Source organism: Marmota monax, unplaced genomic scaffold (genome assembly GCF_021218885.2).
Source record: "Marmota monax isolate L192 unplaced genomic scaffold, Marmota_monax_Labrador192_F-V1.1 WCK01_AAM20220418_F8-fsc00014, whole genome shotgun sequence".
Lineage (NCBI taxonomy): Eukaryota > Metazoa > Chordata > Mammalia > Rodentia > Sciuridae > Marmota > Marmota monax.
The window spans coordinates 90,696-162,784 of NW_026695222.1; the positions used below are offsets into that span (position 1 = coordinate 90,696).

Sequence of the window (72,089 nt, forward strand, 5' to 3'; positions counted from 1 at the left end):
CTTCCTTCCTTCCTTCCTTCCTTCCTTCCTTCCTTTCAAGTATTCACAGAAGACACTGTGAAGTGCTGTGCAGACCCTTCTTCAATGAGGGACTCTCTGCCCAGTTGCTGGGAGTGCAGTCTGCAGACAGCCTTCAGCCACTAGTTGGCAAAGGGACTGTATTCAGATGTAGAATACTGCACACCCAAGGTTACTTTTCCCTAAAGACAGTCCCTTTCCAAGGGCTGATCAATGCAGATTACAAAGGCCTGATCATCTCACCCTACCTGGGACAACTCTGCAAGTCCATTTTAGCTCCAGAACACTCTGGAGGGTCAACCAGTGTTTTGTTGAACTCTCATCAGTTTCTCCTTCTTCTTATCCAACTTCTTCCCAGATGTGGTTCCCTAAGGCACTTCAATAGAGAGTGGGGAGGGACAGGGAGGAAATTGAGAGTTAAGGATGAGCAGCATCCCCCTTGGAGTACCCTCTTGAAGTGGAGGGGTAAGCCCCAAAAGCATAAGCCAGGCTTAGGTTGGTACAGTGTGAACAGTAAGAGTGTTTTTGGTAGGTGTCAATCCTCGGTGTAAGCTTTGGGGAAGGAAAACAAAAAGGGACAACTATCAAGATTTTTTATGCTATAGGAGAACAGGGTGGGGGATGGGGTTTGGGGGCCATGCAGAGGCAGTAACAAAGACATAGCTGCCTGACACTGCCACAGGGTTTAGGGGGCTGGACCTCAGAGTTACAGATCAACTCTCCCGATAGTGTTAATTTCAAATTTCTCCTTGTCAGGGCTTCTCACCTGCCCTGCACCAAGGTGCAAGCTGTACCCAATTCTGAGAAGGAGTAACAAGACTCAAGCCTTCCAAGACACTTCTTAAACACCTGGACTCTCAAAAGTCTGCTCATCAGGGATCCAACTTACTCACCTTTATACCTTTCCTATTATTTAGTGAACATTTTTCTTCAAATCAACACACAGTTACATGTAAATGAATTGTTTTTAAAAGAAAATTAATAAACATCTTCCATTTCAGCAAAATAGTGGGCTTAATCCAATATGAAACTCCTCCTGTTATAAATAGCTAAAAATGAGGCCTAATGTCTACCAAAATTTTGTTTTGTTTTTCCAAAGTAGAAACAGTACATGCACAGGCTTGAGACAGACTGCCTAGACTTAAGTCACCATCTAATGTATACCAATTACATGACCTTGGGAATATTACTAAATCTCTGCCCACATATCACCTCATCTGTAAAATGAAATGATACCCCCTTTCTCTTATAGTCAGTGAGAAGTATAGACAGATAAGAAAACTGTCTGATAGGTGCTTTGCAATCATTAACTTCTATTATATTATATATATGATTATATCATATCATATTTGGTTCTTCATTTGTTATATAAAATATACTTTTGCTAAATTAGGAGTTTTAGAACAGTGAATTAAATACTTGCAAGTCCCAATCCTTGTTATTTCAAGTTTTTTCTTAATAGATATTTGAAAAGGAATATTTTTTTCTATTTATAATACAAGTAGTCTACCATTTCCCAGCAATATCACTAGAGGTCTTTACGTTTGACAACAATGGTCTGGAGACAGTGTGAATAAACTTTGTTATTGTAAATATTTGTGCTCTATTCAAGTGTATTTGAGTTGATTGCATCTGTATCTGACTAACCTTGCTGAGTCATTCTTTCTTGGATGGAATGTTATTTTTAGTAATGGATCGTTATTCTACCTCCTTATCTGGTATTTTATCTTCCGGGCACACAAGGGCAAATGTGAAGAGATCTTCTGATGCAGTATTCTGAAAATCAGGAACTAAAGTTTTGTTTTGTTTTTTAAATAAGATACAATTGGAATTAGGCGAGAAGGCTACAGTACACCTGTGTAGAAAAGATTTGCTGCAAGGGGGGAGAATTTCCTATTTTAATCTCTTTGTTTCATTTTGTTAATACTTTTGATTTTTAGTCAGACTCAGATATTCATCCTGTAGCTCATTTGGTAGTTCCTTTTGTTGCTAATGATCCTTTATATAGTTATGATGTAAATATAACTTGAAATTCAAAATAATAATTTTATTTTTCTGTCAGATTTAGAGGCTATTTATTTATTTTTTTTACTTTCTTTGAGTGTTAAGCTTTTAGGATTTTGTAGAGAAACATAAAAAGAGAGTGAGGAACACAGGACAGAGCAAAGAAAAGAGCAGACCAAAGCTAGGGTTTCAAGAGAAGTTAGATCTTTGAAGAGTGGATTATATTGGAGAAATGCTTTAATCCATAGCGAGGGAGTTGGGCTGTTATAACCCCTGCATCAGTTACTAAATGGCAACAGGTCACCACCAGCCACACTGGGGATTAAGCAGCCTGTTGAAGACCTTGCCTTATTTCCTAGACCTTCTCAATTCCAGTCTTCTTTGTCTGCATTTCTTCTTGGCCACATTCAGGGCTAACCAATGTGATTTCAAATTCTAAACTCTAAAATAACTGTCTCTGATCAGAGACAACTTCCTGCCACTCTGTTTTTTTCCCTTTCTCATATCAGACTGGCCTTCACCTTCATAATGACCACGAGTCCTCCCTCCTACTCTCTTTCCATGCCTCAGTCCATTCCTCTCACTATCACTTTTACATCCAGTCTGGACCACATAACCAACCAGGTCTTTCAATCTTCATTTAAGCCACATCAACCTATCCTTTTATACCTAAGGTTCTTTTGCAGACAGGTTTCTTCAAATGGAATACTTAATTTCACTTTCTTGGCTTGACAATTCCTACTTACCTTTGAACAGCTATTTAAAATGTCACTTTCTTTAGAGGTCTTGTTTCATGTAGCCAGGGGACAATGCATACAGTGGAATTTTGTTATTTGGGGCTTCTCGTCATCTTTTTTGCCTTTCTTACCACTCAAATGTCCTTTTGAGGAATTGGGTCTTCCCCCATTTACTCATTTTTTTAAATAGGAATGTATTGAAAAGCTCTGTCATCCTTAACCAGGTCTCTCAGACTCATTTTCCATGGAGTCTGTGGCAGAGAGGGGAACATCCTACAAGGACTGAGTCTAGTCCATCTAGCAGCATCTGCCTCTCTACCTCTAGAAATTCATTGATTCTATAAGCATTCAACAGTTTCCCAATAAGTTTCTTTTTCTTAAGATAATTGGATTAGATTTCTGTTCTTTACAGAGAATCCTCTTGTGCTCCCACAGTGCCTTATTATATATAGTGTCTACCACACAGCCCGGCAATGTTATGTAAACAAGTCTGTGTTTACTGACAGACTGAGACAGTGTTCCGATCATCTGATCATCTTGTTATTCACAATACCTAGCATTATGTCTAACACATTGTACATGTTCAATACTTAGCTGATCAAATTAATAAATGAATGCATGACATAAAGCAAGTTGTCTCTAGCTTTCTTTTCTCTCATTAATATCTGAAACAAGCAATTGGATCCTTTTTTTTTTTCAAAGATTTGTTTTTGGATTTTATTGAACATGAAGATCTTCCTGAATTCCACAGCGATAGTGGCATGATTAAGGAATACACTTGATTAGAAAAACTTAAAATTGAAATGCCAGCAAGAGAAACCATAGATTCCCAATGCTCCTATTATCCCATAGAGAGGTGATCTGGGCCCAGGGATCAGTGGATTTACCTAATTGGAACCTTTTCCTTACTTGCTGCTATCTTAAATAGAGATCTGGCACACCTTCTCCTCACTTTCTTTCCTGAATCTTATCACCAGCACTTTTCTTAAATAGGACTGGTTGTTGTTGTTCTCCTCCTCCTCCTCCTCCTCCTCCTCCTCCTCCTCCTCCTCCTCCTCCTCCTCCTCCTCTCCTTCTTCTTCTGGTACAGTAGATTGAACTCAAGGGCACTCAACCACTGAGCCACATCCCCAGGCCTATTTTGTATTTTATTTAGACAGGGTCTCACTGAGTTGCTTAGCACCTCACTTTTGCTGAGGCTGGCTTTGAACTTGGGATCCTTTTGCCTCAGCCTTCCAAGCTGCTGGGATTACAGGAGAGCACCACCCTGTGACTGATAAAATTAATAAATGAATGAATGACATAAAACAAGTTGTCCCTAGCTTTCTTTTCTCTCATTAATATCTGAAACAAGCAATTGGATCCTTTTTTTTCCAAAGATTTTTTTTTTTTTAGAGAGAGTGAGAGAAGAGAGAGGGAGAGAGAGAAAGAGAATTTTTAATGTTTATTTTTCAGTTTTTCGGCGGACACAACATCTTTGTTTGTATGTGGTGCTGAGGATCGAACCCGGGCCGCACGCATACCAGGCGAGCGTGCTACCACTTGAGCCATATCCCCAGCCCTTTTTTCCAAAGATTTGTTTTTGGATTTTATTGAACACGAAGATTCTTCCTGAATTCCACAGTGATAGTGGCATGATTAAGGAATACACTTGATTAGAAAAACTTAAAATTGAAATGCCAGCAAGAGAAATCATAGATTCCCAATGCTCCTATTATCCCATAGAGAGGTGATCTGGGTCCAGGGATCACTGGATTTACCTAGTTGGTGCCTGGCCAGAGCAGAATGGGCATCTACCAGTTGGCTATTCAAGCACTACAGACTCAGGGAGGCCCTTTACATCAAGTCCTCAAATCATTTTCTGATTGTGCTTTCCCCAAATCTGGAAATTGTAAAACCATAGAAGGAAATTAGCTGGGTATGGTGGTGCATGTCCTGTAATCCCAGTTACTTTAGAGTTCAAAGCAGGAAGATTGCAAGTTCAATATCAGCCTGGGCAACTTAGTAAGCCTCTACCCCAAAATAAAAAATTTAAAAAGGCTGAAATTGTAGCTTAGTGACAAAGCACCCCTGGATTCAATCCCCAGTACAAAACAAACAAAAAAGGGAGAAAATAAAGCAATATCAAAATAAATTTATCTGACAATTAAGTCCTCTTGTAATAAAGAAAAAATTTAGTTCAATACAGTTGGGATACCAAAAAAGAATTACAAATAAAAGTAAAAGTCATTGGTAGAAATTTGTGATGTAAATAACTTCTCAAATTCATATTCCAATTCAAATTTTTAAAATTTATTCACACTCTTTGAAAACATATTAGTAGTAGTAATTACTAGCTCACACACAGATTAGTAGGTTTCTCCATTGTTTTTCCCCTTTTAATCATGAATATAGATAACATATAACTCAAAGCAGAATTAGATGCTAAAATATCTTGGTGTTTCTAAATTGATAGAAAAACCTAGAATTAAAAAGAATTTTAAGTTAGCTTTTAAGTTAATTTATTTTTAATTTAAAAAAAGAAAAAGGACAACCCTGATGGCTTGTCAGGAAGATGAAAAATAAGAGCCACTTAAAGTTCTTTGAGGTTTCCTTAATGAAGCATGAATCCCGATTGCTTTCCTTTGAAATGGCTTTAGGCACTGTTCTCCTAATCAGAGAATCCTCTGAGTGCTGTAATGGACTTCAAGAAGCATTGTGATGTTCTGAAAGGATTTGTGTGCTCTCTGTGTGTGTGTGTGTGTGTGTATTTGTATGTCAGAGGGTGGGGAGGAACTGTAAATCTGACTCTTCCTCCAGCTTTCCTCATGGTGACAATGTTTTGAAAATTGTAAAGTGTTACATAAATGTTTGAGAAATACCATTATTATAGCAGGTAAAATTCCAATTTTGTTCCTGGGCATGTAGCTCATTGGTAGACTGCTTGCCTAGCATATATGAGGCCCAGGGTGTCATCCCCAGAGTGTGATCCCCAGTACCACTACCACCAAAAAAAAAAAAAAAAAAAATGAAAGAAAAGAAATCCACTTAATTTTTTTCCTTAAATCCCATAAAATTGATGCTGAATCCCCACTCTGCAAGGCAAGTTACTACCGGTAGCCTGTGTATCTTCCCTAAGTTCTTAGGAAGGTTCTAAGGAGGAAGAAAGCCCCGGACAGAGCAAAATTTTCAAGAAGAGTGTCCCCTCTACTTTTAGGTACATATTGGTCATCTTGGAGATGCGTATGCCGGTGTCCCCAGGTTCCTTTGGAATCTTATGGCTCTGAGACATATGGACCATAATCAAACAAAGGAAGCATTGATAGCTGGGGCTAAGAAGCTGGTGCCTAAGATCATGCTTCTAGATTATGTTAGGCAAATCCTGCCTTCTGCTTGCAGAACCGTGAACCCCTTTCCTAGGCTGGGAACAATTCTCTCCTTCCTGCCATCAAGTATTTTTCTGAATCTGCCCAACCTCCCAAACCCTTATACAAAACACAGTGAGAAGTTACCTTTTTTTAAAAAAAAATTGATTTTATTTTTTAAATACACGACAGCAGAATGCATTACAATATTTATTACACATATAGAGCACAATTTTTCATACCTCTGTTTGTATATAAAGTATGTTCACACCAATTCATGTCGTCATACATGTACTTTGGATAATGATGTCCATCACATTCCACCATCATTGTTAACCTCCTGCCTCCTCCCTTTCCCTCCCACCCCTCTGCCTTCTGCCCTACCAACATCCTTAGTTGGGGAATAGTACCAAATGATCTTTTAGAAATGCAGATGTTAAAAACAAACAACAAACAAACAAACAAGTAGAGCAAAGCTCAACTAACAGTGCCTTCACAATGTCAGCACATTATTTTAAAAATGTAAAACATAGAAATAATACTATTTTCATTTCCTTGTTTGTCCACATGCAGTAAAAGAGCAAGAAAAGAAAAATTTCACAGATGAAGGAGATGTTCTATTTAATATGGGCACCAAGATTCTCCAGGAGTCTAAAAGCCAAAAACAAAAAGCAGAGTAAGTCTTTATGTAGTTACCTTAGCCAAGTTCAATTTCTAGGTTAAGTGAGGAAAAGTCCAAAACCTAGTTTATCATTTAAAGCTTATTAGGATAATACATTTATTTGCTCATAAACTTTCGTTTCTAAAGGGATCTACACATTATCACCCTAAACAAATAGGAGAATTGTGTATGAGATTGGGGTGCCTTTACATTAAGTGCAACACAGAATTTAGGCACTGATCTGAATGTTCAAGCAAAACATTGTTTTGGCTTTAATTCATTGGATATTTCAAATGAAATAAAATGTGTTATTTGAATTAGAGCAGTTGCTGTTGTAGCATGTTTTATTCTGCCGAACTGAGCATTTGCACAGCACATTATGGTTTCAAAGAATTTCCATGTGTGTGATTCTATTTTATCCTCAGATCAGTCTTAGGATGCAAGAAGCACTTCATTTTTCCCCTTTAAAAAGTTGGGAACTGAGATTCAACGATTTTAAAGTGAGGTAACTACAGATACACAGCTGAGAGGTGACCAGGCTATGGCTACAATGGTCTTACTTCATATCCTTTCTTTTTCTTTTTACTTATCTAAAGGGAGACAGAAATATCTTCTCTCTCTTCTCTCCCAGGGGAAGGGCACAACTTGAGGTTACCCTTCAAGGCTCTAACTAAGACTTTGAGATAAAATCCCAGCTCTATCATTTTACTGGCTGTGTAGTCCTGAGCAAGTTACTAAACTTTTTGTGCCCTGGATAATATAATCAAGTTCTCTGAACAGTGCCTGACACATAGTCATCAGTAGACAAGTGCTATTTTTTTTTTCTGGCCCCCTAATTGGTAAATGAAAGGCATGAAGGCAAAGAAAGCAAGTGTTTTGAAACAACGATAGAAAGAATAGACCCTGAACCTCTAACAAGACTTCTAGTTTTCACACAGATTAGGCACATTAGTCCTGGAGAAGAATCCTAGAGCTGTGGTAGCCAGCCCTAGACACAGCAAGAGCACAATCCATGAATTCTCTCTTAAAACCCAGCCTCTGAGGAGAGTGTAAGAGTAAAGAGGATGAGGGGCAGTCAACTATGAACCTGGCTGTAACATCGTCAATGTCCATTTATCAAGCACCTACTTTGCGCTAGTTACTGTTGCATGTGTAATGTTTTCCATTGCTCACAATGATACTGTGAGGCATAGATTATTATTTCCATATTATAGTACAGGAAATGAAGAGTTCAAAAGCTTCTGTAATTCTTCACCAGTGACAAAAAGAAGGAAGTAAAGGAGTTTTCTTCTCTCTAGAGGAAATTGACTTAGAAGCCTATAAAAGAGCAAGGGAAATACCCTCCAACAATGGGCATCACGCTGAACATCCCTGGGGGCTATCATGATGAGGACAGGATAAAATCAGGTCCCCAAAGTACAATCTAGCCTAACAGGGAAGTCATTTCACTAAGGCATCCACTGAGTAAATGAGTGAAAATGGCAAATTTTCAACCCCAGGGAAACCTTAGATTCTGTCTGATGGGACAAAATCATTCTTAGAATGTCCCAAGTAACTATCCACTTAGCCTTGAAGGGAGTGTTCCTCTTTGATTTAAACAATAGGGAGAAAACACAGTTTTATTAGTAAACTATCCATCAATGTGGGACACTTTATGCCAGCTCTTCTTATCTAGACCGTCTTGATTCAGTCCTTTCCCCAAAATGACGGAAGAACAGCATATTTTCACAGTAGGATAGATGCATCTATGGGTACAGGGTATCTAAAGTTGACTCTCCTGACCCTTCTGAGTTGGAAGCAATGGAGAACTGAAATCAAATCTGTTCATAAAAAGAGATTCCAGGAGTTGGTGAGAAAGCCAGGCAAAGCCCCTGTGTTATCAGGATAGCCCATTCTGTCCTTACATCAATCATACCTGTATAATCATGTCTAAGATTCAGGAAGGGGGAAATAAAAATGAATGCATACCCTACTGACTTAAGAGGAATCATTTCTTCCCATATAGTATTCTACTTCTTCTTTGTTTTGTAAAGGTATCCTACTTCTTCCTTGTTTTGTAACTTCCCAAGATGGAAGTGGCACAGATAAAAATGATATTAGTATTTTTGGCTCATTCACATCCACATTCTGGACCAATGCATTTATTCATTCATTCAGCTTCATTTATAAAATACATATATTTTGTACCAGGGATTGGACTCAGGAGCACTCTGCCACTGAGCCACATCCCCAGGCCTATTTTGTATTTTATTTAGAGACAGGGTCTCACTGAGTTGTTTAGCACCTTGCTTTTGCTAAAGCTGGCTTTGAACTTGCGATCTCCTGCTTCAGTCTCCTGAGCAGCTGGGATAATAGGCATGTGCCACTGCACTTGACCAGCTTCTTATATATGAATGGGGAACATTGTCGAATAAGTCAGCACTGTTAAAAATATAGATATTAGCCAGGCATGGTGGTGCATGCCTATAATCACAGTGGCTCAGGAAGCTGAGGTAGGAAGATTGCAAGTTCATCACCAGCCTCAGCAACTTAGCAAGCCCCTAAAAAACGTAGCAAGACCCTGTCTCTAAATAAAACATTTAAAAAAAAAGGACTGGGGATGTGATTCAGTGATTAAGTGCCCCTGAGTTCAATTCCCAGTACCAAACAAACAAACAGATATTATGCAATATCAGAGAGACAAAAACTTGTCTGAGGGAATCAGGAAACCTTAGTGACTGCCAGAATTGGTCCTTCCTTAATAATCACTGTCCATCAGCAAAGAAGGTTCTGGGAAAAGATGCCACTCCATACCAACTTATTGGTGTGCATTGATGAAGCATTTGGCCTTACCCCCGCCCCAACCCACTCACATTAGTATCCAATGCCAGATTGTTTATAGATGATAAAGACAGCTAACTGAATTTTATTGTTGAAATATTTTCAGGCTGCCCACTTTTTCCTTCTCGGGGATTTCAGCGCAGATTTTAATGTTATCTAACCAGAAGCATCTTTCCCTGGCCTTGTCTTCTGTTTCTGGTATTTTTCTGACAGGGAGGCCAGTGCCCCCTCTGACCACTGAATCAAAGGCATCTAACAAGGACTTGTTTTATAGCCTGTTGTTGCCTCCTGGTACTACATTGGATACACTATGGGATCCACCCACAGCCCATCTCCAGTTTCTGTGCCCTGGTGTCTGTTGGTACTCTTTTTGTTCCAGTAAGTTATGTAGTTGCATCAGCAAGCCATGTGACAGAAGGGCACAAGGGGGTCTGTATCCTTATATCAGGCTCTTTTCCTGATACAGAAGCAGGGTGTCAGACATTTACCTTCTTCCTTGTTTGTCTTTCAGCCTCCGGAATCTCAGCTTGTTTTAACCATGGTTAATTTCTTTCTTGATCTCCTAGATTCTGGTTTTCTACCTATTTTCATTCCACTAGAGTATTAACTATTTTAACATCTAGGACTCTGATGTCTAACTGAATGTCTCTCTGTCTGAGGGGCTTCTTGCCTGGCCTATTATACTCCAGCCTTTGCCCAGGGGCAGCCCATTTTTAGCATCAGTGTGGAGAGGCTGTACACAAAATTGAGTCTCCTGATCATTCTGAAGTGGAAGGAATGGTAGGGAGTGTGTGTGTATGTGTGTTTGTGTGTGTATTTTCCTATATTTGAGTCAAGGTCATGGATAGAGGTTAATGCTTTCTGGTTTTGCAACTACCAAAAAATAGAAGTTAGAAAAGTAAAAATAAATTCCCAAAGTACTCTTTGTCTCTGACACGTTTTGACCTTGTGATATTCTCCATCACTACTTGTTATACACATCAAGTCCAGGTGACTTTTGATTAGGACTAAGAATGCTGTGTAAGGTAATGCTATGACATCTATATTTTTAATCACTAATTTTTCATACCATTTACCACCTAATTACAGAACAATTATTGTGCCATAAAATGTTAGGATCAGTGCAATTGTCCTAATGGTAATAGCTAAATGTATTGAGTGATAACTCTGAACCAGGCACTATGCATGGATTATCTCATTTAATCTTCACAGTAACCCTATGAAGTAAGGAGAAGCTGAAGGAGATTAAATAACTTGACTCAAGTCCAGCTAATAAGTGGTAGAGCCAGGTTTCAAACCCAGGAAATCAGATTCTATAGAGCCCTGGCCATTACAGTTTTGTTTGGCTGTTGTTTTTCCAAACAGCCTGGCTTTGTTATATTGAAAATTAGTTTTGTTTCAGAAAATTATTTTTAAACATAAATAAATCACCATTTTCATAAGTTTCTTAGATGTGACATGGCAATTTTGTAATATTATTCTTATATTTCATTTTTTCAAAAAACAAATATTTATAAATAGTGGGGGTGGCTATGGGGAAGTTCACATTCTTAGAAAAATAACTAAATTTTTCACTTTATTTGGTATATAAGCTTGAGCATGAAATGGTCTATATATTTTTCTTTTTAGTGGCTTTATTATTTGTAAGATATATTTGAAATTATAATCCTATATTTATCTAGAGACAAAAGAAACCTACTGGTCTAACTAGAGATGTAATGGACTTCAGCTAAACTGCATTATTAGTATCACGACAACTGGGTCTTACTTGTTAGGGAGAAATCATATAATGGAAGGACAGAAAATTTCATTTTTGTAAATCAACCTTCTGACTTTATATTCTTGAACCAGAGCCTACATGCTTTTTGCCAAAGCAGCTGACATGGGAAATTTGAAAGCTATGGAGAAAATGGCCGATGCTTTGCTATTTGGAAATTTTGGCATGCAAAACATAACAGCAGCGATCCAATTATATGAGTCCTTGGCTAAAGAAGGATCATACAAAGCCCAAAACGTGAGTTTTGAAAGAAAATAAAACCTTAAATAGCCATATCCTGAAATAACTACAGACAAGCCACATATAAAAGGAGCTGAGCAACATATTCCCACTCAAATGCATAAACCCAGACCTACAAAGGTTACCACCAGAATGCACTGAAAAACTCCTATCTAGGCAGGAAGACTGCAGGAACCCAGGGTAAATTTTTCTAGCTCCATGGGTGACTTTCAGCAACCAAACAGAACTGCTCTTTAATCCACCTTCCTATCTTTCACATCCATGTGTGTGTTTTGACATCACTTAAGACCTCCAAACCCCTAACATAGTTAACATTTTATATAAAATGTGTTCATTTACATGAAGAAATATGAAACTGAATTTATTATCTTAGGGTGATATGTTTGCCTGATTTTTACTTTTCAAATATTTTACAAGCTAAATATGTTTCTTCTTCTATTTTAATAAATGTATTTTGTTTTATTCCAAGAATAACGTAGCCATTTGATAGAAGATCCAGAAAACAAATTAAAAAAAAAAATGAGTAAGCCCTTCACAAATCAACCATCCTGAATCAACTACTGTTAGAACTGCTTTATACTTTCACTTGGCTTCTTTCTCTGTGCATCTCTCTTTTTACATCATCCTAATTACAATGCAAGTGCATATATCATTTTATTTCTGGCTACTTTCACTTAATGTTGTAGCAAAAGCACATTTTCATATTGCTATAGTCTTTTTTCTTTTTTTCTGAACCAGACTTCAGAAAGAAGAAAGTAATCTAAAAGCCCCCACCCAGAGCTTTTTTATTTTGTTTTATTATGATTATTTTTAATCATCCAGGAAGATCCAGAATTGAGCTTTGGAGTCAAACTGACCTAAATTTGAATCCACTGTGACACTTGCTTATTGGATAATGTACTTAACAAAACCCTTTCCCCTTTCCTGCATGAGAATTTGACCTTTGGTTCACTCTCTCATTCTGTTTCCCAGGTAATCTGATAGAAATAAAATGCTATTTTTAGCTAGCATTTCTTATGATGGAAATGGTTTCTGATTGGCAAACTGCCTTGGGCGTAGGAGAAACTGTAATGAATCATTAAACCTGATAGTTGTAGTAATTCCTGTGGGGACCTTGTGTACTATGCCTTGTGGAGAAGGAGGCTTTTACATCAGGGTGGCTTTCATAGTCACCCAGTGTGGGTTTCACCTCCTTGCATGGGAGTCATCTTCTGAGGGATCAAAGATGATGGCTTCCGGAAGGGTTGTGTGAATTGCACCTGGACTTCCACAGAAAACAAGGCATGACTGCCCTGCTGGCACACTGTGGTGCCTGTACCTTATCCACCTGAATAAGTGGCAGCAAAGGTAGCCTATGGGATTCCTGTGAGTCCGTGTTTAGTTGAACCAAAAAAAGTTGGACCAGAAGACTCCTGTGGGGTGGGGCAACCTCTCTAATCTTCATCTGTAAAGTTAAGCTAATGATAAAAATTTGGGTGCCATGTCTATTTCACTGGTATATCTCTAACATTTGGCACAGTGTCTGGGACAAGAAATATAAGTTAAGTGAGTTATTAATCAATGATGAATGACTTAATGAAGTTATTATGAGAATTAAAATAATGTGTGAAGGCATTCAGTTCTATACCAGGAACACTGTAATTATTCAGGATTTTAAAAGGAGATTAGACAGGTGAGGTGGTGCATGCCTGTAATCCCAGCAACTTCAGAGACTGATGCAGAAGGATCACAAGTTGGGAGGACAGCCTCAGCAACTTAGTAAGGCTCTGTCTTATAATCAAAGTTTTAAATGACTGAGGTGTAGCTCAGTAGTAGAGTGCTTGCTTGAGCATGAGCATGAAGTCTTGGTTTAATCCCCAGCATGGCCAAAAAAAAAAAAAAATGGGGATAATGTGAAGTCATACAAAATTTCAGTCAGAGAGGATGATATAAATATGATTGTTCCCACTATTATTATTCTAGAATTTTCCCTATGACTATACAGAATTACTATTTTACAGAAGTGAGATCATATTTATTCACTGCTCCCATAATATGCTTTTTGAAACTAAAAGTTATATTTTTTTCATAATCTGCTCTTTATTCACTTAATATATTATTGATGTCTTTACATATAATACAAATAGATCAGCATTATCATTTTAGAGATTCACACAATCTTAATTAATTTATGTTATTGAATACTGTTTTTAATGAGGGCATTTTTCTTGCACATAGATGTAAAATAATTCCATAAACAGACTTGTAATGGTCATAATAAAATGTGAAAAATTATTAAATCTTCATTTTCCATATTTGGTTAACCAAAACTATAAATTTCCAAGACAAAACAAATTATATTACCACCAATATTACCACCATTTTCACCACTAAAAATTATGTCACCTAATTCCTTTTCAAAGTAGAGAACATGTATTTTGTTTTTTAGAGGGTATATAAACACATTAATTAAGTCAACAATTACTTCTTGGATACCCACTATGTGCCTAACATAATCCAGTTGATGGAGAGAAAAAGGTAAATAGATTAAAGTTTTTCTGGGTCAATCTAAAATAAAAACAAATAATTTTAGCACAATTTAGGTGGACCACAGTTAATTCATATACATAAAGTGCTTTAGGGATAGAAGAGATTCAGACTAGTTCTGCCTGGAGCAGGTAAAGGAAGTAATATTTGCCTTGAGTTTAGAAAATGGGCTCAAAGCAATATCAAAGATATTACTTGTCTATATTTTTAAAAAGCTTTTGATACAAGGTCAAAATAGGACTACCCCCCATAAAATTCTACATTAATATAAATTATACATAAAAGATATGGATTTGGAGAAGAAAATTAAAGGAATACAAATAGAAGGGTTCAAATTATCTCTGCTGATGACACAATCTTTTATTTGGAAGTCCCAAAGAACTCCATCAGAAGACTTCTAGAGTTGATAAACAAATGTGGTAAAGTAGCAGGATACCAGACCAACATACACAAATCAATCCCTCTCCTATACTTCAATAATGAAACTGCTGAAAAATAAATCAGAACACTATCCCATTCACAATAACCTAATAAATAAAACTTGGGAATTAATCTAATTAATATGAAGGACCTCTACAAAGAAAACAGCAAAAAAAAAAAAAAAAAAAAAGCAAGAAGACACAAGATGGGAAGGAAGGCCTTCCATGTTCTTGCATAGGCAGATTTAATGTTGTTTAAATGTCCCTACTTCCAAAAGCACTATACAGATTCAATGCAGTCCCCATCAAAACCCAAGACATTCTTCACAGAACTAGAAAAAAGCAGTTATGAAATTCACTCGGAATAATAAAGAGATCCAGAATAGCCAAAGCAATCCTGAGCAACTACAGTTTCACTCTAGCTCATCTGGTTATTGCATCCAGTTAATTCCTTCAGTTAATGTGATTACCTTTAGTCAGTTATACCTCGTTATTGTTACCCTAGTTAGAGTGCTTATTGTACATTCACACACCACTCTCTAATCCAATTGCTTGCCATTGGCTTTAAGGAGAATCCAATGGGAGAATACTGGCTGAGTGCTAACTTAATGCCAGAGGGAACAGCTCTACATATAAGACAACTAGCCATGTATTATCACAGTCATTTTTTTTTTAAAGAGAGAAACAGGCATTATAGGGACAGTGTTCCAGGAAATGTACAGTTACAGGCTTCAGGGTGTCATGGTGTAGTAAGCAGAGCAGGTATTCCCAAGCCAGTAGGTTTGATTGTTGATGACACCAGATTCTAAAACCTAGCATTTCTAACATCTTTTGTTTATTCTTTTGGTATCCCTGAAGAATTACTTCCCCAAATCTCAAATTTCCCAAGCCTAAAAAAAGGGATTGATAATAATATCCATAATATTTCACAAGGTTGCTGTAAGAACTAAATATTAATGAATACTGTTATAAAACAATTTTAGTCTCAACAGTTTCATCTTTGGGGACTGACTATCAGTCCTTCTTTGCATCTCAGTTCCAACACTGGCTCCTCATGACTTGTCTTTTCTGAGTCTCAATTTCCTCATCTGTAAAATGGGGATATTTGTCTAATATATGTGTGTATGGTCTCAAGGAGGATAGGGTCAGAAGAAAAAGTTTATGATCCAAAAGATCCCATGTGCAAAATTCAGCCACACTGTTTGCTGAAATGCTGAAATACAATATTGTAAGAAGCCTCTACCAAGTCCCTCTTCTGCCCTCCCTGATGTGGACACCCTTTTATTCCTCACTCAGATACTCTTCATCCAAAACTCTCCATGAACAGGAAGATTCCAGGACCCTGCTTCAGCACAACAGTTGTATTCAATTCTAATTCTAATGTGGCTTTGAGTCCATATTTTGACTACCATTTCTTCATCACTATAGGAAAATCTGTTTCCAATAGCAAGTCCTCTTGCACTTCATTTATTTTTGTACAAAGAACAACTACTTAAAGAGATTTTGTGCCACAAACAATGCTTAATTTGATGACTGATGGCTCGATCAAGCTGGATACAGGCCATCCATATTGATTACAACTCTGAAATGGGACTTCTACTATTTATGCCAATCTGATATAGGAATCTTGCCTGCACTGCTGAAAGTATTTCTGGGAACTGTGAGAACCATGTTGCAACAAAAACATGGCTAAAGAAACTGGAATGTGACAGAATGATAATGAAAAAGAATGGAGGGGGGAGGGATAGAGAGGGAGGAAGGGAATGGCAGAGGTAGGGAGAGAGAAAAACTACCAACTCTCATGGGAAATAGAAAGAAGGTAAAGAGTAATCAGTAATAATGAAATATAATAACGAGAGGAGCCTGGAGTGTCAGAGATCTAGTACAGACACAAATTAATGAAGAAAAACAAAACCAAAAAAAGATAAGAATTCATATTGGAAAGTGGCATTGAGGGGATAGGGACAATGCAATTTCAGGCTATTGTACAAAGGGAAGCTAAATGAGGAAAAGAGGCATTCTTATTTCTTTTCATTCACCTAGTAAAAATCCAAATAAACTGAAGGAAATCCTGATAAGAGCAACAAAAGTAATTAAAGTTATAAAGATAGTCCTTATATTGGTTTTCAAAGGATCTATAACAATGAGAACTAGTAATTAATAATCTTCATGAAAATGATGGAAATTGAGGATTTTTCAGTCAGATCCTCGTGGATGTCCTAAGATATTGTGTCTTATAAGGCTAGAGGTAGATAAGTTATTTATTTTTTTACTCCAGAATAGAAACTCTCTTGTCCCTTCATATTGATGAACTGTGCTCAACAGAAAGTTCGTTAATTTTCCAAACAGAAAACTAAAATTAAACCTCTTTTGCTTTAGGAATCAAGAAATGGATAATTCACATTTTATTACTCTTAACATTTAAGTTCATGATGATGATCTCTAAGTGGTAGTATTATGCATGACTATTATTTTCTTATTTAAAAAAATACTTTTCTGAGCCTGGCACTTCTTGAAGTGTTTCGTGGAAGGACTACAGTTAGTAGCACTATGCTACTAATGAAAAAGAGTCACTTTAGTATCAATCTAGTGATCAGTTTGATAATTCTAGGATTACCTGTATAGGACATTCCTCCTGGATGTTTATGTTCCTTTTCTATTAAGAGTACAGACAGTATCTGAGTTTCTCATTAGGGTTTATTCATGCTTTTCTTTGGTATGCAATTTGAGCAAAAACTAATGATCACAGGTGCTTTCAAGCCTCATACAGTAATTAAAGGAACATTGTCTAAGTTTTTTTCTCCTTTAGTAATTTCTTCTATAAAAAGGTAAAAGAAGGAATATTTAATTTTTAAATTATTATTATGGAACCTGAGTAATTTGTTTTGAAGTACAATAAAATATCCTTTACACGCAACTCTACATTTAAATCCCAACTACTGAAACAGTTCCTTAGAAACCATGCCACAATGGTCAAGTTCAGAGTCAAGTCTTATGAACAATCCAATTTGCAGAGCTTGACCTTTTAAAACCACTGCAAGTGTCCTTGCTGTCATCACTATTTTGTAACTTCCCTTTCGACTCAGACCTTTCTCTCTACTGGATTAAGATTTAATCATTCAACAATCCATCTTATTTCATCTCACCCTTATCTCTGAATTACTGAATACTAAAAACTGGTGATTGTGAAGTTGTGAGGTAACAATCCCCAAGTGTAGAGAACTAGGATAATGCTGACAATGAGCAGTATATTTTACTACTTTACAGTTCACATCTTTTGATTTCCTCTAGTTCTCTGGCATGCTTTAAGCAACATAAAAAAATAAAATGAAATGAAAGTTGAGTCCTTCATAGAATTAGTTCAAAATCATTCAGTGTTATTTTTCTATTGAAGAGTAAGTATAACCAAGGTTTGGTTATTATGGTTTTAAACCCTATTTTTTAGAGTGAGCTTTATACAGAGGAACACTCCCCTCCCCAGTCACAGTGGAATTGTAACTCCACACAATCCCTCTTTACAACTTCATGAGGTCACATATTTTCCCAGGGGGATCAGACCAAATTGTGTGATAGGCTATGCACAAAAAGATACACTATTGGTAAAAGTATCTTAAAATACAAGCTTACTGAATAGAACTGTACCTTCATTTTCTTATATAAAGGTCAGAATATTTGTTTACTGTCAAAGTTTCTGAATAACTGAATGAGATTCTAAATTGAACAAAAGAAAAAAGAGTTGCAAGAAAAATTTAAAAATCTAATATTGGCTAGAGATGTCCTTAAAAAGAACCAATTTAGCCATTTTAAAACATATATTGCAAGGGTTAAAGGAGTAAAAGGATTGCAGATGCTTGCCATTTGTAATAGCCTTTATGATTAACTTTCCTAAAAAGAGAATTTTTAAGACTAAAGAGGAATTTGCAAAATCATAGAAGATATTTTTAATTTTCAGCATATTTATATAAATGATTCATACATATTAGAGCTATTATCCTTTTGGAAAGTGAACTCTCAGTCAATTTCCTAATTTAAAAAGTAACAAATTTCTTTATCCTAGAAATTGCAGTAAAAAGTTTAAGAAATTGCTCATTTTTTTACTTGATTGATTTATTAGACCTTGATGCATCTTGACTTTAGACATTTGACAAAGTCTTACATGACATTCTCAAGAACTTGGATGAAAAAATATAAATGTGGGCTTGATAATGGTAGATGGAAAGTGGTTATAGTAAGTGATAGTTGAAGAATGGATAGGAGAACAAGCCTGGAGATTTGTACTAGTCCAGGTAGCTCACAGCAGAAAGGTACTGGAAGAAATGAATTTGAGAGATAGTACATCCCAATAAATCCACCGTAAGTTGAAAACGCATTTAATACACATCACCTGCCAACATCATAGGTCAGAAACACAGTATTCATAGAAGATTGGTTGTTTACCTCCATGATCACATGACCGACTGGGAGGTGTAGCTCACTGCTACTGTTCAGTCCAGCATACCAAGAGAAGTATTATGTCCTATATTACTAGCCAAGGAAAGGGCCAAAATTCAAAATTTGAAGTATAGCTTTTACTGAATGTATATTGCTTTATACCAGTGTAAAGCTGAAAAATCATACATAGGCTAGATCATCATAAGTTGGAAACCATCTATCCTAGACTTACAGATCCCTGCTCAGTTTAGTGCTCCATCCTGATGACTTCTTAACTGGGTTCTGAAGTTCTCAGAAAGGCTTTTGAATCATATATTATGTGTCTCTTGTGGGACGCAATCTGGGGCTTCCTATTCTTCCATTTTGCTCTGTGATTGGACTTTCACTTTTTAATCAATATGCTTCTTACTGTTTTAATATTTTATATCAATCACATTTTATTTTAAAAATATGAATTATAAATATCCAAATTCAATTTTTAAAATACTGAAAGAAAAAAAAACCTTATTTCCAGGAAAGAAAAACACATAAAGACCACTGCTGTGGTTTTATTTTCCCACAGTACCAGGGATTGAACCCAGGGGCACTTAACCACTGAGCCACATCCCAGCCCCTTTTTTTTAAATATTTTTTTTAGGGGCTGAGGCTGTGGCTCAGTGTAGAGCACTTGTAGCATGTGTGAGGCACTGGGTTCAATTCTTAGCACCACATATAAATAGATGAGTAAAATAAGGTCCATATATCTATAAAAAATATGTATTTTTTTAGTTGCTGATAGACTTTTATTTTATTTATTTACAAGTAGTGCTGGGAATCAAAGCCAGTGCCTCACTCACACCAGGCAAGTGCGCTACTGCTGAGCCCCAGCTCCAGCCCCTCCCCAGCCCTTTTTTATATTTTATTTTATTTTTTGGTACTGGAGATTGAACTCAGGGGCACTTGACCACTGACCCACATCCCCAACTCTATTTTGTCTTTATTTAATAGAGACAGGGTCTCACTGAGTTACTTAGTTCCTCACCTTTGCAGAGGCTGGCTTTGAACTCATGATTCTCCTGTCTCAGCCTCCTGAACTAAACTGCTGGAATTACAAGCGTGTGCCACTGTGCCAGCTTTTATATTTTATTTTGAGGCAGGGTCTTGCTAAGTTGCTCAGAGTCTTGCCAAGTTGCTGAGGTTGGCTCTGAACCTGTGATCCTCCTGCTTCAGCTGCCCAAGCTGCTGGATTATAGGTATGTGCTACTGCACAGGGCAAGACCACTGGTTTGATTATTATGATCTTTTCTAAAGTACAGTAAGAATTAACTTATATTCACATATATTTTACAATCCTCTCACTACTGTGACCTTTTCCAAAATCTTACAGTCTTACACTTTGTTATGGCATAAGAAAAAAATATTACAACTTATGCTCTTATGGAGCAGGTGTTTTAAGTGTGCCTTATCAATATAGATGGAATTGTGAAATAAATTGATTCGTTGAATTTCATTTTTTTCCTTTTTCACTTTAGGCATTAGGATTTTTGTCTTCTTATGGAATAGGAATGGAATATGATCAAGCCAAGGTAAAGTTATTTTTTTTCTAAAGCAAAACTGATTTCTTTAAAAGAGGCATTGAATAGAATCTATTCTTTAAATAAAGGGGCTCACTCTACTGTGATGGTTGGAAGCACCACTCAACAGAAATTAAGCATTCTTCTACCATAAATTTCTTAAAGTCTTATATTTTTGGTTCTTCCATGTAGGTAGGTAATATCTACTTTATAGGGATTTTGGGGTGATGAAATATCATATGTACTGCCCTTTTCACAGGCTCCTCAGCCTGATAACTCCCCAAAGATGGTAACCATCTCAATAAAACAGAGTGAAAAATTGGAATTTATTTTGAAATGGCTCAAGGTTCATTATGGGTAGAAGTAAAAAAGCAATGGTTTGTTTGAATTACAAATTTAGAAAACTAATATATTTTTATTTTATTTATTTATTTTTTACTTTATTTAATTTATTTATTTTTAGGCTCTCATATATTATACTTTTGGAAGTGCTGGAGGAAGCATGATGTCCCAGATGATTTTGGTTTGTAAATGAAATATTCTCGGGCCAAAGTAGGTATATTATAAAAATAGCATTAATTAAGAATATACATGCTTGTGTTTTAGGGGTACAGATATTTGTCAGGAATCAATGTTCTACAGAATTGTGAAGTTGCCCTAAATCATTACAAGAAAGTGGCAGATTATAGTGAGTAATTTTAATAATTTATTTTAAGATAAACAGACTTGGGACTGGGGGGTGTAGCTCAGTGGTTCATAGAGTGTTTGCCTAGCTTGTGCAAAAGCCTGTGTTCAGTATCCAACACTACAAAAAAACGAACGACAAACCAAATCATACTTGCCAAGGAATTAAAATTAAATTAATAAATAAATACCAGTTGACATAAACATATGAAAATATTAAAGACCTATGCTTTTAACATCTGCTATAATGCAATTCATGTAATACAGTATGGAGTTTCTGTTCCCTTAATATTTTTCAAAAAGTTTAAATGATTGTGCTTCTCTTTTATTTTTGTTAGTACATAAATCCCCAAATATTTTTGTCTTGTTCTTGTGATATTCATTTCTTAAACCAAGAATTTGAGTGTAGCACTAATAAATATTAAGCAGTTCCCCTAAATCTAACATGTAAAATATGAAATGGCTTGTTAAAAGTTCTTAATGAAATGAATGTAAGATGCATACATTAGAGATATCTATCACTGCACTTGAGAACAATTCAGGTACTCATTATTCTATTGCCCTTTTGTCTACAAAAAGAAAAAAATATAGAGCATGAGGCTGTGTTTCTAGAATCACTTTGAAAGTTGTTTGGGACATTTCATCTTGCAACATCACTGAAGTTGCTTACATAATAGAGTTTTTTAAATATAAGTCTTCCAAGAAGTGAATAATGTGAAGTCCATTTGGTTGATTTCTGTAATCAGAATGACATCTAAATATATACCTTTGGAAATATTGGGATCTGAGAAAAGAAAGAGAAAAAAACTCTTTTTAAATTCAAGATGCTGTGTATAACAAGATCATTTCATATGCTTAATAAAATGGGAATCTCTGTGTATATATTTTGAACTGCACAATTTGTTAGGTGTATTCAAACACATTTATATTATTTTCAGACTATCTGTAAGAAATAATTAAGGAGAAGTTATTATTTCTATACTTCAGTCCTAGAAATATCAGAGTTATAGATGGGGTCAGTTGTTTGCTTCTAAAATCTCTTGCTTGATCACCCTTGGCCAACATGTTCAGGAGCATCTGATATATGTTAACAATATTTACAGGGTTGCAAAGAAAAACTAGGTTTCTTTCACATTTCTCTGAACCAAATAAAATTCAGCAAATTTTTGTTTCCCATGAATCTTTCCTTTCTGTCAAAAGATCAGATTTCTGTACAATTTAAGCAGTATAAACCTAACACTGTTTCTTCTAAGTTGACTGTTATCTCTTGCAGCCTGAGTTTTCTAGCTGTTCTCTGGCTTGTTTCTATTCACAGTTGCTGACAATTTGGAAAAAAGTGAAGGTATTCCAGTGGAAAAAGTGAGACTAACTGAGAGACCTGAAAATCTGAGTTCTAACAGTGAGATATTGGATTGGGACATATACCAATACTATAAATTTTTGGCAGAAAGAGGAGATGTTCAGATACAAGTAATGTATACAGATGAGACTGAATTCTTAGAACATGCAAATGAGAGGGACTTGGTTTCCTCTGAGTGCTAGGGGGGTTAACAGTGCCCTATCCTGAATGGGAATGGAAAGAGACACCCTCCCCTCTTTGCCCTACTCCTATTTTGTCTCCTGTCATTTGAAGTTCTTTTGGTCTATTGAAGAGCTAGTTGCCATAGTAATAGCAAAAATTTTTTTTCATTTCTTTCTGAAAAAATTCTTTTTAAAAAAACCCTAGATTTTAATTATAGAAGAAAAAAAAAAAAGCACCATCCAATGTTGGTTTTAATACAAATGAATTCCTACAAGGATCCAGGAGCATTCTGTCTCTGGGAATGGAACAGCATTTGTGTGACCTTTGCGAGCCAAGAATAAAGGAACCTAGGTTCATGTGTCTGGGCATTGCTGTACACCAGCTACCAGGCTTCCTGCCACTTGAGGAAGCCATATGCCCAAGAGCAACCAATTACCCAGTATAAGATAGAGTCTGGAATGTTTCCCTGCTTCTTTCAAAACATGTCTACTGCATCAAACTGAATCAACATGCTGTAGTAAAATCACCAATGTTTTCTTTTATCTAAATTAATATTACTGCTTAATCATTTTTAAAATTCATTATTCCTAGGTATCTCTTGGACAATTACATCTAATTGGGAGGAAAGGTCTAGATCAGGATTACTATGTAAGTCAATCTCAAAATTCAGTCATATGGGGTGGGGAGGATAGTGATGAAGGAGGCTGGTGCAACAGTTAAAGGGGAAGAAAGAAAGGTGGAAGAATTGCTAAGGAAAGCACCCCTGCTGTTTCCTTAGTCAGATCTGCTTGCTAGCTTCTGTGGAAGAACAAAGTTCACCACAGGGAGTGTTTTCCTAGCTGCTTTGAAGTACAAAGGGGTAGGAACTTCTGAGGAGCATTTGGGGAGGTATCCATGCTACAACAGAACTGTTGGACTATGGTTAGCAATTCTGCAGAAAGTCCACCAGGGAAGTTCCTGCTGAAAAGCCTGAGGACCACACTCATCCCTCTTTGGTTTAATCCGAGGACTCACTGCTTTTAATATAATTAAAAATATGTTAAACATCTGTAAATTTGCAAAACTCCTTTAAATCATTTTGCATAAACTTACCTTATCCTAATGAGGTTAGAGGATTAATTAACCACTCAAATTTAGAGTAGAGGAAGAAAAAGAAAAGCAAATAAACTTGACCTGCACAGGATCATCCTCAGTAAGATGCCAGAGTACAGGAGAAGTTTTTGTCTGTATTATGATTGCGGTTTCAAAGCCCTAATCATATCAAAGACCTAGGAAAATAATTGGAATTCTTTTGAAAAGATGATTTTATAGCCCTTGTCATTTTTATGGGAGCTATGCACTCATTGTCTCAAAGGAACACAAACTATTCAACATAATCTCAATGGCTAAGTGATGAAAATTACTCCTTTATAAGGCTGTTACATAAAAAAGGATCTGTTATTATTTTCCATTTCACTTTATATTGGTATTTTATGAATGTCTTTGATACTATATTTTGTATTTTATATAAGGTACAATAAGCATCAGGTAAATATCAAATTTAATTTCATAAAATGTGATACAATACATAGCAATTTAAATTAGCATTTAAATTCCAAGATAGTTCAATTGAAGGTTTTCAGATTTCTAAAATTCTAATCATAAATAAGCTTTTAGCTTCTTAGATGGAAAGTTCTGAATTCATAATATTACTCCAATATCAGATTCCAACCTGCAATGAGTTTCTCATGTTAATCACAGGATGCATAACTGGGAAGAGTTTCTCATTTTCCAAAAACATGAACTGTGGGTGTCAAGTCACCCATACCTCAACCATAAGGATGCCACACCAATTTTGTACAGCACAATAAACCCTATAAAGTTATGTACTTCCAGTCAACCCTAACAAGCCATGAACATCCAGATGTGAGCTGAAGCCACCTCAGGTGAGAGTGAAGTATAAGCCCAGGGCCAGCACTGAAGGATTCCAGGGCTGTAGTGGCAACAGCCCAGCAGCTGGTCATCACCAGGCACTTAGTAAGGCTTTTTCACAGAGGATGTCTTATATGTTTTACAAATGAGGACCTGAAGCTGTAGAGACAATTGCTTCAAGGCTCACAGCTGGAATGTAAGGTTGTTTATGCAGAATTTGAACTCAGACCTTAAGCATTCCAAACCTATGCTCTTCCTGTTAAACTTTATATCCTTATGACCTAAGCCCCCCAAAAGGAATCCTCTATCATCTGTTTCTCTGTTTACAAAGCAAGAAGGAATAACATGATCTCAAAGATTCCTTTATCTTGGGTTGGGCTTCTTGCTTCCAATTCAGACATCCCAAGAAGGCAAATTATATTCAAGAACTATTCTAGTGGCTCAGGCTGTCACTCTCTGGGTCAACTCAGGCTGGTCTTTTCTTCTTTCCTCAACCTAATAAATCTGAACTTGATAGGAGGCTCCAGTTAAAATCTCAAACCTTAAGACTGAGAGGTTTATGTATCAGTTATCTTAATCTGCATGAAAAAAAAAACACTCCAAAATTAGGTGGCTTAAAACAACAGTCATTTACTTAATTCATGATCTGGAGAGGCCAGTGATTTTGGCTATGCTTGGTTTAACAATACTGGTCTGGGCCAGGCTTGGCTAATCTTAGCTGAACTTGCTCATGTATCTGTAGTTAGCTAGAGTATTAGCTGGAGGTACCTGGTTTATATTGGTTTTATCTGTTATACCTAGATTGGCTAGAGCCTCTCTTCAAGTGGTTTCTTTCTCCAGCCCTCTGATCCTAGCTTTTTACATGGCAGTCAAAATTTCTAAAAAACCAAGAGCAAAAGTCTCCTGACACCTCAGATGAGAACTCATCTGAGCAAGATTGAAGGGACAGGGAAGTGGACTTCTCTTAGAGGGCAGAGTAGCAAAGTATTGTTGTCAGTTTTCAAAGTTCCCATAATTTAGTGGCACCAGAATCAACTTGGAGGGACAGGGGAGAATCATAAGGGAGAGGGAAGATAAAAGTATAAACCTCATTTCTGAAAGGCAGCTTTAAACTATGCCAGGATTCTCATCCTCAAGTTTTATCTCCTCAGAGAAAATTTTGATTGACCTATTTTTCTATCACTTATCTTACCACAGTTGTTAATTTTCCTCATAACACAAATAACTCCTTGAGTTGTACTGATTTTTTATTATTATCTATGTCCCCACAATGCAATAAACGTTCTTGTCTTTTTTACTATGTCCTTAGAATAGTGCCTGCTGCACTTAAGATGCTTAAATGCTAAACATTATATGTTCCTTTTCACCTGCAAACCACCATTTGAGTCAGTATGCTGTTTTAGTACACCAAAGAAATTATTAGTTAAAGGCTCTTTGTAAGTGCAAAGCCCAAGTTTACTGCTTAGTCAATATGAAAATACCTGGAAATAATTACCTTGCCTTTCCCCGACTTTTCTCACTTTGGTTAAATAAACCTCTCTTATGAGTGGTCAACATAGGCAACATTTTTACCCTTCTCCTGACCAAATTCTTAGTTATTGGAAAGTATTGTATATGAAATTCTTGATTACATTATCTTTAATTTTTCTACACATAAATTTTAATGTCATTTGCATTCCTAAATGCAAATGGATCCACAAGTTCAGATGAATTGGATTAGAAAATCAGGGTTTTTGATTGCATATTATTAAAGAAGATAAAGCATAATTAAATTAAACCTGGCAAAGGAATAACATCAAATATTTAAGGAAAAATGTTTTATTTACCCTGCCATTCACTTAAAAAAAAAAAAAAAAAGCTAATATCATCCCATTTCAGGATGATTTACAGAGGTTGGGATAAAAGAAGTGTTCAAAATGTTTTTAGAAAAATACATTTTCTTGTCACTTCTTTCTAGGGGAAATGTTATAAACTGATTAAACTATGGATTTTCTTAGAGCAAATGAAAAATCATACTCATTTTTTTTAAAGACATGAGTCTTAAAGGGAAGTACTGGGATATGAAAAGTACCAAATTATACAATGTCTCTATATGAATATACTACAATGAATCATAGACAGATAGATAGATAGACTGACTTAATTATAACACATTAATTAAAATAACAATAAAAAGCCAGGTGCAATGGCACATGCCTGTAATCCCAACAGCTCAGGAGGTGGAAGGATCAAGAATTCAAAGCCAGCTTTAGCGAAAGCGAGGTGCTAAGCAACTCAGTGAGACCTTGTCTCTAAATAAAATATAAAATAGGGCTGGGGATGTGGCTTAGTGGTTGAGTGCCCTGATTTCAATCCCCACTACAAAAAAAAAAAAACCCAAAAAAACAAAACAAAACCGTAAAAATAATAGATGGGAGATCAGTGGAATAGAGCAAGTGAATCAGGGGAGGAAGGAGGAAAGGGAAAAGGAAGATGCTGAAGAATGAGATTAATCTAATTATATTATGTGCATGTACAACTATGATATAATAAATCTTATGTATAATTATAATGCACCAATAAAATAAATACATCAAGACATGAGTTCAAATACTAAAACATCACTTAACATAATTATCTTTCAACCAAATTATTTATTTATTTATTTATTTTAAAGAGAGAAGAGAGAGAATTTTTAATATTTATTTTTTAGTTTTCGGTGGACACAACATCTTTATTTTATTTGTATGTGGTGCTGAGGATCGAACCCAGCGTCCCGTGCATGCCAGGCGAGCGCACTACCGCTTGAGCCACATCCCCAGCCCACCTAAGAATTTATTATCTTTCAATCTAAGATACCATCAATTGTAAGACACACCATTATTTTATGTTCTACTGAGAAAGAAAAAACTGCCAAAATAAATTATAATATGCTATTGGTAGAAGTGTCCTGATTAAAATGAGATAGGGGGAGAGGTATAACTTAGAATTACTAAAACATGATGATAGGTGTTCAGTAAATATGTGAAGGATGGATGGGTGGATGGATGGATGGATGGATACAAAATACCTGATCTAAACTCTTTAAGATCAAGAACTCATATTGGCACATATATACCCATCAAAATTGCTTGCATGGAACTTTGACATGGTATCTAGTACATTTTTACATAATGGAAGTAACACCTTTAAGGGCAAGTAAATTTTAAAAGAACAGATAATTGAAATTCCAAGAAAGCCATGACAGTGAGCAGTATATGAGAAAAATTCAACTTTTGATCTTTCTGGGAACACAATATTGAAGGGTGGAGGAAATCCCAGTTTTATTTGCTTCTGGGGACTATAGTATTTTCTTTTAGAAGTTCAAATCTGTTTTCCCAGAATGAAACTTTTTTTAGAACTCTCTATTGAGAGTTCAATTGAGACAATTGAGAGCCAAATTACTAAACTGGACTTTGAAAATAATTTCACTGCCTCATAATACTTGAGCTGGAAGGACCCATCAAGATTAAAGTCCAGCTCCTTCGTTTTAGAGATTCATAAACATTTATTCATTCACTCACTCTTAAAATATTTTCTGAGTGCTTAACATATTGCAGACACTATGCTAAGTATGGAGGATCCAACATTCAGTGAGACAAAGACATTAAATCAGTAGATGAATGTCATGGTAGAGACAGGGCAGGGTGCCCTGAGAGTACAGAGGAGCAGAATCTAAATGAGGAAACCAAAACATGGAGATAATGGGACTTGAATAAATTATGCACTTATCTGGGGACATATTCAGGTCTGGCCCATAGAGATAGTCATAAGAAGTATCTTTTTTATATTAATATTCTCTAATTTGGCAAATCATACATTACTATAACTTTCTCCCATCCAATTGACACTTGGATTATAACAAATGTTTTAGCTTTACAATTCCCTAATGCTCACAAATTTCCAATAACTTCTGCATTTTGCCAAATAAAATAAAAGCCTGGTATTCAAGGCTAAATAAGGCCCCTTCTAACTTTTACAACTTTTAGATTTGGATGTTCTATTTCAGCTATGCTATTTTTATTTCCTACTTTTAAAAATTTCCCTACTCTTTCCATTTTCCTACTATTCTATTTTACGGACACAGCTTGGTTCCTATCACCATTCCCTGGCCCCTGACATTTCCCTAGCCTGTAATGACCTCTGTATTGGTGACTCATCTCCAACTTAATCATTTTTGCTTTATTGCTTTATACCATAGAGGCAGGGTGCCAAATAATGGGAATTTTATTCAGGCAGGTTATGGGACTCCAGTACTAGCCACATGATTCTAGGTGCCATAAAATAGTATCAGATATTAATAACCTGCTTCATGGTGATATTGTAAAGATCAGGAAAGAAATGGTTTGTAAACCCGTATTAGAAAATTAGGTATAATTTCTATTATCTGTTACTCTACACCTTTCTAATTCTTTATGGCATTCCTTTGATCTCATCTATCACCTACACCTGTATTGCTATTAACATATATTTTTTTCTTCTCAGCATCATTGTCAGGGAGAAAACATGGTCCTTACATTGATATATGAATCACCTATAATCCATAACATACCACCATGCATATATCAGATTTCAATCAAGTTTTTGAAAAAGTATAAATGAAGATGTATAAATGGAGATGGATGGATGAATGGATCCATGATACAATGAGATTCAGCAAAAGTGGCGTGTGTATGTATGTCCACAAAGCAGACTGATTTTAGTAACAAGGGTGTGGCTCTCAAATAAGTTGGCAACGTGTCTAGAGCAAGTTTTTGTATAAAGTTCTGCCTGGCTAGGCGCACTGGCACACGACTGTAATCCCAGCGGCTTGGGAGGCTCAGCCTCAGCAACTTGGAGGCACTAAGCAACTCACTGAGACCCTGTCTCTAAATAAAATACAAAATAGGGCTGGGGATGTGGTTCAGTGGTTGAGTACCCTTGAGTTCAATCCCCAGTACCAAAAAAAAAAAAAAAATTGCCTGCATTTCTTCCTCAAACATTCTCTTCTTTTTGGGAAGGAACATTCTTACACATCAACCCAGTCAAGACCTGTCAAAGAACAGAAGAATTGTGTCCTAATAAGTCACTTTGGAAAGTGTTTTTATGTCTCGTTCCTGGGGCTGATCTCTTTTATTACTTCATGTGGTTTCTTCTGAAAGGATTTTCTAGGAGGTCAGGACGAGGCCTAGAGAATGTGGTAGCAAGGGACAAGTGCAGCCCTATGTGTTCTAGACTGAGTGTTTCATTGAATGTCATGACCTAGACAAAAATCAGAGGCTTTGCTCGCCCCCTTTAATTTGATTTAGAAGAGATTGCCTTGAAGCTTACCTCTGCAGAAAGACCTAGTCTCAGCAGGCAGCCAGGTATGTCTGGTTTTATTTTATCTTAAAAACATTAGGATTCTGCTAACTGTAGTACAAACTGTCTTATAAAATAAGTACACAGTGTTAACATAAACGCCTATATTTTTAAAAATAATGAACTATTTAGCTCTATAACTGGGATTTATCTCTTCCTTACAAGCCACATGCCTATCATGCCTTCCCAAATGTGAGAAATGAATCTTCAGCTTCTAAAATTATATATGTGAGATAAATATATATAATCATACATATATATGTGATATATCTCCCACTCTTCAGAATATATATATGTATGTATATAAATATTCTCATATATATATATTCTGAGATATATATTCTCCCTCTCCTCTTTATGCCTGAAATAGCACTTGGAATCGTGCCCTGAAAAAAAGTGGCCATTTTAGATATTTTTGAATGCATATTGAATAAATAAAGCATGGTTCAAAAGGACACTGCGTAAGATTTATTTGTGACTGGAAATAATACTGTTCCTTTTCTCTCCAGAAAGCATTATACTACTTCTTAAAGGCAGCAAAGGCCGGGAGTGCAAATGCCATGGCATTTATAGGAAAGGTACATGCTTCAAGTTGGTCGATATTTTTCATTTCTTAAAAATCTAAGAAATGGCCAGGTCTGGTGGCACCCACCAGTGATTCCAGCTACTTGGGAAACTGAGGCAGGAGAATCACAAGTTCGAGACCAGACTGAGCAACTTGGGAGAACTTGTCTCAAGAAAAAATTTAAAAGAGACTTCAAGGTGTAGCTCAGTGATAGAGAGCTTACCCAGCATTCATAAGCCCTGGATTTGATCCGGAGCACTGAAAAAACAAACAAGCAAGCAGCCTAAGAAATGAATGGTACCAGTTAAATGAACTTAGTGTAGGGTGACAGAACTGCCACCTCTTTCATGGAAGCAGCTGAGGGCTATTCAGATGCAACTTGAAGGTGGTTTTCTTGAGTTGACAGGTTGGGAGGAAGCTCCATCCACCTTTATCTGAGGCAGCAGGAATAGCCTGAAAATGAAGCTGGCTTGGGGTTCCTCTGAGACTAGGAACATTCCCAGCCTCAGCCCTATCAGGTTTCTCCCACCCTTGAAATGAGACCCAGTTCTGCACTAACCAAAGTCTATCCTTATGCCACCTCTGCTGGGAGTCCCCTATGACTGCTAAGCAGGCTTTGTAGAGGATTTTTCTAGAGAGAAGTGTTCTCCCTCTTCAAAGACCACTCCCTCCCACCTCCCCAGTGATGCCCTTGGCTCCCTGCAGCCAATTTGCATTAGTAACCAAGAGGATAAGTGCCCTGTTTCCAGAAAGGCTACTTACAGTAATTAAGATGCAAGAAACATGAGAAAACACAAATAAGGTCCATTTTTTTTGCCCTTGGGCAAGGTCACTTTGGAATATATGTAGTAGATGGTATCTTTAGTCTTTTTTGTTTTATGTTTTAAATTAAGGCAAAATTCAATTAGCTTAAAATTAACTTTCAAAGTGTACAATTCAGTAGTATTTACTATATTCACAATGTTGTGCAATCATTAACTTTATTTAGTTCAAAAATATTTATATCACCCTGAAATTCTTTTGTTTTTTACACCCTCTTCTACTTTTTTCCTAGATGTACTTAGAGGGGAATGCTGCTGCACCTCAAAATAATGCTACTGCCTTTAAATACTTTTCCATGGCAGCCAGTAAGGTAGGTCCTCAAATTACTGCTATAAACACATAAAATTTAATTGGCTTTTGTTAGTATATAGACTGATGCCCAAGAGGTGACTTTGAAGTCCCAAGCCCAGATAATGGGTCTGGAAGCTTTGTGTCTTAGAGAAATGAGTGGGTTTGATAATAAAAGATGGGTTGTGTGGAGAAGACACCATTTGTCTTATTGGTAAACAAAAAGGAGAGTGACTTGTGCTGCCCTCCTTGGGGCTAGCAAAAACCCAAACAAAAGTTCTGCTTTCTTTTCCTCTCTGTAGTAGGTGATGCTTTCTAGCTCAAGAACAGGAAATGAAAAAGATGGAGAGAGAGGAAGGGGTAGCTCAGTCAATAACTGCAGTAAGTTCAGGATGAAGAAAACCAGGGAATATCCAGTTTTCTCCTGTCATATCTCACCCAATAGCCAGAGCTCTTCCTGGCCCAGGAAGAAGGTTGTCAGGAAGGTGGTCAGGGCAAGGAGATCAAGAACATGGTAATGGAGACAGAATTCCTGACTTGAATGTCAGCCCTGCAACCTACTTTGTGACTGTGACTAACCTATTTAAACTTTTTGTGCCTCACTATCCCAAAAATAGCAAATAAAAAAATTTTCTGGATAACATTGTCATCAGAATTTAAGACTTGCGTGCGCGTACACGTGAGTGCATGTGCACACACACACACCTCGTATCAAAATACTTAAAGCAGTGCTCTTGGCACATAGTAAGTGCTGTGAATCAGTTATTATCTTTTGAGGTTTGAGACCAGTTAGGTAGACTGAACTTAGAAATATAACCAAGGTAGAATGGATTGGAACTATGAGGGAATACAGAAATGGTGTAACAGTTGGCCCTGTGTATACCAGGTTGTATACCCATGGATTCCAACAACCATGTATCAAAACAAAACAAAACTGTGTTTTAGTTAGCTTTTACATCCCTATGACCAAAATATCTAACAAGAACAACTTAGAAGTGGAAAATTTGGGGCTCACAGATCAGAGGTCTCAGCTCATAGATGGCTGACTGCATTGCTCTGGGCCCAAGGTGAGGCAGCCCAACATGGGGGAAGGGCCCAGTGGAGGCAGCACATCATGGGGGAAGGGCCCAGTGGAGGAAAACTGCTCAGCTCATGATGGGGGGTCAGAAAGCAGAAAGAGGGGAAGAGGCCATAAGGGAAATGAACCCTTCCAGGGCACTCCCCCAGTAACCCACCTACTCCAGCCTAGCCCTACCTGCCTACAGTTACCACCCAGTCAGTCCATTCAAATTAGTATGGACTTATTGATTAGTTTACAGCTCGCATAATCTAATCACTTCACTTCTGAATATTCCTGCATTAACAGGAGTTTTTGGGGGACACCTTATGCCCGAACCATAACAAATTGCATTTATAGTGAATGAACTTGTACAGACTTATTTTTTCTTGTCATTCCTTAAATAATACAGTGCAGCACCTATTTACATAGCATGATATTAAAAATAATTTAAAGGGCTGGAGTTGTAGCTCAGTGGAAGAGCGCTTGCCTGGCGTGTGTGAGGCACTGGGTTCGATTATCAGCACCACATATACATAAATAAAAGTAAAGTTCCATCAACAACTAAAAGAAATATATTAAAAATAATTTAGAGGTGATTTAAAGTATAGAGGAGAAGGTACATAGGTTATACACAATTACTATGTCATTTTACATAATGGACTTGAGCACCTGTGGATCTTGGTATTTCTGGGGGTCCTGGAACCAAACTGCTTCATACTGAGTGATGACTGTGATATACATCACTTGCTATCAAAACCTTTGTCCTGGTACTTAGCACCAGGAAGCTGTTATCGGTCAAGTAAAAAATTAGTTAATGATTCTGACCCTTTAATACCTAAAGAATGTCCTCATCCCAACAACCATCAACCTAATTTTGGCAAATGGCCTTTATAAACTTTCTATCCACCACACAGTAGGAATCATTTATTTGTCTTAGAATTTTGTAGTGCAACACTGGCAATAAAGATGTCTTCAAATTGAGGAGTATTTTCAACCGTTCTCAGTTTTTAAAAGCCTACACGCTGCTTAGGAGCCTATTTATATATGACTAGCACCTCTAGCTGCTGCTCTTGTGGTGTAAATTACTGGGAAAGCTAGTACTCTGCTCCTCTCCCTTGTAATTTATATGAAATTGTTGCTCAGCAAGACAGTCATCTGGAGTACCATTACATTAGAAGGACAAGGGACAGCAGACAGAAAAAAAAGGTAACTGAGGAAGATCTCCTATAAACTGGCAAATAATGCTGATTTGTCAGTCCAAAGGAATAATGCTGGGAAGCTGGGTATGTAGATTAAGTCAGTTCCCTAATTATTCAGGGCTTTGTAACTAGCAGTGATATGTGCCACCCCATTCAAAACCTGAGCTTCCTTTTTTATGAAAGAAATATAAAATTGTACTTAAGGTAATTATTCTTAATGACACTGGGTGGATACAGACACATACTCCTTGGTCACTGTGTGAACAATCTGTTAGATTTCTCATGCATATTTTCCTTTTACTACTTTAAAAAAACATACTACTACTTAATTTTGTTTTGAAAGTAATATCAGTATCAGGACATAAAGTTACAGACTTTATACCCACTTTGGTCTAATTTACTTTAAACACTAATGTTAAAAAACAAAAACAATGTATGTAGAAAACAATTTAAAATCTAAAAATTATAGGACATTAAGCCTGTATGGGATCATATGCCTTAGACTCTTCTTACACTTCTGAACATATCCAGCCCAACCCCATATCCATACTTTTGTCATACCTACTCCCTTGCCAGATTCCCCCATTCCAGATCCTATAGAGCTCAATCCTCTTTCTCTTTAGAAAGCCTCCTCACCCCTGCTGACTCACATCATCTTTCCCTTCTTAATTCACCCCACAATCATTCTCTACTGCTGGGATTCTGCAGCTTTCTATCTTCTGGCTTCTGTCCTCCTGTCCGAAGGCCATATCTCCTCAACTCAACAAGGACATAGCCAGGGTTCATTAAATATCTGTCTAATAAAGAACTATCTTCTCCCTAGGTTCCTGTCAGTTAACCTAAGCGCTAATGTGGAAGTTGTATATTCTGGTGGCTTAGCTGCACATATGTTTTATTTGGCCCAGAAGGAGTTTGAAAAACAAATAAATTTCACATTGAAATTTGGACACTGAGATTCTTTTGTGATTCATAAGCATGATGATTGAGTGTTCACACTACTGTGTGAGATGGGCCTTCCTCAAAATTTGTTATGATGCCAGCATATTACTCATCAGATGTGAGAAAAGAATTGATTTGGACATTCAGATTTTCTTGGAAAATGGCAAGAGTGACTGTATAAGAGTGCTATTTTGTGTGACTGGCTGGATCAGAGTGGTCGAGTAGCTGCTGCTGTCTTTGGACAGGGGAGGCACACTCTGGTTTGCATTGGACTCCACCATTCTCTCCTGGCTTAATATACTTCTTACATTACCAGAATGGCTCCTGCAGATACCTAAATTGGCTACCCTTGACCTGAATGTTCTAAACAAGCACTCTGGGCATTAAACAGGTGATGAGTAGTCCAAAGAGCCTCAGTTTCCCAGGGACTCTCCTAAAGAAGAAAAATATTTGTTCCAGCTATTCTAACTTTCTTCTTCTTCTTTCCCTTTTTTTTTTAACCTTCTCTCATTTTCATCCCCTTCCCTTCCATTTTTCTCAACATCTAAATGAAGTTAATTAGAAGAAGATAGGCTCACTAGACTTTGCCAAACCCATCATATAAAGTCTTAATACTCCTTAAATAGCATAACCCATGATTCCTAGAGATAAGTCACAGGTAGACATGGTCAGGAGAGAAAAGGGAAGAAGAGAACGGAGATGCCATTTATTTTAAATACAGATGGATTATCCTTAAGAACTCTTATAATACTGGGTCCTTTGATTACATGCATAGGCCCAAAGTTTGGATTCTTGAAACAGTTTTGAAATGGAAAGAACACTCTGCTTGGATCCATAATAACCAAATTTAGATGGTAAGAAGAAATTCAGAAAGCTTTCTATTAGAACTTAAGTTCCTGAGGAAATATCATAAACCTGCCAAACAAACATATAGATATGCTGAAAGCAAGCCAGGGGGCAAAGCCATGGCTCCTTACACAGTTACCTGAGAGTGAAGCACATGAGGGGAGATAGAAAGAAAATGCGAGTTTTCTAGTTGAGGAAGTCACTTTCAAGGTTCACTCTTCCCCTGGGATTGATATGCTAAATACCAATATATTTGAACACTTGCTTGTGGAACACTGTCTTCTAGTACTAAATGTGCTAAATGTACTCAGAGACATTAATCAGAAAATAAATGGTAATTAATTTAGCATCAAGTGGAAAAGAAAACATTGTTTGACACTATGAGCTGTCAAATTTGAATGAAGGAACATATACCAACAATGCTTCACTATCTGTAGTGGCTGGATTTAAATCCACAGAGTCTCTAAAATGTTATTTGGCTATTTATGGCAACCTCCTTTGACCAAAGTAGGAAAGAACTGTCTGGATACACTTTCCCCTTTTGGAAAGCTCCTGTATGTCCTTCAAGATCCAACTCAAATGTCTTCACCCTGACAATTCAATCCTCTTCAATTCCTAGCCTCTCCAGGCATTTGAATGTCCTTCTTCTAGGTGAGCACAACTCTCTCAATTGATTTCACTTTAGAAGTTAGCACATTTGACATGACTTTTAGAAATCTGACCCGTCCCTCTGATATGGCTCAGAATCCACAAGTCTGTAAGTCCTCAAGGCAGGGATCACAGTTCATTCATTTTTAACCTCTTACTTCTTCTGCCCAATGCCTATTATGGAATCACACACATAACAAATACTAAATGAGCATTGGATGAAAGAATGGAGTGAGGATTTGACATTCTTTTCCCTCTTATTTTCTTGTCAGAGGGGGTTATGAAGGTATAAAAGATAAACTAGAGAGGGTCAGAATAAGTTGCCAGCTGCCTGATTAACCTGCCTTGATTAATCTCTTACTGGGTACATTTCAAACATTTTAAATGACTTTGCAGTAATTTTCCTTATCATGAATTCTTCTGGGATTTTACTTAGATTTTTGTAACTCTTCTAGGGCAATGCAATTGGTCTTCATGGACTTGGTCTCCTTTACTTTTATGGAAAAGGAGTTCCTGTGGTAAGTTAAATAATTTCATTATATTTTCAACATATTTCTAGCAATTTATAAGGTAAAATTCATGGTAATTCATGAATTTATGGGAATTAGTCTCTATTACCTGGTTCATCAAATTATTATATTTGATAATAGAGAAAAAAATAATTCAGTAGAATCTTTGCCAAAAAGACGTAGGAGAATAAGCTTGTGACAAAAATAGCAACTTTAATTATATCTTAGAATCATAGATTCTAAATAGCCTTAGAAATATCTGTCTCCTGAGGATTTTATTGATAGAGAAATTTGTCATCTTAGTTTAACATGTCTTTTGAGTGACCTTCTCCTGACATCTAAGGAAACCTACTGACAATGTAGAAAAATACGTAATTTACACGGAAAATGAGATAATTATTTCCTAATAGAATCTAATGTAATAATAAAATAAAATGTATTACATTTCTGATGCTATTTTAATTAGCCCATATGGCACTCTTTTAAAAAGTGGAAGGCAATTGTTACCATGGAGTTATACATATAGCTTTGAGTAATAGAGTGTAATTATCTTGCAGAATTATGCCGAAGCACTTAAATACTTTCAGAAAGCTGCAGAAAAAGGATGGCCCAATGCACAGTTCCAGTTAGGCTTCATGTACTACTGTAGGTACTACAAATACAGCTGCTTTATATAGAATGACATATGCATTAGCAAGTCTGCTTCTTTTACAACAAAAACCAAATAGTTGGTGTGAGTGGTTTAGAAGGAACAGTCAGGCAGCAATTTGAAGAGGGATTTGAGGAAGACTGAAGAAAAGGCATCAATTTGAGGTTCTTGTGTTAGCCAATGCACATATCCAAAAGTATGAAACTCACGAGAAAAGTTGAAATTGAAGAGAAAGATTTAGGAGGCATCAACAAAATAGGTGTGAGTTAAAAGTATCTGAGACCACAAAGGGAAAAGAGAGTATGGAGAAAAGCACAGTGAGGTCTGGTCAGAAATCCGGTGATCCTCCAAGTCATTTTTAAAGGCTAGGCAGAGGAAGAGAGATCATCAGGAAGAATAAAACAGCATGGTCAGAGGGACAGGGGGAAAAATGATCTAAAAAAAAGCCAAAGAGGCAGAGCTTTCCATAGAGAGTAAATGAATGAGCAGCAATATGGAGAATCTTGGTGAGAATATTAGACTGTTTGGGGTGGAAGCCAGATGACAATGGGTTAGAGTGTGAATGGAAGGTGAGGAAATACATGAATTAAAATGTTCTTATCAAAAATGCATCTTTAAAGTAAAAGAGAGATGGAATTACAGAACAAAGGGAACGAGAACCAAGAGCAAGTTGTTTTTGCATGAGAGACCTAAACATAATTATAATTGATGAAAAAAGTTTCTGGAAAAGTTAATGGTATTAGGATCTGATTGGGCCCATGTCAGTGGACACCTCATTAACCTTGATAGAGAAGTAGGATTTCTCATCCTTGAAGACTGGAAGGAGGGAGGAAAGGATGGTGCAATGTAAATATGGGGCAGGAGGATGGGGAGAGAGGCAAGTGAGGAAGGACAATATGAAGTTTTCCTCAATAATTTCCTAGGTAAAAAATTGTCTTCTGAAAGCAGAGGTAGAGAGGTTGGGGTAGAGTGTTTGTAATAATCTCTCTGGAGGCTGAAAGAGTGGTCAGGACAAATACTAAGAGAACTGAACATATCCCCACCAAGTCCTTCATATCAGAGGTGTACCAGAATGCAGCTGACCATATCATAAATGTCAAATATGGTCAAGAGGTCAGCTGACATTTTCCAAAGTAGCTCACAGAAAGGCTCTTTTTGTTTTACTATATTGGGGAGAGCATTGAGGACTTTTTCTTATAGGTCATTCGAAGTCCTCAGGTCAGGATCTGTCATTCCTAAAGCTCCCAGGGAAAGAGTAATAGTAATCCTAATGTATATTAAATCTTTTTATGCTTTCACTCATTTAATCCTCTCAACACACCAGGTAGTGGTGTGGGGGGCATAGCACATTGTTTATAGATGAACAAACTGAGTTGGACATGTTGTCCAGGACCACACAGTTAGTGGAGCTAGGATTCAAGCAATGTGCCTCCAAAGCTTTTACTTTTAATCACTACATGGCATTGCCTCTAAAGGCCAAGAAATGTTAGAGCTGGGAGGAAGTTTAAGGACCATTTAGGGAAAGCTTTTGCAAGTAAAATGCCAGGTGTGTCTAACTCAAAAAGAGGAGTAATAGGAGAGTCTGGACAAGATTTTCTAATGCTGGGAATCTTCTGATTCATTTGCTTCAGTACCAAATGCCTCTCCTTGCTCCAACCATGAGTTGGGTCAGAGATGGGTTTCCTGGAGCTGGGGATTTCCTTCTCTATGCTCCATGATTGTGGCTGGGTAAGCTACTATGGTATCCTGGCATGGAAAGATGACAGGGATGGTGAGTAGATCATGGTGAAACTCCTGTTCCTTAGAGACCACCACTTGGTCTCCTTCTCATTAATGAGTTATACCATATTGAGGAAATATTTTAATGAGATTAAACTTCTTTTTCTTAATTTTCTGATAAGTCAAGTTCACTCATTTCTAAATTCTTGCATCCTAAATCAGCTCCCCACGCCCCAAGAGTAGATTTGACTTTTGATTGGCTTTTTCCAGCCTATTTAAGCTAGCAGGTATCACTATGACTATTATAGTCATAGATTATAACGTAAAAAAAAATAGGGAATATCTCAAAACAGTTTTAATTTTCAGCTGGCTCTGGAGTATGGAAGGATTACAAACTTGCCTTCAAATATTTTTACTTGGCATCCCAGAGCGGGCAGCCCCTTGCCATTTATTATCTTGCTGAGATGTATGCAACAGGAACAGGAGTATTAAGATCCTGCAGAACTGCCGTGGAGGTAAATACTGGTCTGTTTTTCAAGTTCTTATCATTTCGCACACGGGGATACTGGAGAGGGGATACTGTCCTTAAATTGTGGGCGCTTTTTATTTTTATGGGAATTACCTCTTTTCTTCGCATTGACATTGTGAACACTGACATTTGCCAGAGAGAAAAAACAGTGATGTAACTTGGATTGGGAAAGGGAGAAAGAGAAATGATCTCTCCTCTTTTGCATATGGCTTTTCATCACGTTCAGAGCTCGCCTCAGAATTTAGTTAAGGAGTTCTGTTTCAGCCTTCAATCAAATCACCAGGGTAATTTGGCACTTCTAGTGGGATTGGGAATTGCTACTTGGGAAACGAAAGGCTTGATTTATCCTAGAAAATGTAGCCCATTTTTTCCCAGAAAGCCAGGTCCTTAGGTGTTTGATGATTTGGATGACAATTGAGAGAGTGGATTATTTAAGCCTGAGCCAGTAATGGACTTTTCAAAAGAATGCTTTTAGGACCTATTGCCCTTCATTGATTTATTAAATATGTCTGCTGCAACAGTATAAATACCTCCATGTTGCAATCTGGTCCCTCTGAAACTCATTTCAAAAGCTGCCAGCTAATAATCTATCTTTAGATTTGCTCCTTTGCCAACTTCCTAATGAATTATGTATGGCTAACCTCTTTTGGTTACATAAGGGCTATTCAGCTACGTTGACATTTGTCCCTGTAGAGCTTTGCACACCTCCCTCGCAGTTATGTCACCTATACCCTGAGGCACTGTATTCCCTTCATTCTCTCCTTTTCACTTCAGCTGTGGCCTTGTAACTTGCCCAAGCAGAGCAGCAGTACCCACAAAGGCCCTTTAAAGAACAAACAAACAAACAAACAAACAACCCTGAACTCAGTACATTCTTGTCCTGCCAAATAGCCTCCCGCCAGGAAAGCTTATTATGCAAATTTAAAGTAAGCTTGAGGAAGTTTCTCTCAAGACAAAAAAACAAAAACAAAAAACCAACACACACACACACACACACACACACACACTTGTAATTTTTTGTGCCTGTAAAAAGTATTAACTCTTCACTCTAAATAATTTGCAAAAACCATGCATCAGGCTTAAAATTCTTGCCTGATCAGCCAGTGGAAGCTGAACACAAATTTCATTATCATTTTCCTGGGATGAAATATACTGGCTAACTAGTCTGCTTGATTTCTTTTCCCACATACAGCTTTATAAAGGTGTCTGTGAACTAGGCCACTGGGCTGAGAAATTCCTGACAGCTTACTTTGCCTATAAGGATGGTGATATAGATTCTTCTCTTGTTCAGTATGCACTGCTTGCAGAAATGGGGTATGAAGTAGCTCAAAGCAATTCAGCATTCATTTTGGAATCTAGTAAGAAAGATAAGTTAAAATTCTCTAATCATACATATGCATGTATGACTTTACTACAGAGGCATTTTAAGCCTTCTTAATGGAATGTCTTTTTTTTTTTTTCTAGAAAAGGCTAAAATTCTTGAAAAAGAGAAGATGTATCCAATGGCACTTCTTCTATGGAATCGAGCTGCCATTCAAGGTATAAAACCTAGATAAAAATAAGAAAATACCTTCTCCCTGTCCACTATTATTCATCTGATTTGCTTCAGCAATGTTTTTGGGCATGCAGACTATCAAGTAGGTGACATTTGAACTATACTGATGTTAGAGGTCATTTTCAGGAATTTATTTTCTTCATTATTCTCAAAGTCCCTTGGTTTTGCAAACCCTAGGAATTATTTTTTTTTTATAGCTCTGTCTCCATGGCACCAGAGCAGTTGTTTGAAACATGATAATTTTACTCAAGAAAACATTTTTCTTAGTCTGGCTTCAGTCACTCATTTGCCGAGTTGTTTACTGGACTAATCAGGGATGTGACCTATGCCTTTGTGAGTTTGTAGGCAAAATTAGTCATGTATCTGAGACTCATTTGATTTCTCTTCTAAAATATCACATTGATGATTACTATAAAACTCAGATATTTACTATAACCATTAACACATTTGAACCAAAAACCAAACAAGCAAACAAAAAAAGCAGAAATGAGTGGGAAAATCCTTTTCCCTTATCTGGAATTCTCATGTCCCTCCCACTTATTGGTTTTCCATGTAGTAAAGAATATAAAATACCATTGGTGGGAAAAGCCTTGACAGGAGGCATTTGCATCACTGTGGCATTTTTTTCCTAAAATTATACTATTAAAACTAGAGCAATATTATAAAGCTGTCACAATTGGCATTAAATGTGGGGAGAACTCTTACAATAGAGAGCAATTTTGCTTCCAATTAAATTTCTTAAAATCCTATCATGCTAAGACCAAATCATCCCTTTTAACAGGAAATGAATAGGATAAAAAATGATTCTCAGCTGATGCTAATATGAGGCAGAGGAAAAAGTCACAGTTGTGCCTTTTCAGATCTAGTTGAGCCAGTAGCACAGCAGCAAGCCATCAGTGCAATTTTAGAGAGAAATTCCCTTTCTTAAAAAGCCTTTGCTTTCTAAAATGCAATAAAGACCTTATTTAGAGTGGGAAAACAACACTAGCAACCTCTCAGCCATGGCAAATCAGTTCAGTTGCAACAAATGCAGGTTTATTCCAAGATAGGAAATGGTGTGAATTGGACCAAGGAAGAGAGATACTGAAAATGAGGGGACATTAATATTAAACAAATTCCCCAGTATAAAAAAGTCAGGCCTCTAAAATGAATTATGTGTCACAGAGAGGTCAGGCATTAAATGTCCCTGAAGATGTGGCTGTGAGTGTCTCACTTGGGGGTTAGGAAATCTAATAATGAAATTTTCCAATTAGTCACTAGTGGTGCTTCTTTTAGCAGTTGTTTCATGTGAAGAGGGCACTGAGCCATCAGGACTCAGTCACCACCTTGTAACTGTGAAACCAAAATAGAAATCCCTCTACTGTCAACAGATCCCCCCAGGAGCCTGTCAGAATCACCACATGCCCCTGGTAGGTCCTGCTCATTAAGGTGGAGCTGAATCCTCTGAGAATCAGCTTGTTCACTGCCTTGCAATCTCAGACTTCTGGGATCCTGCTTGGAGCTTGTAAAGCTTGAAAATGCACAGGAGAGTCTGCACCCTTTGTGGTTATAACAAAGAAGGGCAGTTTGGGACAAAATTAGAGATGGAGTGCATTTCTCTTTAGGCTTCTATGGACCTCCTACCTCTCCAGGCCTTTCTAGGATTCTTTCCTGGTACCATTCCCAAAAGGACTTACTCCCAGTTGCCTATACATTTTGAAGCATATGGCGAGCAAACCCTGATAACTCATGTCTTTGTCACTTTTAAGAAATTTTATAACATTAGCTGGACTCTGAGAGAACTAAAGTTGGCTCTCTTAAAGATATTTACATTTTAATGGGATTATACAAGATTAAACGAAATTTATACCCCCAAAGGAAAATGGGGAGAAATTTTGAAAGGACTCCTGGATCACTTAATGAAACACCTCAGACTATACCATAAAGGCGACTTCCTCTTTTTTCTGAGTAAGCCTAGACTGACTATGCAAAGGATTGCTGCAGCTGAGATGAATGTCAAAGGTGCGTTTTCCCTCATCTTTTTAGTTAATGTTCTTCTGGAGAATAGAAATAAGGACCCCACCCCATTTAGGAGTCATTCCTACCGTGGTCTTCAAAAGACTGAGATAGCATTTCTGAAAATGTGGCTCTTTTCTCCTTGACATATTCGTGTTTGTTGGAGAGCAGTATCCTAAATTACTTAACCCCTGAGGAAGGCATTTTCTAAAACATTTTCTACCATTTCTACTCATTCATTCCATGAAAATTTATACCATTCCAGGTTCTGAGATAACTTTAGTTTTGCCTTCATAGAGTTACTGCCCTCATGAGGGAGAAAGAAAATAAACTAGGAAACAAATATGATAACAAAGATATGTATTGTGAAGGATATAAAAGCATGGAGATGGGATAGTTTACTATTGGGGTGGGGGCTGAGGGGTTGTATTAGGAAGGTAGTCAGAGAAAGCCACTAGGTAGGGAAGTGGCCTTGTGCTGAGAATCAAATGACAAAAACACAGCCATGTGAAGAATTGGAAGAATTTCAGACACACTAGGCAGAGGGACTTGAGGGACCCTGAGGCGGAGGAGTTTTGTTGTGTTTGAATGACTATTAAGGCCAGAAGTCTAGAACTTTCTAGACTCCTAGTGACATTGCAGTGAGGTGAGTCAGGGAGGTAAGAGACATGTTAGGTATGATTCATAGGTCAGGTAAAGAGCTGGATATTATTCCAAGAAGAAAATGAAGCCACTGGGGATTTTAAACAGAAAAATAATGTGACTTAATTTTGCATTTTAAAAAGATCACTCTGTATGGAGAATGGATTGAAATATGGAGACATAAAAATGTTTGAAGTCTATTCTAGTATTCCAGTCTTAAACTAGATGGTGAGGAGATGTCAAGAGATGTGTGTTGTAGAGGTAGAACCAACAGGACTTGCAAATTGGATGATGGAGTTGAGGTAAAAAGAGAAAGTATGAATGATTTCCCTAGATTTTATAGTGTGAACAATGATGATGCTAGTATTATGGGAAGAAAAATTTTAGGAAATCTCTGCAGACATCTTAAGTTTAAGATCCAAGCAATCAGAAGGAATTACATATAAGAGTCTGGGCCCCGGAAAGACATAGATAAAAATTCAGAAATAGCTAATATATAGATGACCAGGGGACTAGATAAGGTCTCTTAGAGAAAGAATTGAGATAAAGGAGAGCGGGTGGGGGAGAGAAAAGAAGAGAGAGAAATAGGAGCAAGTTCTTGACATGCTAATATCTAGAAACTGGGAAGAAGGAGTTGGGCAAGAGTTTGAAAAGGGAAGATCTATGAGGTGGAGAGAAATCAAATGAAGGCCATATCATTGATGCCAAGAAAGGAAAGCTCTTGGGCAGTTGTGTTCTGTGGCTCCAATGCTGCTTGGAGGTCCAGTAAGATGAAGTCAGAGATTTAGTTGCATGGAAGTCACCAACCATCTTGAAAATAGCCCTTTCATTGTGTAAGGGGCAAAGGTCAGATTGAAATGTGTTGAAGAGTACATGGGAGGTGAAGGTCTGGAGATAGTGGGTATAGAACACACTTTTGAAAATGTCGATCATAAAGAGGAGCAGAAGAGCATATTTATTTTTATTTCTAGAAGATACCAGAGCATGTTCAAATGGCCAATGCGGTTGATATGGTACAGAGGAAGAAACCAGTGATATAGAAAAGTAGGTCTTCAGGAATGGAGACTAGGAATGGAAGGGGTGGGGTTGAGAGTTGAGCTACCTACAAAAAAAATGAATTTAAAAGGTAAAATTTGTAATATATTTTTTTAAGAACACTTATACTATACCATGAATCTTTTCCTACAATGAAGACAACTAGCATCAAGTGATATATTTTTTATTTTATAAACTATATCTAACACTGATTCTGGGGTTCTGAATGTGTGTATGTGTGTGTGTGTGTGTGTGTGTGTGTTATTTTCAAGGATCATTAGGTTAACTTACTGGGAATTACACATGAACCATTTGAGTTATGATTGTTATCTTTCTTATGTTTCCACTAGGCAACGCATTCGCTAGAATAAAAATTGGAGATTACCATTACTATGGCTACGGGACGAAGAAAGATTATGAAACAGCAGCCACACATTACAGCATTGCAGCTGACAAATATCAGAGTGCACAAGCCATGTTCAATCTGGCCTATATGTATGAACATGGCTTAGGTATTGCAAAGGTAATTGCATTGATTTGAGCCTAGTAAAGACAGCTGTGTGGGAAGGAAACATTTAAAAATGTTTTGAATTTCATTCATGTCTTCAGTTTAGAGGAAGAAAGGCAAAGACTTAGCATTTGCTGAGTTTCTCCCATGTGCCAACACATATTACTTACTCTACTATGAACTCTATGAAAATTATATTATTTTCTCCATTTATGCTAAGGACATAATGAATGAATAGGAGAAGTATAGTCTAGGCCAATTTGATTCATAGGTTTCTACTTTTTCCAGCACATACTTTTTCTAGTGGGACCCCTGCCTCTATTTCTTTCCACTTTCAGGCCATTTTCCACTGAAATTTCCACCAACACTCAAACTTTCAGTAACAAAGACAAAGCAGAATGAGATAAGAGCTGAAGACTGAGGTGGCATTAATCCAGAAATGTCTTTTGAAGCACCCACAGTTCCATGATACAGCACTGGGCAGTATAAAAAGTCCCAAGAGAATGGCTTTCCATCTTCTTAGGAAAGACTACATTTGACTTGAAGTATATTCATAAGGAAAGGGAGCTAACATTACATGGTGTTATTGGACAAATCCTTTAGTCAGCAAGTATAATTACTCAGAAGATGGCACTGAGGTTGACAGGGTGAGAAAGGTGTGTTAAATGTCAATAATGATAGTAATAGTCAGGTACTGGGTTAGATGTGTTATGTACACTGCCTTTTAAATCACACAGCCACTTGATGAGGTAAGCCCTATAACTGTCCTCACTATATGAATCAGGAAACCACAGTACAGTGGTTAGATCATTTGGCCAACCTAGCAGAGTTCATCAGTGGTGGAGCCAGAATTTCAACCAAATAGGCCTGTATAATCCCAAGTTTTTTGGGCCCTATACTGAATCATTCTTAGCGTTCAAGTATACATTTCTCTTCAGGATTTATACTCCTGGATGCTTTTCTAGAATCATACAATGTGGAGATTATTGGCTTTTTAAATGCTCTTCTTTCTTCCAATAGTGCTAATAATTGAGTAGTAGGGAATTTCCTATCTGAGAACTACTAAGACAGTGCACACTGCAGCCAAAGCTTCTGATGCAGGTACTGATTATCCAGCAGAACAGATTCCTGCTGTCTGTTTTCCCCTGCAGCCTACCTTTTGCCTGATCATTTTTCATTGGTTTCAGGGTCCAAAGCAATAGAAAAATGTCAAATCCAAATCCAGCCTATTTCCCCTTTACCTAGCAGATTTGAGCTACCTGTGGAAATTTTTGGAGAGAATGGACTGGACCCAATACCCAAATTAGATGATTCTTTAGATGTTATTTAGCCACCCTCCACCCCCCACCTTCTGCCATCCACGTCTATAAAACAGAACTAATAATACCTGGCCTGCCCCTGGCTTTGAGAATAAAACAAATAAGCCTTTGTGAAAGGGCTTTGTAGTTAAACAGTGTGTGGAATGACTGTTATTTAGATCAGGAGGGAATTTAAGCAATTGCTAAGTAAGTCTTCAATAAGATTAAAGCTTTTATTCATCATTTCCCATTCAAAATATAATAACCTGAGAGAAGCATTGTTTATAGAAAGGATATGAATGACTCCACTCCATGTGTTAAGTTCAAGTTAGCTCTCCCACCCCTTATGCTTCAAAAAGGACTTTGTTTCCCTGAAAGCCACTACCCCACCACAGTGAAGCCATTTCTGCCCTGAGTTCCTGGAGCTGAGATGGGGCATCCTATCAGGACACAGGACCAATGGTACAGGACAGGACATGCCATTTGCTGGGGCCCAGCTGGCTGACCACAGTGGAGACTTTGGTTTTCCTCCTTGGAGTCACCAAGGACCTCTCTGCTAAGCACTTTCTTCCCAATGTCAAATAGCAGCTATTGAGACAGCCAGTTCATACATTCAGGAAAAAATCTTTGAAGTTTCCTTCTGGTCCCTTCTCTATTCTTTTCTGCCAGAGTTCCTGTTAAATTGGGGGTAGTTCATTTTGATCAGGATCACTGAGTTGAGATCTGTTTATTCCTATAGAAAGTGTCTACATTAAAGGGAAAAAAACTTAGCCTCATATTTGAATAAGGAACTTTAGAGTTAGCTAATGAGGAACCATTGCTCTTTATCTTCATTATTTTCTTTTGTTTAGCAATTAGAAAAATAATCACCGAGTACCCAGGGACAAAGTTTATTAATCTTGCCATCTCACAGTCAAATTAACAAGAAAATTATAATTCTTAAAATAAATATTGCGAAAATTAAAAGCCTCAAACTTTACCAATGAAAGCAAAGTGGTTAGGAGAATAGTCCTTATTATTTGTGATTGTGAAATTAAGCAAAATGCCTAAAAATCCTTATTAGTTAATCCTCTTGTAAATCAGTGAGAAAGATGAATATAATATTACCAGAGTTTCTCTGAGAATCAAAGAAGGTTGGTGGAATCATGTTCTTGTAAACTCTGTATTTAAGATCTCTGAGGAAGAAATGAGAAATAAATCAACACTCAGTAAATCAGTGTAAAAATATGGGTCACTGGGGGCTGGGGCTATAGCTTAGTGGTAGAGTGCTTGCCTAGCACATGTGAGGCACTAGGTTCAATCCTTAGCACCACATAAAAATAAACAAATAAAATAAAGGCATGCTGTCCATCTACAACTACAAAAAAATTTTTAAAAATATGGATCACTGTTGTTCTCATCATTCTTTAGGAAAAGAAGGTGGGACTAGGTAATGCAGGTGAGTTATCCTAATAGCTTCAGAGAGAACCATCAGCTCAGTGAGCTGCTTGACCTAAATGAGGACAAGGACTAATCAAATTATATTTGATTTGGAGTTACTTCAGAAATTGAATCATGAATGAAACCTGTTGTCTATCCCTCCTGACCATTCCTTCTATCTTTACTCTGGTTAGGGTCTGAATTCTGCTCAGGTGGGTTTGTTGCAAAGGTATTTGAGGTCTCCCATTCTAATGTTTTTCTTTTAAATAGAGATGGCTCTGCCCACCAAAGACTTGTTTAGAATCACCGATCCTTACTTAGCATAGTTGTTAGGGATTGACTGCCTAGTCAGAGGCTACCTCTCCCAGCACTCGTTGCATCCACATGACTAGTTCTTAGAAGTGGTATGGAAGTAAAAAAGAAGGATGCCATTAGCGGACTAAGGGAACTAAGAACAATGTGGAGCTTCTTCCTAGACTCTTTCCTCTTCCATTGACTGAATGAAGCAGAAGGTATAAAGGCTCCTGGGAGTTGCAGAACAACATGATGGACAGAGATTGAGTCCCCAGTTACCGTGTGATGAAAATTCAGCAGCACCTAGGAACATCCCATATTGGAATACTGAACGAAAGAAACAAATTTCTGTGGTATTAGGCCATTGAAATTCAGGGTCTGTTATAGATGTTAGCATCACCTTAATTAACACATAATTCATCTAACAGAGCACTACCATGATTTTCTTGATAAAATATAACTCTGGTATTGTAAAACAGCCCCCCCCCAAAAAAAAATGCAAACATACAAAAGAATCTTATTGGCTTTCTTTTGCCTAATGAAGTCTAGACTTCTTACCCTAAATTCATAACCTTCCTTGACCTAAACTACCTTGATAATAATGGGTTGATATGTCACCTTTCCCCCTAAATTGTAAGCTACTTATTCTTTTCCCCCAAAGACTTTAAACTGAACTCTTCTGACTCTTGATCATAGTACACTTTATGCGGGACTGGGGGACCATTAAAGATCAGCACACTTTTCAAAGAATAGTTCGATGTCATTATCTCTATGAAGCCTCCAGTGATCCCCCCAATTTAAAAGATACCTACTTCTAAACTGCAATGGAATTGTGCTCTGCTTTTCATTCATTCATTTATTCACTAGAATATTTATGAAGTGCTTGTTTTGTGTTAGGAAGCACTGTGCTTGGTTCTGGGGACAGGAGCAGAATAAGGATATGGCCATAGCTATAGGTAAAGACCAAAATGGTGTGTGTGTTTGTGTATATGAGTGTGGGTTCACCTGAAAAGAATTAGAAGTAAAGTATCATAAACATGTTAAGGAGAGGGCAATTCATTTCATGGGAGGAGGGAATTAGTACTCTCAAGTCCCGTTCTAAAATGTTTTGTAACATGGAGTATGTATGAGAAACACACGATGAACTTTTCTAAAGGGAGGAAAGCATATACGCTTAAAGACAATGACTAGGGCAGGCATGGTGACTGATGCCTGAAATCCCAGAAGCTGGGGAGACTGACACAGGAGGATCCTGAGTTCCAAGTCAGCTTCAGCAACATAGCGGGGCCCTGAGCAATTCAGCAAGACCCTGACTCTAAATAAAATATTAAAAGGGACTGGGGATGTGGCTCAGTGGTTAAGCGCCCCTGAGTTTAATCCCCAGTGCCAAAAAAAAAAAAAAAATGACTAGGAAAGCTATCTTAAAGTAAGACAAAAGTTGAAGGGAAATTTTCATTTGGAGATGAATTTCAAATATATATATATATATACACACACACACACACACACACATACATATACATATACACTGAGATTTACTAGATAACATATTTAAGGAGTCCTGCAGAGAAAACAAAACCACATCTACTGAATAAATTATAAATAGGTCTGTCAAAAATAAAAGTAATTATGGCATAAAACATTTTAATTTCTCATTTGTCTGCTCTGACCACCTATGGAGCATTACAGCTGAATTCTTAGATACCAAAATAAAATTATCACCTAGAAAGTTAGGTAGTTAAATGTTCCTTCCAGAAATATGGTAGGACAGCTGGGCACAGCGGTGCATGCCTGTAATTCTAGCAGTTCAGGAGGCTGAGGCAGGAGGATCTCAGTTCAAAGCTGGCCTCTGCAACTTGGTGAGACTCTAACAACTTAGTGAGACTCTGTCTCAAAACAAACAAAAATTTTAAAAAGGGCTGGCAATGTGACTCAGTGGTTGAGAACTCCTGGGTTCAATCCCTGGTTAAAAAAAAAAAAAGTGAAATGGTCACAACCTCTTGGCACAGTGGTGCATGACTGTAATCCCAGGGACTGGGGAGGCTGAAGCAGGGGGATCCCAAGTTTGAGACCAACTTTGGCAAGAAAGGTTAAGTCATTTAGCCAAATTCCTTTGACTTCTAAGTGGTGGATCTAGGATTCAAATCTTAATAGTCTGTTTCTCTCCTACTCATTTAAGCACTAGGTAGAGAATAGTAAGTAATTCTTCTCAGAATTAAAAAGGGCTGGAGACATAGCTCAGTGGTAGAGTACCCCTGGGTTTAATCCCCAGTACCATCAAAAAAAAAAAAAAAAAAGTCTTAACCATTCATGAAGTAAATGTCTATTAGCTAATAAAATAACCAGAAATATGCAAAAAGTTTGGTGTGTAGCTTTATTTATTATAGGAAAAAACTTACAAAAAACCCAAAATGCTCTGAAGTAGATGACATGTTACATAAATTATTGTACAGTGTTATGTCTTCTATACCTGGTGCTTAAGTGAGCAGGCAAGAAACTGACTATTGGTATTTCAATCCTAGACCCACTACTTAAAAGTCAGAGGAATTTGGGCAAATTCCTTAATCTCTTGACCTCTCTGTGCCTCAATATCTTCATCTTCAAAATGTTACCTGTTCAACTGGTTGTAGGTGTGCATACCTATAATCCCAGCTACTCATGAGGTTGAGGCAGGAGAATTGCAAGATCAAGATCAGCCTTAGCAATTTAGCAAGACCATGACTCAAAATAAGAGTTGGGGGGGGCGGCTGGGGTTGTGGTTCAGTAGTAGAGTGCTCGCCTAGCACACGTGAGGCACTGGATTCAAACCTTAGCACCACATAAAAATGAAATAAAGATATCTTGTCCACCTAAAACTAAAAAATAAATATCTAAAAAATAAATAAATAAGAGTTTGGATGTAGCTCAGTGTTAGAAGTGTCCCTAGCTCTATCATTGTACCCAGTTCAATCTCTAGTACCCAAAAGAATAAAGAAAGAAAAGAAAATTGCCACCTACCCTATAAAATCACCATGATGATTAAATGACAGTGAAGACCAGCACTCAGTATTAAATATTAATCATTATTATAGTATTGTATGCAATTACTGAAAATTATTTTATAAAAAATTTTAAAACATGGTATAGTGTTTACAATATTGTTGGGCTAAAAAAGCAGAAGACAAAATATTAGCAGGGCATGGTGGCATACCCTTGTAATCCCAGCAACTTGGGAAGCTGAGGCAGGAGGATCACAAGTTCAAAGCCAGTCTCAGCAAGAGCAAGGCACTAAGCAACTCAGTGAGACCCTGTCTCTAAATAAAAGACAAAATAGGGCTGGGGATGTGGCTCAGTGGTTGAGTGCCACTGAGTTCAATCTCTAGTACCCGCCCCCAAAATTTATGCAGAGTAAAAAAATAATCCTGAAATTAAAAGATGTATATATGAATATGTATGTATGTATATATATATATATATATATATATATATATATATATATATATATATATATACAGGAAACTGTTATGGTATATTCATAATCATCAATTTTTGATAACATACAAAAAGTTGGGCCTAGAGAACCCCTCCATAGTGAAAATGAACAATTTTCATAAACCAGCTTCTTTATTGCTGGAGAATTCTCTATCTTTGAATTTTAAGAAGTTATTTTGAACATTTGAACATTAAGCATACTGATGCACACTTGACATTTTAGTTAGAAACAGGTTATTTAAGAAGAGTCTGAAGATTGGTTTACATAACCTCTTAAATAGCTAAATGTAAAGCAAAATAGATTCAAATATATCACAGACAGGTTACATCTAAGTGGATCTGATATGCTGTGGACTTCCCATTTACTAGATGCTGGCCACCTTCAAAACACAAATTAAGAGAAGATTTTTTTTTTGTTTCAATAACTTGGATTTTTAGTAAACAGAGTGAAAGAATGAGAAGTCTTTCCTGCAGTTTAGCAATAAAAAATTATTTTGTCAAAGTTCTAGATTATCCTGAAACAAACAGGAATTTCTTTCTTTGGGAATTTTAAAGAAAGATGTTCACATCCTACTCTAACATGCTGCAAACATTGGGGTCCTCAGTAAGGAGTAAGTTCATCCCACCTTAAGGATACTTCTTGCTTTTTAAAATTTTTATTTTTTTAAGTTGCAGATGGACACAATACCTTTATTTTATTTATTTATATTTATGTGGTGCTGAGGATTGAACCCAGTGCCTCACACATGCCAGGCAAGTACTCTGCCACTGAGCTACAACCTCAGCCCACTTCTTGCTTTTTTATATTATGAAGTGAGTGAGTGAATGGTGATGTTTGTGCCTCAAGAAATAATTTAATAATCATTAATTTAAAAATGAATGCATGATATTTTGACAAAAGCTGCCTTTCCCTGAACCTTGATTTGAGTCAATATGCCTTTCACATGTGGGACTGCCACAGCTGTTTTAATCTGCAGGCTTCTGTCATATGAACACTCACCAAAGATGCTGGAATTAGACACACACATATTAAGAGTTTTTACGACATCTATTTTCTCTGTTGCCAGGAAGATTTGCTCTAAACAATCTCCTGAATTTTAAGTATTTTAAACAAGAACATTCCTCTTTCTCTAACAAATCTATTTACCAGACCTCAAAGCTTTGGAAAATTTTAAGAAGTGATAAGCAGAACACAGCAAAGAGGAGACACTGCTCAAGAAACAGGTTTAGCAAAGGTCCATAGGTACATGACTATTGAAGCCTAGGTGATGGAGCAGGAAAGATAAAAAAAGACATTTGAATGGCAATTTCTGAAGAAGCTTTCCTCTTCTTCCCTTTCTTTTGAAAATAATCCATGGGCACCCAAGCACAACACAATTCTGGGACACAGCCAGGATACTTCAACCTTTAAAAGAAACGCTTCTTACCTTTTCATTACTGTTTGAGCAAACAAAGCAAACAAAATAAACCACAGTAGTTAGAAAATTTAAAAAAATATGTATCCACTATGCCATAATTTAATGAAAAAAAAGTCCCTGAAAATACAGTAGTATATCATGTGAGGAATCAAATGCCAACTTGAAGGCCAAAAGTATTTACTCATTTATTCAGTAAGTATTATTGAAGCCCTGCTATGTAGTAGATACTTTATTAAGCACTGGGAATTAGGGATGAACAGGTCTTTCAAGGACCTGGAAATAGACAAATAAATAAATTCTATAATTTCAGGTATAATAAGTACTATGACAATAATTACATATAATTAATGATTATTACTTATTATCTATATTTGTATTTGTTTTAGGGAAATGTACTCTTAGTATCTAGTGTTCTCTGTCCCTCTCATTGGAATCACACGTAGGGGTATCCAAGAAAGCATTTGGAGATTGTGCAAGTTTTCTACAGCTGCTGTAACAAATTATCACCAATTTAATGGTTTAACACAACACACATTTATTATCTCATGGATTTTATAGGTCAAAAGTCCAGGCAGCTTGATTGGGTCCTCTACTTATGGTCTCATGTGACTAAAATCAAAGGCTATGTTTTTTCCTGGAGGCTGTGGGGAAGAATTTGCCTTCAAGTTCATTCAGGTAGTTGGCTGATCTAGTCTCCTTGAAGTTGTATGACAGAAGTCCCAACGTCCTTGCTGGCTGCTTGAATTCCTTCTCATTCTGCTCAATGTGGCCTTTTCTAGAAATGGCAAGTTGAGACCTTATTTCTTGTGCCACATCTCTGAATTTCTTCTACTATCAGTACTTCTATAACTCTGTTTAAAGGTTTATGCAATGAACCAGTATTACAGGATTACACTCCTGTAATCCCAGTGGCTCAGGAGGCTGGAACAGGAGGATCACAAGCTCAAGGACAGCCTTAGCAATTTAGTGAGGCCTTAAGCGACTTGGCGAGACCCTGTCTCAAAATAAAATATATATATAAAAAAAGGACTAGGGATGTGGCTCAGTGGTTAATTACCCCTGGGTTCAATCCCTGATACCAAAAATAAAATAAATAAATAAATTAAAAAGATTTATACAATGACATAGGGTCCACCTAAGTAATCCAGGATACTCTATTTTAGGGTCTGTAACCTTAATTGCATTTGCAAATTCCACTTAGTCATATTGAATAACATGATTTATTCACAGGCTTTAGGGATGAGATCATGGATATCTTTGTGGGCGCAATCTGCCTACCAAATATAAATTATATTTCTAAGAATGGTTTCTGTCTATTCATTGTTTAAGAATCTGTACCTAATGAGGATGGGCTGTTCTTCTGTTTCTAGGACATTCACTTGGCCAGGAGATTATATGACATGGCTGCTCAGACAAGTCCAGATGCTCACATACCTGTGTTCTTCGCCCTCATGAAACTGGAAACTATGCATTTGCTCCGAGATATCCTGTTTTTTAATGTAAGTTTGTCTCAAATAGGTCCTGAATTTCTAAATGCAAACTCCAGTGAGCAACTCTTAGGGACAAAGTGCTAAGGCTCATGGAAAGAGTATTTTTTTGGACTAGAATTTCTTTGATAAGTAGAATTCAAAGTCTTATACTTACTCTGCCAAGCAATTCTGCTGTTATATTGAATATGTGTTGACACTGCATAGTACAACCAATGTATTCACTTGGCAGATATTCTTTCCAGCATATACTATGTTCAAAGCCTTAAGCAAAGTAACATGTGCTATATATACTTGTTCAAAACATAGCTCTTGCCATCAAAATCTGAGACTGGTAAGCAGATGGCAGGTGGCAAGTGGTACCACAAAGAACTATAATTGCAAAAAGTAGAAATGAAATTTTATAAATCTTAGAGATTATTCAAAGGTGTTAGTTAAGTCCCATGTGAGAGTCATAGCCAGCAAAGATCACATCTTCCAAGACTTAAGGAAGCAGGGGAACAGATGCAGGGGGCAGGGTGATGGTGGTAGGTTTGGGAGGACATGATGGTTCTGAGTGAAGTGGGAGCTGTGGTTTATTTTGACTAAATGTTTCTTGCCAGCAGTTTACTTTGAGATGGAAATGGATGAAATTGGACAACGTGCTTGGACCATACTGGGATTTATTTGTGATTGGTTTAATTGTTGTCATGCTGATCTTCTTGATTAAAAACTGGCATAGGTAGGATCTGGATCATAGGAAAACCTGCTCATGGTTTCACGCCAAGCTATCCTCACTAAATAAAGAATTTCATCATACAAATCAAGAGCCTGCTGATTTCCCACACAGACCTGTGATGGAAAGTGGACAAGGCCTGAGACCCATCCTAGAGAAACAACTTCAGACTTCCTGTTTAGTTGAGGGGACCACGTGGGGGAATGCTGGGGACTGGTCACAGCCTAAGACCTTGCTACAAACTTGACATCTTGGTGATCTAGTCCTGAGTTAGGAATAAAGAGCACCATCTTCATGGTGATTGTAATAAAAGTGGTTTCCTCACAAAGTTATCCTCTCCTTTCAAGATGGATTTCTTGGCTCCTACAGACATACTGAGGTGAGGAGAAGGGGGAGTTCAGGGAAGACTGGAATACAGGTAACCCAGAAGATAATAAGGACGATGATTTCAAATTGCAGCCCTAACGAGCAGCAGCACTTCTCATGGCATGTTGTGCATGGAAAGATTGGAGTGTGGCTGACCTGACCCCTCACCAAGGGGCTTTCTACCAAAGTTACCTTAGTTGTTGGGTGATGAACAAAGCCACTTGGCGGTCTATATAGCACCATACCTCCTCCCCACTCCTCAGTGGAACCCTGTTCTCCCTGGAGAATCCCTCCTGGAGCCCCCACATAGGAAGATGACACCAGCCTCCTGGGAAAGAAACTAGAAAGTCTAGATTCTCTGGCTCTTCTAATAGGCAAAACAGGGGCCCAGGGCTAGGGAGTGGTTCATGCGTAAGTAGAGAGAATACAAGAGGCCCATGACTTATGTCCAGGGCCAGGATTGAACTCCAGCTCCACACCTCTCTAGCTATTTGCTCTCCCATGTCTCCACTTTCTGATCTGCAAAATGGGAAGAATAATACCTTAGAAAGCTAGTATGAGTGTTAAATGAATTAATATATACAAAGTGAGCAAAACAGGGCCTTGCACCTAGAATAACTTCCATAAGTGGTAGCTTTGAATATGCTTTAAAAACTCAGGGCAAATCAGAATTCAGAAGAGAGCTGAACTGATAATCTGTGTAGCTTCTGTACTTTTCCATTAGTCCTCCAGCCAAAATACTGGGTGCTTTGGTAGGAAGAGACTCTGCTTAACTACTTGAAAATCCAACTTAGAAACAAAAAGTTAATTTTTTAAAAATGATGTGAGGAACAGTACAAGATGGTGAGAGAACCTGGAATAACCTGGAGGAATGTTCAGGCTTTGAAAGCAGGGAGGGATTAAGATATTTAAGTTCATTAAAAGGTCCATTTCTGTGCCTCTTCTCTGGTGCCACCAACCGTAGTTGTTCCTACCACCATGGGGGAAGTTTCAAGATGACTGACACGGGAGAAGAATCTCCTGTCATATTTCCTGGTTATTGCAAAATACCACCTTGTATTGTTTCCCACATGGTTTAGCAGAGACAGCACACTGACCCACAGCAAATGTAGAGTTTCCAGAGAAAAGTAACAACATCCAGCTGCTGTCTTCACCACAGTAGGCAAATCAAACTAAGTCAATGACTCCTGAGCAAGCTGAGGCTACCTTCATGTCCAGAGAACAGGGAGACTTGTTTCCTTACAAGAGTTGTGGGGCCACTGCAGGCCTGGTTCCACAAACCAACCAACCAAAGTAGATTATTGCCTCAGTCCCACATAGGCTTCTGTGACTTGGCATGTGAGTTAGACCAAGTAATTGACAGATTATACATAGATCAAAGGAAGAGGGATGGATACTGAGAGAAGGAAAGGGCCTCACTTCAGACAGCTTCACATACATGTCAAATCTAAGTGATGTGATTTCCTTAGTTTAGGTTCCCCTAGAAGCTGACCTGGGAGATTTGATTGTAAGCAGTCTATTTAGGAAGGATCTCAAGAAATACACATAGGGGATTCCACCTCTTGGGTCCCCTTCTTCCTCCGGGAGAAGTCTTTTCTGCTGTCCTTTAATAAACTTCTAATTTCTACTCTGACCTTGCCTCGGCGTGCTTCTTTGGTGTTATTCTTCAACATTGGGGAAGCAAGAACTCGTCACCAGTCAACAGCGGTAACATATTGGAGGTCCCAGACCGAGATTCTACACCGAGGTAAGTGCACGCACCCCATGTCTGTTTGAGGTGCATCTTTCTCTATTTCTTTCTGGAGGGTAAGGTGGGCACCCGACGGCTACTTAAACGCAATTAGTGCAGCCGCCACTCTTCAAGACTCGGGTGAGAGGTTTCCCGGCCTAGGCAGCTCTCAATCACCTGTTCAATACAGAGCAGGCATGTTGGGTTCTGCCAAAGCCGCTTCCAACTTTTCTGTCTGGGCCTGGAGAGCAATTGGCGTGAGTACACAGTGTCCCGAATCCCGATCTGCCTCGGATGCGTGGAGGTGGAGGAAGGAGTTTGGAACAACTGCGGAATTCCGGTCTGGGCTACACTCAGAGGATTCCTAAGGTTCCTTTCTCTTGAGCCCCTCCCGACAGCCCTCAGGGGTATCTAGGGTGATCGGTAGATGAATGGCACTGAGGGAAAGCCCCAATCACATTTGCCTCCGTATGGGCCATGCAACACTCCCAACCTCGCATCCATTCCTCCTGGATGCTCCCCTTCCTTCGCAGGTCAGAAATGTTAGCAATTCAGGTTGTAGGACTGAGAGAAAGGCATGGGATAATTAGCAAAATCTGCCCAGGTTCCCTAAGATGCATAGGTAACTTCAACTAGTTTGTTTTACCACCCCAATGTTTAAAATGTGTTGTGTTCCTTAAGCTACTAGAGAGGCATTTTTAGAATCAACTCCTCCGGTAATCTGCTACCTTACAACCAGTAGATATCCCTTAACACTTAGGTGGCTCCTTCAGTCTACAGAGCAAAGGCAACAAAAGAGCACAGGATTCTCTTTTGCAATGGGTTTTTAGTGGCCGGGAGGATAAGCAGTAATGCCCTTAAGTCTGAATCCTCCCAGGGTCTCTGGCACAGGGCAAACTGAGACCCTAGCACTTTGCTAAAGGGGACCAGAAACCCCTTGGCAAAGCAAGGTGAGAGACGGGTTTTCTGGACCGTTTAGGAAGCTCAAGCTTAGGGAGACATCCCTAATGAGAACAGTTTTCTCCAGTGCGGCGGGGGCGCCTGAGTCCTGTTCTTCTCACTCAGACGGGAGCTTCTCTCTCTCCAATATGCCAGGTGCACCACTAGCCTGCATATTGAAAAATTGGGATAGATTTGAACCTCAGACGTTCAAGAAAAAGCGCCTCATTTTCTTGGCCTGGCCTCAATACAAACTCTCTGAAGAAACCTGGCCACCAGAGGGAAATATCAATTTTAATACAATTTTACAGTTTGATAAAATTTACAAAAAGGAAATGGTGTGAGGTGCTGTATGTTCAGATTTTCTTTGCTCTAAGGGAAAATCCTAAATTATGCCAACAGTGTAAAGTAGACTTAGCTATGATATCTGCCATGAAGAGAAAAAATCTTGGACTCACTGAGGAAAAAGAATCAAGAGAAAAATTTGGGCCGATCAAAGTACATACCCCCTTCCCCCTTCAAGACCTAAGGCAGATAAAAACTGACTCTAGTGGAAAGTTAAGAGATATGCCAGATTGCCTGGGATTGGATCTATCCAAAGGAGCTAATCCTGTAAGTAAAAGGGAAACTGAGGTACTCCCAGCAGCTGCCAGAGCCATTTTCGCTTTGGGGAATTTCCTCATTCTTCCCTGCACTGTAAGGATTGCTCCATCTCTGTCCACTTAAAAAGAAGGGACACTGAATGCAGTAAAGTCAGTCACACGGAGACCCTTGATTTTACACCTATAGTTGCCCCTCTGTGAAAACATCTGGTCCACTCATGGGAAATCTAAGGTGCCACTGATAGGAGTCATAATTAAATGGAAGTTAAAAACCCGGAGAGATTTTTCTCTTATCTGGTCTATTTTAAAGGTTATTATAGATTGTTTCTTGGGGATAATCTAGGCTAAATGTGTGTCTAAAAGATGATGTTTCATTGTAACATCTGGTACCTAAATGAGTTTGAAGCATTGCATAATCTTGCAGTTAAAAGTTGGGGTTAGGTAATTGTTTAGTTTGATTTCAGATAATTCATGCCAGAGAACTTAAATACTTAGGATAGAAAATTAAAAGAATTCTACTTCCAAGTTGGCAAGTAACTCCCGATCATTTAGTTTTATTTTGAACTGGGTAGCCTGAGAAGATTTCACTAGGTATACCAGTGCATTAACTTGGGCAAGGATAGTAAATTATGATATGGTATCTGTTCCCCTCAGTGTGTAAGATTTAGGAAAAATGTTGAATTGGAACGTTGGTCTGGCTTATTGAAATAACATTGAATAGCAACAGTCTTAAATTTTTAAAGCTTAATTTTGGATATACATGGTAGTGTGTGGTTCTCAAGATTTTTTTCAGGTGATTTAATGTAACTTAATACTACTTTAGGAACTTCAGAACAAAGGAAGTGACTTAATGATCCTAAAGAAATTTCTTCTGGTGGTAGAGATCCTATTTTCAGTTTTGTGTGAGCAAGTTTTTCTAGTGTAGGAAAATGTAAAGGTATGAAATTTTGTAAATTGTATCTTAAACTTGTATCATAATTTTCAACATCCAAACCTGAAAATTGTGACTTATGGTTAAAATGCCTTAGGCATGAGGTTTCTGCTCAGAATTCCAGTTTTCCCAGTTCCTTCCAGACCTCAGCCAGGACTTAAACTGATATGCAAATAGAAGAAGCCTGGGGCTCAACAGAGGGCAGATTTCAGGCCCAAGGAAAAAAAAAAAAAGAGTAAAAGTGTCTTTTTATGGGAACTCAAACTAGATTAAACCAAAGAGTAAATTGTATGGCATTTACTAATTACTGGCCGGTCAATTTTTTCTAGGACTTTTGCTTTTTTCTTAGATTCTGTATTTTTTTTTTGAGCTCGTGATTTTGATCCTACAGACAAGTCAATGTTTTTCTGATAAGTCCTATTTTTGATCAACTGGAGTTTTTTTAAACATTGCAATGAGATTTCACCTGAGAAAGCTACAAGGCCTTTACTATTGTGTTGTGTTACACTTGTGTTACGTGTTGTATGTCGGTATGTCTGTGTGTATGTCCATATATCGTGCAGTGATATGACAATTGACAGATGAGGAGCGCTCATGAAAAATTTTTAAAAAATGGATCCAAATGTCTTTGATTCACGTGATTCAAATGGTTCAATTTAAATTGGGTAAACAGATGAAAGTAAAGATGTCTTTAAAATTAAGCTTATAAGTTTTTCTAGATGTTCAAAAAGGCCCTAATAAAATGTTAAATCTGCTTAAATTCAAAAATTTACAAGTATTGTTTCAAAATGTGAACAGGAGGAGGTTAACAGATGAAAAAGAGAAACTAGAAGGTTCTAGGTATGGATTTAATAGAGGGAAAATGAGTTTCTGGATAAGAGTATATGATTAAGTAATTAAGAGAAGTAAATGATATAAAAAGGTCTGTGTAAGTTGCTTATAAGTGTAAGTTTTTGAGCAAGTAATCTTAAAGAAATTAAACAGCTGGTCAAACAAGTGCTGTTGTTTTAGAGAATGGTGCCATATTTCTTTAAAAAGCTAAACTTGGTTAATATAAAAACATCAATGTAATTGTGGTGTTAATGTGTCCATATCTTCCAGGTATACAAGTCTGTAAGGTAGAAGTTTTAAAAGAGCATTATATCAAGCTGGTGTTCTAAAGTTGTATGGTAATTTTAGGCTTAAAAGAAAAACATGTTGGAAATTTATTTATCATTTGTGTTCTATAACTGGACTTGTTATCAATAAGATATGTAAAGTTCCATGTTACTTTTTACACTGAGATACAATTTAAATGTATTTTTAAGTTAATGAGAGCCTAATCTGTGTGAAGGTTTTATTGCAAAACACAAAAGTACTTTGCTACTTTTCTACAAAAGGTTAAAAGCTTTCAGCCTTTCTTTAATTCATGTTTTAGATGTGATATTATGTTGTGTTTGCTCAAGTTCACAACAATTTATGTAGGCTTTGTAAAATGATGTTTAAAAAGCAAAGATCAGTTTCAGAACTACAGTACTTAAGATTTATGAGAAGCCCTGCCTTACTTGAGATAAGGCTCTGTCCCATCTCACTACATGTGAAAGTGACTATGAAAGAAGTAGGCCAGATTTCAGTACAGTTAAAGTTGTGTCCAAAAGTAGTTTTTTGCCAAGATTACTAAGATCTCAAACAGGGAATTATGATGTATAACCCTGCCAGAATTCAAGGTAGCTATTATATAAGCTAAATATGTTTTTACCCTAGTTAGTTTTGTTTTGTAGTTTGCTTATAGATGGTTTAAGGATTGCCTGTTAATGTTTTAAGGAGGTACTGCTTTAAGAACACACAACCTGAGTCAACATAAGATAAGGAGTTATCACCTACAGGATAGAGAGATAGACATTAAAGCCCAGTGCTCTTAATATAAGGCTGTTAACTTATTTGCTGGATGTTTAAGATTAAGTTTTAAAATCAGTTAAATTAAAAGGGCCAAGAAAACCAATATTTGGCTCTTGCCCTCTGAGTCAGTCTGAATCAGGGAATAGGGGACTTCTCCAAAGAGCTTTGCAACTCTAGGCCACATAACCTCCCGATCAGGGAGATTAATGAGACCAGTGGAGGACAGAAAGCCAATCAGTGCATTTGCTGTGAAGAGGAGGGTCATCAGAAAAGGGAGACATCCCTGATGCTTCCAAGGGAAGCCACATGGTCAAGCAAGGCCTGGACCCATCCTAGCGCAATGGCACTAGCAGAACTGAGAAGCTGCTGTGAAGTTCCCCGAGGACTCCCAGGGAAGCTCAGCTGACTGTTAACAATAGATAAAAACAAAAGTCAGTTTGACTTGCTTCATCTTAAACACTTAGCAAAAACAGTCAAAGCCAAAGCACAGCTGTTCCTGGACATTTTAAATAATAATAATAGTTAAATGTAACTTCCAAAAATAAGTAAACTGGAGACTACAAAAGAGATTCTCAGACAGGAATGCCTGATAACTATCAAAAGGAACTTCCAGAGTAGTTTTTAGTTTAAGGCCTTTATTTCTAACTTACACAGGTAGGCTTAGTGTTTGCAAGTATGGTTATCCAGCCCTAAGTAACAGAATTAAAGATTTCTCTATTAGACACAGAGGTCATACTAGTAAAAGGATTTTACAAGACCAGATGACATTAAATTATTAAACTGTATCTTAAGGAAAAGGACATCTGTAACCCTAAAAGTTAAATGTTGTGTTTACATCCCTGACATTTCTGGCAATGTGACAAATATCCTTAAAGATTTACATGCTCAGATAGAAGCCATGTCCTCAGCAACTTTGTCATGGAAACAATATCTTATCTCCTAGTTCTTGGTACTTCCTGGTGGAAAACATTGTTAATCTTTGTCTTTGCCATCATACTCATTGGCATATTGCTGTGCTATGGCATTTTGCTGCATCAATATGGTTCCAGTACTAATGAATTCTTGTTTCTCTTATAGACCATCCATCACTCAAATGGCCCTCCAGCCTATTACTTCTCAATCAGACTTCTATCATGGACCACTCGATAGACCCGATTTTTAAAGGGGGACTCCAAACTGCTTGCCCCACACCGTCCCTTTTCAGCCTGAAGAAGCCAGAGAGATTCTCTTCGCCCCCCTTCCTTACAGCAGTAAGGAGTTCCCAACTTAGAGGGGGGAATGAAGCCAGATTTAAAGTTAGGTAGTCAGTGTAGTTAGGTAAATCGGGTCTAATACCGAGTGAAATCTAAAATGGAGGCCATGCTGGCAATGAAACGCAGGACAACTCAAGGAATGTTAATGAAGTCCTAAAAGGCCCTAGGCCAAAGTCCACCTCAAAGAAATGTTAATGAACAGCCCCCAGCAAAAAGGTGCTGACTCAGAAGTCCTTCCTGACCAGATTACTTCTTTGGCCCACCTGTGTCCCACCCCTCGGGCCTTCCAACCTACATTCCATCACCAAAACTATAAAAAGGGGAAACAACCGCACTTCCACGGATTCCACCTCTTGGGTCCCCTTCTTCCTCCGGGAGAAGTCTTTTCTGCTGTCCTTTAATAAACTTCTAATTTCTACTCTGAAAAAAAAAAAAAAAAGAAATACACATAGGAAGAACAGAGTGATTATCAAGAAGGTTACCACCGCAGGTCACTGGAGCTCTACCTTACTGGAGATCTCTGAGTAGTCTGGGTAGAAAATGAGACTCATAATTATCTCACCCAAGGGATAAAACAGGCATTTATTTACAATTCCTAGAAGTGTTTGGTTGACAAGTACTTTTGGGGGGTGGGGATTAATTATCTCTTCCAACCTGCCATATAGACAGGTGGAACCATCAGAGGAAGCCCTTGCTCAAACTGATGCAGGTGCTCACAGTTAGTGCTTTGCCTCCCAATAACAATGGGAAGGGCTGAGGGACTGGGGCAGGGCACCATCAACATCTGCTACAGTGTTTTAGGACCGTTTTTTGGGACCCTATTCACAGTTCACTGACAGTCCACAGAGTACTCACTCTAAGAGCTACGCCAAGAATTTGGAAAACAAAAATGAGCTCTGTGCAATCCTTGTCTCAGGAAGTTTGCAATATGTGGTGTAGAAGAAAGAATACCCTATTATTATGGCATCACATGTGCCAGGCTTTTTTTTCCCCCCCTAGGGTTACCTCGCTTTATCCTCCTAGACACAATGAGGTGGGATTCTTCCTCCTGTTTTATAGACATGTAGTGTAATGATCTGATATATTTCTTCAGATAGTCTAACCATTAGCAGAGGATATTTAAAAGCAGAATTATAGTATTGTGATAACCAGTTGATGAACAGTTTTTGGCCTTTAGAAAAAATGCAAATACCAATGTAGTAAATGGGTTGGCAAATGTAAGCCATGTATCAAAAGAACTAACTGCTGTAAGAAGGCTGCAGTTTGCTGGCTTCAGCCTGGAACTCTGAGTGGTTGGGAGTGTGGGAAATGGTCAGTACTGCTCTACTTCCTCCCGCTTTCCCACCCTACATGTCGCTGGCTCCTTCATGGTTGAAGGGAAGGGGTGGTGGGAGGTTTAAGCGACAAGAAGGATTTTACTAAACTGGCACAGAAGTCATCCTGTGAAGGGGCCTGCTGAGCAAGGAAGTTCACTCCTGTGGAGCACTTCTGTGATGTTCTTGGAGATTTCCTCCCGGGAACCTTCTGGGATTTCCCAGAAGCAGAGGCTGAGGCAAGAATTTGAATACTGATAGCTCATTTAAAAGGAGATTCCAGGACTCATTATTATTTGAAAATTATTTGAGCTTCAGTCCAAATCAATGCTGAAAGAATTCTAGTTTAATGCCCAGATTTATGGGCTGAGAAGCAGTAAATTGCTCCAACCCTAGATATACCAGGAACAATGCTGTGGCCTCCATATTTTAGATATCCAGCTTGCCAGTTTTCTTCTCAGGTAAATAAGAATATTGGATGAGTTTACAATTCCATCACCATAAAACAAACAACATGCATATATGCACTTTCAGAACTAAGAAGGGACTATCTACTCGTGGTAGATTGGAAGTAAAAATCTGCTTAAACCTAAATAATTGATGTTTGTGTACCAGCTAAAACCCTGTGTGTAAGTTTGTAATGGGTTCATAAAAATAGTCTTTGCCAACTAAATATTATAGTCACACAGAAAAATCTGAGGCACCAGAAAGGGAATTCAATTTTTTTTTTTTTTTAATTTAGAGGTAATGGTTATCAAAAAAGTGAGGTAAGGAAGAAGAGGCAAATGGAAGGAAGGAAAGAAGACAGGAAGGGACAAAGGGAGAGCCTTGGATGTCACAATGAATTTTACTCAATGAGGGGTTAGAGTTTTTCCCACTTCTGTCTTCCCTTCACTTCAAAAGGGGAAAGTCAGAATGCTATAGTGTTATGTTTTTATATGATTAAAATAGAAAAAGTATTCACCTCCTCTAAGACACAGCCTTTTTATAAGAAAAGGTACCAATCCACAGCAAAAATAAATGTGCCGTTCTAACAATAGTTTGATATTAACAAGAAAAAAATCATAAAACTAAAAATAGTGATTCCTCTAAGAGCAATAGTCATGTGCTGATTATGCATTTCCAGAGATACACTATACCTGAAGTTTTAAAATTTCTCAATTCCTAAGCCCCAACAGCTTTTCTTCTCAAGCTCTGCTTCTGGGGAAATCTACTGAAGAGTATTATATTTTCCAGTTAAGGACATCTTGGTTCAGATTGCAGATCAGCAATTTATCTAAGGTCACATTGCCAGTTAGCAGATTTAGGATTCAAACTTGGAACCAACCCCCAAACTGGTACTCTTTCTTTCATTTTATCCTCCCCCCAAACTATTAGCTTATTATTGTCAAAAATAGCTGTCATTGTCATATCTTTCTTTTAACTTTTCCATTAAAAGTATTATAGTGACAAAAATTAGAATTTATAGCCTTCTTTTGGAAAATCTTTTTAAATAATATTTCAAAGCATGATAGAGAAAACTTAACATACAAAACATAAAAGATATCATTAATTTTGTCATGTAGTTTATTAATGAGCAGAGTGAAATGTGAAATATTGTGATCAATCAATACTATTGACTAATACTATTTATTGAAATTGTCCTGTAAGCTACACAGACTTTCCTCCCATTTTCTTCCTTCTTGCGACTCTATGTAAATGTGCTTTTCAGATACAGCTCTCTTTCCAGATGGATGGTGTCTGTGGCAGTTATCATCAATGTTCTACCCTTGTGCCCTCAGCATAGTTCTGAAATAACTGACTTCTTCCATGAGGGAGTCCCCTTGCAATCTTTGGCTTCCTACCTCCAGTACCTGCCTTCCTTCAGGTGAGGAGGCCCTCTGGCTGCAGGATCACTGTTGGCCACAAGAAAAGCAGACCGTAAGTGCCATGGAGTATACATTCCTGGGAGCAACCCTCAACCAGGGAGAGACAGGGATTCCCCAATTTCCTTGCTCCTCGGTGGGCTAATTGACAGAATGTATTCAGTAAAGCTTCTCAGGAGGTTCCCAGCAGATTGAGCCCCAGTTGTCCACTGCAGAAAGCTGCTCACTAACACACAGTTAATGGCTTTCTTCCCTCCCACTTTCCCACTGCTTTGCATTCCAAATAAATTCCCTATCCAAATAAACTAACTTGCACTCAAATCCTTATCTCAGGGTGTGGTTTTGGGGGAACTCAAACGAAGAGTTTAAGGAAAGATCATGTTAAACATACAGAGGACACAGACCAAGTTGGGAGTAACACCTTATAACCCACATTTCAAACTACCATAGAGAAAACCTGACTAACATACAAAAACATGAAAGTCATCATTAAATCATGTCATGTAAATCATTAACAGCTCAGAATGAAATGTGAACTCTTGATTATACACTAGGTGATTGATTTGTTCAACATTGTATCTTCAGCACCTAACACTGTACCTGTACATAATTAGCTTCAAACTTTTTTTTTTTGAGGGGGCAGGTCTAGAATCGGGGATTGAACCCAGGGCTTCAAGCATGCAAAGCAAGCACTTTACCACCAAGCTACATTCAGCCCTGGTCTCAAACACTTTTTAAATGGGTAAATGAATGAATAAAACAGTGAACTAATAGATAAGGGCTCATTGTTCTCTCCTAACATTAAGATGACAAATTGTCCTAATTAATGCCAAAGAAAGGGACTGGATTATAAAAGAGAAATATGAAATGAAACAAAGAAAACAAACTGCTTTCCTCTATTCTCACAGAACACTCTTGATATCAAATGTGTGGAAGGTTTTCCCACATTAACAAATTCTCCAACTCTCTGGATACTAATTGGGTGTCCAGTTCTGACACTAGTGCTTGGAATTAGTTAACTTTAGATCTCACAAGTTGAATATCTCAGTCCCAAAGACTGCTCCCCACTTCTGAAGGGATCAGAGGTAGAGATCCTCAGGTTATCCACTTCTGTCCAATGTGGACAGAAATCAGGGGTTTGCACAAACCTCCCTCCACCCACTATAAAGGCTCACAAAACTCAGAGAAACATTCATTTTAAAAGGATATTATTATTAGGGCTGGGGATGTGGCTGAAGCGGTAGCGCGCTCGCCTGGCATGCGTGCGGCCTAGGTTCGACCCTCAGCACCACATACAAGCAAAGATGTTATGTCCGCTGAAAACTAAAAAATAAATGTTAAAAAATTCTCTCTCTAAAAAAAGGATATTATTAAAGGATTAGTCAGAGAAGGGGTATAGGGCAAGATCTGGTAGGGTTCTTAATGCAAGAGCTTCTGTACCCTTGAAGTTTTCTTGTTTGTCACCACCCTTCCAGGATGTGGATGTGTTCACAATCCAAAAGATCTCTAAACTCCATCTTTTAGGGATTTATATGGAAGCTTTACCACAGAGGTGTGATTATTAACATAATTGCTAGCCCCTCTGCTCTTCCTGGAAGATGGGGGTGACACTTAAAAGTTTCCAGATTCTACTCATGACTGGGTCTTTCTGGCAACCAGCACCCATCCTAAAGCTATCCAAGCAGCCCTTTAAGAGCCACCTCATTGGAAAAAATACACTCCTATCACCCAGGAAATTCCAAGGGGTTTAGAAGACCCATATCAGGAACCAGACCAAATAGTAGAACAAAAAGTACTTCTAGCATCTCTATCACTTAGGAGATTACAAAGGTCTTAGAAGCCCTGTGCCAGGAACTGGGAATGAAAACCAAATATGTATTTCTTATTACACAACAATATCACATAAAATGAAGTAATTTAAACCATCATCTGTAAGAGTTGAATAAATGGAAACATATCTTTTGAGTTTGAAAAGGAAAATGCCAAAATATAGAGAGGTTATTTTTTTTCTAAATTATATGTACATTTGCTATAGTTTGCATGTGGTTTGTTCTGCAGGGTAAATGTGTTGGAAACTTGGTTCCCAATGTGGCAGTATTAATTGATGGTGGAATTTTTAAGAGGTGGGGCCTCGTGGAAGGGAATTAGATGGTGAGGGTATCACTCTTGGAAGAGATTAATGTAGCTCCCTTGACCCTAGTCGGTTCCTAAGAGTGGATTGTTACAAAAACAGCAAGTCTGGCCCCTGAATCTTTCTGGCTTCATATCTTGCCATATGATTGCTCTTGCATGCCCTCCTATCATTGTGATGGAATCTGTCAAAGAGCCCTCACTCCTTTTTTTCCTTGTCGATAACATTGTCGCAAACATGGTGAATGTTCCTAAGACCCGCCGGACGTTCTGTAAGAAATGTGGCAAACACCAACCCCATAAAGTGACACAGTACAAGAAGGGCAAGGATTCTCTGTATGCACAGGGAAAGCGGCGGTATGACAGGAAACAGAGTGGCTATGGTGGGCAGACCAAGCCAATTTTCAGGAAAAAGGCTAAAACTATAAAGAAGATTGTGCTGAGGCTTGAGTGTGTTGAGCCTAGAGTTACCATATGACCCAGAAATTCTACAGCTTAGTGTATAACCACAAAAATTGAAAACATGTTTATACAAATATCTGTACACAAATGGTCATAGCAGCTTTATCCATGAGAGCCAAAAAGTAGAAACATCCAAATGTCCATCAACAGATGAATGAAGACACAAAATATGGTATATATCCATACAATGGAATATTACTCATCAATAAAAGAGAAAAAGTCCTGATATACACAACAACATCGATGAAAATTATAGACATAATGCTATGCGAATACAGCCAGTCACAAATGGCCTTATATAGTATGATTCCATTTATGTGAAATATTCAGAAAAGGCAAATGTACAGAGACAGAAAGTAGATTTGTTGTTTTCAGGTCTTGGGTATCAGTGGGGAGCAGTGAATGACTGTTAACAAGTATGGTGTTTCTCTTGGAGATCATAAAAATGAGCTAACATTCTATATCTGCACAACCTGTGTCTATACCAAAATCCATCGACTCATTGCCTTTAAAAGGGGAAACTTCATATTACATGGATTATAGCTTCATGATAGCCATTATACAAATAAACAAATGGAGACAAATATGACAAAATCTTAACACTTGTTTAGTTAGGGCGTGGGGGAATGTGATCGTCATTTTATTCTTTAAACTTTACTATAACTTTTAAATTACATTAGAAGACAAGGGATGCTGAGACAGAAAAAATACAGGTTATTTCTTCACTCCCTTTAGTATAGACAATTGGTGCTATCAAAATGTTCCACATGCTCCTCTAAATTTCCCAGTCTCCCCGAGGGCTATGATGGTCCCGTATGACTAGGTCTAGCCAATGCACTGTGAGTAAAAGTGATATCTGTCAATTCTAGAAAGCCAACACAATTCAAAAGCTATGCTTTCTCCATCCTCCTTTTTTTTTTCTGTCAACCTTAGAAACCACAGGATGAGATGGCTCAGGTACCAGACAGAGGGAGTATGGATCCCTTACTATCTAGATAGTGGCCACCTCCCCAATGTACAGACACCTGAATGAGGAAAAAATAAACAAAAACTTTTGTTGCACTAAGCCACTGATATTTCAGTTTATTTGTAACTGCTGCCAGTTTATTTGTAACTGTGGCACCACAAACAAAAGTAAATAATGCTAATTACCTTGATTAGATAGATTAAACCATTTTGTATAGTTATTAAAAATAGCCTAAAAGTCAAGTGCAGTAGCAATATCTGTAAATCCAGTGACTCAGGAGGCTGAGGCAGAAGGATCTCAAGTTAGAGGCCAGTCTCAGCAACTTAAAAAGACCCTGTCTCAAAATAAAAAATAAAAGGGTGGGAATGCAGCTTAGTGGTAGAGTGCCCCTGGGTTCAATATTGGAGGAGGAGGAGAAGGAGGAGGGGGGAAGGAGGAAGAGGAAGAAGAGACAGCCAAGAAAAATAAAAGCAACCTAAAAATAATGTTTGACATCCCAGAATGGGGAAATAATTTTTAAGCATAAAAGCAATGAGATTCATAACAAAGAAAAAGCTGTACAGATAAAACTAGAATGAAATAAAATTATGGTAATTTAAGAAAGCCACTATATATAAAATAAGAGAAATGAGGGGAAATATCTGTAGTGTGTGACGTGTTACAGTCTATAATATTTAAAAATAAACAACAACATAGAAAAATGGCACAAAGTATTTGAACATCTAAATAATCAATGTAAAACAACATTTATTTGTGCTACTATTTATAGGCACTGTGATTAGTACTGTGTTGTTATATCATCATCTGCACAGTAGTTCTTTAAGGAAGATACTATTTTCATGTTCATTTTAAAAAAAGGTAATTAAGGCTTAGTGAAGTACTATGTAAGACTCAAAATAATACAACTAGTATGTGTATTTGAACTTGGTTCTTAATCTAATGTCAAAGTTTCCACAGAAAAACATGTGAACTCATTCTTAATAATAAAAGGAAATTTTAAAAAAAGAGCAATGATATAACAATAAAGATCTAATAAACAATTACAATCAGTATAGTAAGGGTATGGTCATTCATTCATTCATTTGCTCTTCATTTATTCACAAGTTCTGAATGTTCAGCAGTTGTTGACAGTAGTTTTGTGTCAAAATACCTGAAATAAACAACTTATGAGGTGAAAAGATTTATTTTGGCTCACAGTTTCAAAGTTTCGGTCCATGGTTGGTTGGCTCCAATGTTTGAGGCCTGAAGCAAGGCAGACATCATTTGTGTTTGGAACAAAGCTGCTCACTTCATGGTGGCCAGAAAGCAGAGTGAGACAGGAGTGGGATAGGGTCTCAGTATCCCATTGAAGGGCACATCTCCAATAACTTCCTCCCACTAGGCTGTACTTCCTAAAAGTTCCACCATCCCCCCGTGTCATCATCTGGGACCAAACTTTCAACACAAAAACCTTTGTATATGGGGCTGGGGTTGTAGCTCAGTGGAAGAGCGCTTGCCTGGCATGTGTGAAGCACTGGGTTCAATTCTCAGCACCACATATAAATAAATAAAAATAAAGATCTATTGACAACTAAAAAATATTAAAAAAAAAAAAAAACACTTTGTATCCTCTCTCTCCCCTCCCCTCACCCCCACCCCACATATATCTCTTTTAAAATCCTACTTCTTTTGGACTTGTTAGAAATACATAATGAGTCCTTTACAGAGATATAGTCTCTGATGGCTTCCTAGACAACATTAAAGTTTTGAAGTTACCATTTGTAAGGATCTAAGTTTTTAGATAAGGAACTGTCTTCTCCAGATGGTCTAATGGTAGAAGACGGAGGGTTAGGATTCATCCATTTTCTTATTTATTCATCATGTTTTCTAAAAGCCTACTTAGTGCAAGCTACTTTCACTGCATATCATTGCCTTTTTATTAAATATGCAAAACTTGGTGCATGCAAGCTTTTAGGACAGTGATTTTCTATTACCACTCTGGATTATTACTACTTTATTTCATTAATCCTAAAATACATCTTTTCCAAATTTTGACATCT

At 37.6% G+C, this 72,089-nt stretch overlaps 1 protein-coding gene and 1 non-coding gene across 3 annotated transcripts; both read left to right on the forward strand.

The window, feature by feature from the left end:
* The first annotated feature begins 6,714 nt into the window (after nucleotides 1-6,714).
* Sel1l2 (SEL1L2 adaptor subunit of SYVN1 ubiquitin ligase) lies at nucleotides 6,715-55,798 on the forward strand. 2 transcript variants are annotated; one of them, XM_046433862.2, is made up of 17 exons: nucleotides 6,715-6,779; nucleotides 11,436-11,598; nucleotides 20,489-20,542; nucleotides 20,994-21,053; nucleotides 21,137-21,218; nucleotides 22,530-22,684; nucleotides 23,328-23,384; nucleotides 30,515-30,583; nucleotides 31,625-31,702; nucleotides 36,828-36,890; nucleotides 37,439-37,526; nucleotides 39,616-39,764; nucleotides 40,971-41,136; nucleotides 41,243-41,317; nucleotides 45,356-45,528; nucleotides 54,784-54,912; nucleotides 55,506-55,798. In XM_046433862.2, the coding sequence occupies exons 1-17, from the start codon at nucleotides 6,730-6,732 to the stop codon at nucleotides 55,623-55,625; spliced, it is 1,731 nt and encodes a 576-aa protein (XP_046289818.2). In that variant the 5' UTR covers nucleotides 6,715-6,729; the 3' UTR covers nucleotides 55,626-55,798. The 2 variants fall into 2 exon arrangements, with proteins under 2 accessions (XP_046289818.2, XP_058431641.1); XM_058575658.1 differs by lacking the exons at nucleotides 23,328-23,384; nucleotides 40,971-41,136; nucleotides 45,356-45,528 and having other exon boundaries at nucleotides 6,730-6,779; nucleotides 55,503-55,798.
* On the forward strand, nucleotides 34,894-34,997 carry LOC124086019 (small nucleolar RNA U13). Its single transcript, XR_006849691.1, has one exon. It is a non-coding gene; the product is annotated as a small nucleolar RNA U13 (small nucleolar RNA).
* Nucleotides 55,799-72,089: the final 16,291 nt, after the last annotated feature.

What these genes read in the sequence shown, in the direction of transcription:
- Sel1l2 (XM_046433862.2), top strand. Translation starts at nt 6,730, where the DNA reads ATGGGCACCAAGATTCTCCAGGAGTCTAAAAGCCAAAAACAAAAAGCA. An exon ending in GAATCGAGCTGCCATTCAAG is followed by an intron (nt 41,318 to 45,355) that starts GTATAAAACCTA and finishes TGTTTCCACTAG; the next exon opens with GCAACGCATTCGCTAGAATA. An exon ending in ATGGCTTAGGTATTGCAAAG is followed by an intron (nt 45,529 to 54,783) that starts GTAATTGCATTG and finishes TTCTGTTTCTAG; the next exon opens with GACATTCACTTGGCCAGGAG.